The following is a 72,089-nucleotide window of genomic DNA, read 5'->3' on the forward strand; positions in this document are numbered from 1 at the left end:
TGAGAAAGTGGAATTTTCCTAAGCAGGGGCTGTTTGGGTGCCCCAGGGGGCAGAGACTACAGTAATGGCGGCAGGCAGGTAGAACTAAAGTAACTTTCAAACCTGCTTCTGTGAGTTGAAGGCCAGTCTGGTCTATGTAGTAAATCTCAGGCCAGCCAGGGCTACGCTGTAAGAGACCCTGCCTCAAAAAACAAACAAACAAACAAACAAACAAACCCTTATTCATATAAAATTTTAGTCTAGACTCTGATTTGTCTGAAGGAAAGTGTCTAATCATTAACTTTTATTGTAGCCATATCAGGTTTTATTACTAAATCATGTAATAATTTGCTGACTCCCCATCAGCTCTTAGCCATTGACAGGATGGAAGTGCTGGTCTCTAGATTGCCACAGAGCCTTTCCCTCTATTATTTTCCTGTTGTGACGCCCAGGGAAAGGCCATAAAATTGATATCCAGTCCCAAATGACTCTCCTAGTTGGAAACAAGCTTGTTAGCTTGCCAGGTTATCAGAGCTACTGTTGTAACGTTTGGTAGAAGGAAGATATTCCAAAGAAACGTTTGCTTTACCCTTTAGCTACCAACTATCAAAACAAGAACCTCAAGAAGCTGGAATTTCCCCAGGCATGCTGGGAGAAGGAAATGCTGGTACCAGCCAGGAAAGGGGCCTGGGATCTGGAAAGAGATTTACCTGAACACTTCACAGGAGATACTGGCCACAAGTCAGATGGACAGGACCCCACAGTGACCACGTAGTTATGCACATCTCTTGCCCTTGTTTAAACCTAAACCTCACGTTAGGACCCATCCCATCAAAGATGGACTTGGTGGGGGGTGATCACCAGACCTCTTTGTTCCTCTGTCTACTAGGTGAAAACAATAAAAATAAAAGAAATAAAAAGTAAAAGAACATGACCGTTTCTGGGTATGGTGGAAGAGAAAGTTTATTATAGATATGTTGGAGAGCATAGCCAGAGGCAGGCACATCTGGGAGAGTCCAGAGTGGACATGACCCTGAGCCACAGGAGGAGATTGGGGGGTGGGGAAGGGAGAGAGAGGCCAGGTGCAGCAACCAGGAAGCCCAAACAAGAGTACACCAGGGCCTGGAGGCAGTGGCGCATGCCTTTAATCCCAGCACTCAGGAGGAAGAGGCAGGTGGATCTCTGTGAGTTCAAGGCCAGCCTGGGCTACAAAGTGAGTTCCAGGAAAGGTGCAAAACTACACAGAGAAACTCTGCCTTGAAAAACCAAAAAAAAAAAAAAAGGGACCAGGAAACCAAAATGGTTGGATTGTACAGGGAAGGGCTCTGGGCTGGAGAATTAAGGATATGGGGCAGGGTATGCCAGCCAGGAGTGTCCTGTACAGGTATGGACTGAAGGATGCAGGGGGTGCCCAGGTCTGCTTTCATATGTCACATAGGCACCTCAACTGTTGGTCTTGGGTTTGAAACATAACACGGGCTATGGTCACATCGAAAGAATCTCCTTTTGGTTTTCACTACTGGTGTTTAATTGGCTAGTGAAGATGGGTGGTTAGGTCTATGTAGCTTTGGGGGCTGCCAGCACCCAGGCTCTGGCCCTTATGATGCTAGAAACTCTGTGTCCGTCTGTGGAGGCTCAGCTGGCATCCCCACAGAACATGCCACCCCAGTGGCTCCTGTGTTCACGTTGTATATGAGGTTTTGGTGGCAATGACAGCCAGCAGGGTCAGTGTCCTGTTTTCTCACCATTAGTTATAGAGGGTCAACTTCTGCTCTTATGGGCAGAGCTTCTTACCCCCACAATATTGCCCCAGGGCGCTGGGGTCGCCTTCTTTATATCTGCCTTGTGCAGTGAGAGGGTTTGGGTGTTGGAGTTCACTGCTAGGGTCCTCCTTGGCTGACGGGCAGTCCTCAACTTTCCTATGGTCAGAGACTGACCATTCAGCTCCTTCTGACTTTGCTGTGGCTGATGGCTGATAGTTTCACACAGCGACCAGGACAGTATGGGGCTGCCGAAAATGCTTTTATTTTTAGTTCTTTATTGAAATATAATTCATATTCCATGTTTGTTCACTTATGGTGCAGAATTGTTTTTAGTTTTATTAATTTTATTTTATGTGTGTGAGTGCTTTGCCACATGTGTGTATGTATGTGCATGTCTGGTGCCTGTGCAGGTCAGAGAGCATGTCAGACCCCCTAGAACTGGAGTAAGAGATGGTTGTGAACCACCATGTGGGTGCTGGGAACTGAACCCAGTCCTCTACCAGAGCAGTCAGTGCCCCTGACTACTGAGCCATCCCTCCAGCCCCACCATTCTTTTTCTTTATTTTAAAATTACATTATGTGTGTGTGCGCGTGTGTGTTATGTGTTGTGCCCATGTGCATGTATGCATGTATGTGTGTGTGTGTGTTGTGTAGGTCAGAAGACAGCTTGAAGGAGCCAATTCTCTTCTTTTACCATATGTGTGGTCCTGGGGATCGAACTCGGGTCATCAGGTTTGGCAGCAAGAACCTTTACTTGGAGCTACCTTGTAGCTACAAATCACAGTTCCATGGTTCTCGTGTGACACTGAGCAGCCATTACTATATCATTTATTTTATTTTTCATCCTTGAAAGAGAAGCACCTGTCCTTTGGCTGTTACCCTGCATACCACCTGTCCTCCCTAGCCCCAGGAACCTGCACATGCCTGGCCTGTGCTCTAGTACTCAGCCACACCCTCTGCCTGTATTATTGATAAAGCAGTTTAAAATACACACGTTGAGTGGGGCAGTGGTGGTGCACACCTTTAATCCTAGCACTTGGAAAGCAGAGGCAAGCAGATCTCTGAGTTCCAGGCCAGGTCTACAGAGTGAGTTCTAGAACAGCCAGGGCTACAACAGAGAAACCCTGTCTTAAAAAACCAACCAACCAACAAACAAAAATTACACGTATTGAATGTGGGCACAGGATCATCTACCTATAATCTTAAACACTTGGGATCAGGTTCAAGGCCATTCTGGGTTACATGGCAAGACTCTGTCTCTAAGAGAATAGGAAAAGTATGTGCTGGAGAACTGAAGGGGGCTGCTTACCATCTTCATGGATAGGTGCTGAGGGGTGTCTTTCTGTATACTGTGAATATGTGTTGCTCCCATTGGTTGATAAATAACGCTGTTTGGCCAATGGTGAGGCAGAATAAGGTTAGGCAGGACATTCGAACAGAAGAGCTTGGAGAAGAAAGGAGAGTGAGGGAGAGACCCAACTGCCATCCAGGGAGCAGCATGTAATGGGAGGTAAAGCCACGAAACACGCGGTGACACATAGATTAATAGTTATGGGTTGAGTTAAGTTGTAAGAGCTAGCTAGCAAGAAGCCCAAGCCAACAGGCCATATAATTTGCAATTAATATTAAGTCTCTGAATGATTATTTTATAAGTGGCTGTGGGACTGCAGGCCTGGGTGGGACCGGAAAAAATTACACTACAGATAGGAGTGTTCAATATCTCATAAAGAGATCAGCACCTCCCATATTGACAGGTGAAGTCAGTGCAATACCAGTCAAAAGCATTAAAGGATTCTTGAAACATTGATAGGTTTATCCTGAAGCTCGGAAGGAAGAGAAAACAGCCCAAATTCTTAGGACCATTCTGAAGACAAGACAGGAGGTGGAGGAACTTGTCTTTCTGGATGCCAGGGCTTGAACATTTATCAGAAACGAAGACGTGGTGTTCTCTGGGCCCGTTGTAGCCTCTGCAGACTTTGAACCTCACTGTTTATCTAGAGCACACTGTCTCCTGTCCCTGTCTGTTTCCCCTGGTGCCTGGTACCTTGGGCTCCTCCCAGCTTCAAGGATGCCTTGGCTTTTGGACTTGGTTCCCTGTACCTTGTTCTTCCTTCCTCTGAGAGATTTCCTCAGATACTTACCCTGTGGGTCTGGAACACACCAGCCTTTTCCTTCCTAAAATAGTCCACTGGCTCTCAGCCTCCCCAGCCTTGACCTAGACCTTCTAGGCTACACTCTCAGCCACATACAGATCTCCCCTTCCATGTACATCATCTACTCTGCTTCCAAACAGTCCCCCCCTCTGTGTGTGTGTGTGTGTGTGTATGTGTGTGTGTATGTGTGTGTGTGTGTATGTACATGTGGAGGCCTCTGTGTGTGTGTGTGTGTGTGTGTGTGTATGTACATGTGGAGGCCTCTGTGTGTGTGTGTGTGTATGTACATGTGGAGGCCTTGTGTGTGTGTGTGTGTGTGTGTATGTGTGTGTGTATGTGTGTGTGTGTATGTGTGTATGTATGTGTGTGTGTGTGTATGTACATGTGGAGGCCTCTGTGTGTGTGTGTGTGTGTGTGTGTGTGTGTATGTACATGTGGAGGCCTTGTGTGTGTGTGTGTGTGTGTGTGTGTATGTACATGTGGAGGCCTTGTGTGTGTGTGTGTGTGTGTATGTACATGTGGAGGCCTGTGTGTGTGTGTGTGTGTGTGTGTGTGTGTGTGTGTATGTACATGTGGAGGCCTCTGTGTGTGTGTGTGTGTGTGTGTGTGTGTGTGTATGTACATGTGGAGGCCTTGTGTGTGTGTGTGTGTGTATGTACATGTGGAGGCCTCTGTGTGTGTGTGTGTGTGTGTGTATGTACATGTGGAGGCCTTGTGTGTGTGTGTGTGTGTGTGTATGTACATATGGAGGCCTTGTGTGTGTGTGTGTGTATGTACATGTGGAGGCCTTGTGTGTGTGTGTGTGTATGTACATGTGGAGGCCTCTGTGTGTGTGTGTGTGTGTATGTACATGTGGAGGCCTCTGTGTGTGTGTGTGTGTGTGTGTGTGTATGTACATGTGGAGGCCTTGTGTGTGTGTGTATGTGTGTGTATGTACATGTGGAGGCCTTGTGTGTGTGTGTGTGTGTGTGTATGTACATGTGGAGGCCTTGTGTGTGTGTGTGTGTGTGTATGTACATGTGGAGGCCTTGTGTGTGTGTGTGTGTGTGTGTATGTACATGTGGAGGCCTTGTGTGTGTGTGTGTGTGTGTGTGTGTATGTACATGTGGAGGCCTTGTGTGTGTGTGTGTGTGTATGTACATGTGGAGGCCTTGTGTGTGTGTGTGTGTGTGTATGTACATGTGGAGGCCTTGTGTGTGTGTGTGTATGTACATGTGGAGGCCTTGTGTGTGTGTGTATGTGTGTGTATGTACATGTGGAGGCCTTGTGTGTGTGTGTGTGTGTGTGTGTGTGTATGTACATGTGGAGGCCTTGTGTGTGTGTGTGTGTGTGTGTGTGTGTGTATGTACATGTGGAGGCCTTGTGTGTGTGTGTGTGTGTGTGTATGTACATGTGGAGGCCTTGTGTGTGTGTGTGTGTGTATGTACATGTGGAGGCCTTGTGTGTGTGTGTGTGTGTGTGTATGTACATGTGGAGGCCTCTGTGTGTGTGTGTGTATGTACATGTGGAGGCCTTGTGTGTGTGTGTGTGTGTGTATGTGTGTATGTGTATGTGTGTGTGTATGTGTGTGTGTGTGTATGTACATGTGGAGGCCTCTGTGTGTGTGTGTGTGTGTGTGTGTGTGTGTGTGTGTATGTATGTACATGTGGAGGCCTTGTGTGTGTGTGTGTGTGTGTGTGTGTGTGTATGTACATGTGGAGGCCTTGTGTGTGTGTATGTGTGTGTATGTACATGTGGAGGCCTCTGTGTGTGTGTGTGTGTGTGTGTGTGTGTGTGTATGTACATGTGGAGGCCTCTGTGTGTGTGTGTGTGTGTGTGTGTGTGTGTGTATGTACATGTGGAGGCCTTGTGTGTGTGTGTGTGTGTATGTACATGTGGAGGCCTCTGTGTGTGTGTGTGTGTGTGTGTGTGTGTGTGTGTATGTACATGTGGAGGCCTTGTGTGTGTGTGTGTGTGTGTGTGTGTGTGTGTGTATGTACATGTGGAGGCCTTGTGTGTGTGTGTGTGTGTGTGTGTGTGTGTGTGTATGTACATGTGGAGGCCTTGTGTGTGTGTGTGTGTGTGTGTGTGTGTATGTACATGTGGAGGCCTCTGTGTGTGTGTGTGTGTGTGTGTGTATGTACATGTGGAGGCCTCTGTGTGTGTGTGTGTGTGTGTATGTACATGTGGAGGCCTTGTGTGTGTGTGTGTGTGTGTATGTACATATGGAGGCCTTGTGTGTGTGTGTGTGTGTATGTACATGTGGAGGCCTTGTGTGTGTGTGTGTGTGTGTATGTACATGTGGAGGCCTCTGTGTGTGTGTGTGTGTGTGTGTGTATGTACATGTGGAGGCCTCTGTGTGTGTGTGTGTGTGTGTGTGTGTATGTACATGTGGAGGCCTTGTGTGTGTGTGTGTGTGTGTGTGTGTGTGTGTGTGTGTGTGTGTATGTACATGTGGAGGCCTTGTGTGTGTGTGTGTGTGTATGTACATGTGGAGGCCTCTGTGTGTGTGTGTGTGTGTGTGTGTGTGTGTGTGTGTGTGTGTGTATGTACATGTGGAGGCCTTGTGTGTGTGTGTGTGTGTGTGTGTGTGTGTGTGTGTGTGTATGTACATGTGGAGGCCTCTGTGTGTGTGTGTGTGTGTGTGTGTGTGTGTGTGTGTGTACATGTGGAGGCCTGAGATCAACATGAGTATCATCTCTCAGAAGCTGTCAGGCTGTGTTTTGAGAAAGTACTGTACTGGGACCCAGGCTTATTAACCAGGCTGGGCTGGTTAGCTAGAGACCCTCAGGGTCTGCTTGTTTGTACCTCCCCAATGCTGCCATGCCTGGCTTTCGTGTGGGTGCCGGAGTCTGGTCTTTGTGCTTACCATCAAGACTTTACCCACTGTGCTCTCCTTCCAGCCCCTCAGCCCATGCTTTCTCCTTAAAGCTCTCTGGATGGTGCACAGTATAAATGTGTTCACACAAAGGTCGCGTGTTAGAGATGTGCTCCCAGGACAATCCTGCAGAGAAGCGAGACCTAGAACAGAGGACCGGTGCCAGGCCTCTGCCCTCCTGAGCAGACCAACCCTGTCATGGAGGGATCCTATGGTGGTTTGAAAAAAAATGGCCCCCAAAGGGAGTGGCACTATTAGGAGGTGTGGTCTTGTTGGAGGAAGTGTGTCACCATGGAGGCAGGATTTGAGGTCTCCAATGCTCAAGATACTGCCCAGTGTGTGAGTCTACTTCCTGTTGCCTGCATATCAACATGTAACAGCTCCTTCTCCAGCACCAGGTCTGCCTGCATGCTCCCCTCCATGATGATAATGAACTAAACCTGTAAAATTATAAGCTACCACCTCAATGAAATGTTTTCCTTTGTAAGAGTTGCTGTGGTCATGGTGTCTCTTCACAGCCATAGAAACCCTGACTAAGACAGATGGGTCCTTGCCTCTGGTGGCTTCCAGAGAAGAGGGCGCCTCTGAGTGTTTTCCTCTCTCAATCTTGAGCTCTCTTGCTCTTCTGAATTTCACTATGGGAGGAAACAACAGAACGGCCCTCAGGAGACGCTGGCTCCTTGGCCACGGCCTTCCCAGCCTCCAGAATGGCAGAAGAGAAGCCTCTCCTGCACACCTGCTCTTGGATGTGCCATTTGAACCACACAAAAATGCACAGGGACCTGACTTCCCAAATGACCAGGTGAAGGTCCTGTAGCCCACGGTGGCTCCCTCCCCACCCTCTCCCAGCATCTTCAACCTTGGGCCCTCAGGCTGCTCCCAGATGGACTCCCCTCCTCGCTCGGCACTCTGAGTGTGCCATGCTCTCTGGTTGGTTCTGTTTCCCACTCTTCTCCCATCCTGCAGGAGGGGATGCCCTCCATCTCTCCTCCACAGCTGTTACCATGGCTCCCTCCAGAAAGGAATGAGCTGTTCCTGGGGGTGTGACTCATCCCCAAATATATGATGTCCACCATGATGGCCTACCTTCCCAGAGGGTGTGGTGCCAACTCAGCCTACCAGACCCTGCTCCTCCTTGGAATCTGACCCTTGGGTGCTGTGGCAATAGTTTACGATGGCACAAATGTCAGGGCAGATTTATTTCAAAGGTGGTGCCCAGAAGAGGCAACCCTTGAGTTGTTCACCAGCATGCCCTGCCCCCACCCTCTCCCCCGCTGCTCTCCACTGGGCTCTGCCTTCCATTCTGGAAGCTCCCACTGCCTTCCCTAGTCACCTGCTAATTCACTCAGCTGTCTTGCTTCCTGGACCTCACACTCAAAGATTCCTGATCAACTCTACCCACTAGACAGATGGGTGGGGGTGCATCTATCTAGTGCCCCACATAGCTAGTGCCCAGCTCAGGTTTGCACACAGAAGTCCTCTGTGAGCCCCTGAAGAATCCACAAAGGTTAACAAGGGACCCTGTGGCATCCTCTGAAGAGAGGGGCAGCATGGGCAGAGACAGGATCAAGAGCAGGTAAGCAGCAGGTGATATTCATCACACATGCATTCGCTTTGTTTTGCCTCTTGGCACAGATGGGGGCTTTTCAGAAGGACAGAAAAGCTGTGTGTCTGTCAGTTACTCAGTTCTCAGGCTTGTCACCTTCCTTATGGAAGGTTCTGCTGCCGTGAGTACCAAGAAGTTCTTTAGGGTAAAACAGATGTCTTTCCTCTGGGAAGAGGATCAGGAAACGTCTATTCACTTTCAAGTAATCTTCAAAGCCTGGAGACCCTGTGCTCTGTTGATGACAGATGCCCCATGAGTGAACCCGTTCCTCTCCCTCAACACTGGTCCCTTGACGCTCCAGTGGCCCATCGGAGGGTCTAGAAGTGACTCCTTACCTGCACACAGCAGGGGCTGCAGCTTGGATCTTAAATGTCCTAAAGCTCTATGTGGAGCTGAGGTGGGGTGGTGGTGGTGGGGTGCAAGTCTTTAATTCCAGTACTTGGGAGATGGAGGCAGGCAGATCTCTGAGTTCAAGGCCAGCCTGGTCTACAGAGCAAGTTTCAGGACAGCCAGAGCAGGTACACAGAGAAACCCTGTCTTTGTGGCAAAGGCTTGGACCCCACAGTGTGATGCTATTGACAGCTGAAGCTTTTAGGTCATTGGAGCAGGTCCCTGAAGAGGAGAGTGGAACCTGGATCTTTCTTCCTCTCTTTGAAAAAAAAAAAAAAAGTTTTTTAAAAAGTTATTTTATGTGAGTGTTTTGTCCACATGTATGCCTGTGTATCACATGTATGTATGCCTGGTGTCCTTGGAGGTCCAAAGAGGGCATCTGATCCCCTGAAACTAGAGTTATCAATGTCTGTGAGCCACCATGTAGGTGCTAGGAACCGAACTCAGATCCTTTACAAGAACAATGATTGTTCTTAACTGGCCCACCTCCCCAGCTCCCTTCTCCTTTGGGCAACTCTTCCACATGCTCCCACCATGATGCGCGGCCTCGCCACAGGTCCACTGACCATGACTGAAACTTCCAGAATCATGAGCCAGAGTAATCCCTTTCCTTTAGAAGGTGGCTCTCTGGGCCAGTGAGATGTCTCAGCAGGTCCAGGTGTCTGCTGCCAAGCCTGTCAGCTGGAGTTCAAACCCCAGAACACAGGATGGAAGGGAAGCGCCGGTGGCAATTTTCTCTCACCTCCGCACAATGAATAAATAAATGGGGGGAAAACGGTTATCTAAGATCTGTGTCACAGTGACAAAAGATGATACCACACAAGGGACTAAGGTTTCCATCCCCAACTCAACCGGACCTGGCAGTTTTATCCATGGCCGTCCCCTGTGGCTGCTGTTTGGGGACATTGATTACACTCTCAGTCCCCACCCTAAGGACCGCCCACTCCTGCCCGCTTGTTTCTCTCTCCAACCCACATAATACTTTCAGGTGACTTCCCTAAGAATGACACCAGACCTGATATACACGGCCCAGCTTCCAGCTTCTCCCAGGGTCTCCCCAGCAGCCCTGGCTGTCTGCACTTTGGGCCTTTCTCTGCTTCAGAATCTTTGCTCACACTTCTTCTGTAAGTGCTGTAAGAGGGTCTTCCCTGAGCCCCCAGGCAACCCGGGTCACATGTGCATTTACATTTTATTGTTCCTTCACTGGGGTCTTCTTCCTTCCTTCCTTCCTTCCTTCCTTCCTTCCTTCCTTCCTTCCTTCCTTCCTTCCTTCCTTCCCTCCTCTCCTCCTCCTCCTCCTCCTCCTCCTTCTCCTCTTCTCCTCCTCCTCATCCTTCTCTCTCTCCTTTGTCTTCTTCTTTGAGACAGGGTTTCTCTGTGTAGCTTTGGTGCCTGTCCCGGAACTCATTTTGTAGACCAGACTGGCCTTGAACTCACAGAGATCTGCCACCTCCTCCTGAGTGCTGGGATCAAAGGCATATGCCACCACATCCAGCTCACACTAGTCTTTTTAAATTTATTTACTACATGATTTTGTGTGTGTGTGTGTGTGTGTGTGTGTGTGTGTGTACATGCCGTGGTGGTGCATGTGTACCTCCTCCTCCTCCTCTCCACTCCTCCCTGCTCCTCCTCCGATCCCTAACCAGTTCCAGCCCAGCTGGTTCTGTCTCCACACTCTAACTAGGGTCACCTCCTCCGCCCATCACTCCTGCCTGGCCACCCCATCCTTTCACATTTCCAGACAACTCATCATCAACTCCCAACTTCACAGCTTCTAGCATGACCCTGGATCCGCAACCATAGGCCTCCATGACCTTGGGGTCATGCTGACCACGTGAAGTCCAGCCTCTCCTTTTTGATTTCTCTACCCATGGTCCCAACTCTCCCAAGCCCCCCAATCTGGCTACAGGCTTTGGTGCCCTAACAGCCACAATGGTCAAACCTCAAGGTCATTGGCCGGAAGACATGCTCTAGAAGGACACTGAGTGAGGCTGTGTCCAGGCTGATGCTTTAGGAAGGTGGCTGGGTCTGAAGCGAGCCTTAAGCACAGCTAGAGCTCTGCACAGTGCATCGAGACCACACTGGGTCCTGGTCCTGCACTGGGGTTAGAGAACTTGGGGAAGGGGTGTCACACTGGACTCCCTGGGGATCTATAAGTAGTTTAAAATACAAGGTGTTTGGTTTGTTTTGGAACAGAGTCTCACATAGCCAGGCCAGCTCCAGACTCACTGCTTAGCTGGGGATGACCTTGAACTCCCGAGTGCAGGGATTACAGGTGAGAGCCACCATGCATGCTTTATGTGGTGCTGGGGACTGAACCCCGAGCTTCATGTATGCTAGACAAACACTCTATCCGCTGAGCTATGGTACTAGTTCTCAAACTCAGGGGTTTACAGAGAGGAAGAAAAACCAGGCCTGCTCTGGGGATCCTGGTTCCAGGGACAGGTCAAGGCCACCAGGGCCACCAGCACCTCACAGTACAGTGCCCAGGCAGCTGCCTGTAGTCTTCACTGTCCCTGCCAGATATGTGCCCAGCATGTGCCTGTCCTGAGCATCTCACTAGCCAGGCTTGGTGTTGGCCACTCCTTTGAGGCCTACAGGCATACCAGGACATCCTCAAGAGGGGCAGAGTCCTCTCTGAGGCCTGAACCCCTGGCCCTGGCATTTTGCATTTGTCGTAACAGCAGTTAATGATGCTGTTACCTCAGGTCAGGTGTGTGGGGTGCAGGAGACTGAGCAGGAAGAATTCTGTGCCCTCAGAGTCTCGCCCTGTCCTTCACTCATCAGGCCTCTGTCTCACTCACCTGGGAACATCCTAGGCTACAAGACTACCTGTGGATAGCCCCAGGGAAAAGAGCCCAGCCAGAGAGGACAGGGATTCCCCTTGCTTTGACTTTGAACTTTGTATCTAAGCCTCCTCACAGTATTTCTCTGAAGGACCGCCCTGATCCACTGAGCTTTTCTGGCATTTGTCCCACATTTATCCACAATCAGGAAGGGTCTTTCCTTTTTTGGTTTTTCGAGACAGGGTTTCTCTGTAGCTTTGGCGCCTGTCCTGGATCTCACTCTGTAGCCCAGGCTGGCCTTGAACTCACAGAGATCCACCTGCCTCTGCCTCCTGAGTGCTGGGATTAGAGGTGAGTGCCACTGCCCGGCAGGGTCTTTCCTTTTGAGGAAGCTGTCCTTTAAAATTTCAGTTCTTGTGCTGGCGTGGTGGGCCATACTGACATCCTAGCATGTTGGAGACTGAGGCAGGAGGATTGTCACAAGTTTGAGGCTGTAAAAATAGACCAAAAGCAACTGAAGACTCTGGCCTGCCTGTGTCATGTTCACATAAAACTAGTCAACATGGAAACTGTCTCAAACCAAACCAATTCCTATGAGCCAGAGATGGTGGCACACATCTGTCATTCCAACTCTTGGGAGACTGAGGCAGGGGATAGTGAGTTCAAGGCTAGTCTGGGTTACATAATGAGATCCTGACTGAGCAGGTGGGGAGGACTCTTGACTTCCTAAGCAACAGTCGGAGTCACTGCCCACTTTCTGCTCCTTGGAGAATTCTGTTTGTGGATCAGAATGCTGGCTTCTCTGATTGGTTCCTGTGAAACCAGATGCCTTGACACCATGGACTGTTGCCCCTTTTGAAATCTCTTATGCTAGAGATCCCGGCCTGGCCATGCTGTCCTCAGACACCAGGAGCCCTGAGCCTAAAGCCATCATTTGCTACTTCCAGGTTGCTGTCCTTCCTGCTTGGCTGGTGGCCCCTCTGCATGGTGCCCCTCTGCATGGTGACCCCTCTGCATGGTGGCCCTTTCTGGGAAGTCTGGGAAGGACTGGAGCTCTTGAGACAGGACATGGTTGAAACACAAGGTTTTGCCGGGAGGCCCCTAACCCCAAAATCTAATTTCTACACATTGGCAAAAAAAGGAAAAGAAAAGGAAAGAAAGAAAAGAAAAACCCTCCTAAAAATGACAAGCCCTTGTTCTCCTCAGGCATCTCCTCCCGCATGCCTTTCCCACCTGGGTTCTTTGGTTCTCTACCTCGGAGCCGGCTGGCTGTCTCCTCTGTGTCGATGTCTTCTCCCAGCAGCTCCTCTGGCTTGCTTTGTCTTCTGTCCCCTGCCCTCCCCAGTCTCAGCCTGTTCTTCTTCCTGGGGTCAAAGGCATCTTTGAGTTGCACCAGCCACTTGTTTAGCTGGGGTTTTGCTTGCTTCCTGTTACTTCGGCTCTAGGGCCTCAGGCCTAGATCTGTTCCCCACCACATCCATGTGGCTCTCACAGACCGCCCTGTGCTCCAGAAGCACACTGGATGGCAGGAGGGCCCATTCTGGTGGGAGAGTGCTGTGTGGATGCCTCCTGCAGGCTCTGTCCTCTTCCATCTGGCACTTTTGTGTGCGTGGGACAGAGCTTCTCCGGAGCCCAGCTTCCTGCAGACACCCTGACAGCAGCACGGTCCTGTCCTCAGTCCTGCTCTCAGTGTCTCTGTGTCCCTCAGCCACACTGTGGTGACACCTTCATTATCAGACTCACTCCACAGCTTCCCGGAATCCAACTTCTGGACCACAACATTAATCCTGTTCTCCGTGCCAACTGTCCCCTTGTAATGCTAAGCCCTTCCAGTCTTCACTCCACCTCCTCAGCCTGGGTCACTCAGAGGGTTCCTCTCTCCTGTGAAGCATCAGCTTAAAGCTCCTGTGTTCAAGCTAATCCTTGGCAAGAGACTTCTTGCCCGAAGCCTGTGTGCTCCACTCCCAGTGAATAGCTCCTTTTTTCTGGGTCTTAAGACATGCTGAATCCAAGAGTCAATGTCCAGATACCCAACCCCTCATCAACCTGGAAATTCATCGTGTTATAGTGCCAAGGGGAGAGTCGAGGAGAAGCCACGTGCCAGCTTCCTCCAGTGTTGGGTCCCAGCCACCATGTTTCATGATGCCACGAGGATTGGTGGTCGGGGAACAGCACCTCAGGCCGCTGGGGGAACATAGCACATCTCCAAGTTGTTAGAGTTGACTTCTACAAGCGCCTAACTACCATCAGCCTCTCCTTTGCCCAAACGGTTCTCCCTCACCTCCCTGTCTCCCGTGGCATGTCATTTCCTGTCTGCCTTCCTTTCTGTGAATCTGCCCTCCCTCAGCATGAGAGTTTTGCTTTTTTCATCCTTAATCCTTTGCTTCTCTTTTAACCTTCTTTTAAAATTATCCTTTGTGTCTTTCACATCACGCATCTTATCCCACCTCTCCTATCCACTTGCATCAGACAGACAGCAGACAGGCAGCAGTATAACAGAGCCTCTGACAGGAGTTCAAGCCCTTTAGGCAGAGTATGGTCCCTTCTTATACGAGAAAGGAAGGGATTTCACATCATGTGCTGGTGAGCAGTCCACAGCACTGGCCTGTAGCCAGGTAGTCCTGATTCCTGGTGGGGGAGGGGAGGGTTCCCCTCCAGGGAAGAAGTGTTCCACCAGAGGATGTGGAAGAGAAGGAACATGGTTAGCTAACTATGTTATGTATAACATGGTTAGTTATATGGATGGGGAATGTGTCACCACTGGAAATCCTCTAATGTTCTGGAGTCTGGCAACCTGGCCTGAAAGCTTCCTTGTTGGAAGTCAATGCTGACTGCCATTTTCCTGGAACATGGGCCCTGGGGAGCCTGTTACAGTTAGAGATTTAGACTCCCAATAAGGGGCTTGTGGCTTTACATTGGCTGTAAGACAGGCCATTGCAGGGGGGTGTGGGCCATGCCACAGTCCAGTCTGGTTCTAAGAAGGTCTCACGCCTGTATCAGCCCTGCTCTCTCTCCTGCTTCCACACCTCCATCCTCTGCTCGTGTGGATCTCATCTAGGCTTAAAATTATGAGGACTTGGGGGTACTGGTCTCCCCGACATGGACTAGTGTCTAGCAAGCTGCATTGCTGGGCTGGTTCCACCTTCATGGAGGGCAAGGCCACTTGCTCCTCCTTATCACCGACGCCCCAGCCTCTTGCAGTAGCACAGGCACTGTCCAGACGCTCCCCAAAGAAATAAACATGGATTTCTGGACTGCTTCACGTCCTCTGTGAGGGTGAGCTTCAGTTGTCAACTCAACACAGTCTAGAATCTCCTAGAAAGAGACTCTCAGTGAGGGATGGTCTAGATCAGGTCGGCCTGTGGGCATTTTGGGGGGGATCCTCTTGATTATGTTCTGAGGAACCACTGTGAGTGGCACCATTCCCTGAGTTGGGTCCTGGATTGTATAAGAGTGGAAAAAGCAAGCTGAGTACTAAGTACACCTGTGTGAACTTCTCTTTGATTTAAAAAAAAAATTTTTTTAGATTTTTTTTTTTCTTTCCTTTTCTTTTGTTTTTTCTTTTGAGACAGGGTTTTTGTGTAGCCCTGGCTGTCCTGGGGCTAGCTCTGTAGACCAGGCTGACCTCAAACTCATGAAGAGCTATCTGCCTCTGCCTCCCAAGTACTGGGACTATAGACACGTGCCACCACTGCCCAACTTATTTTATTTTCTATATATGAGTATTTTGCCTGCATGTGCATGTACATACCACATGGGTGGGTGCCTGGTACCCTCAGCCGTCAGAAGAAGGCACCAGGCACCATGGAAATGGCGTTTTATGAATGGTTGTAAGACACCATGTGGGTGGGTAGTCATCTACAAGAGCTGCAGATGCTCTTCACTTCTGAGCCATGGCTCCAGCCCCTCTATGCTCTTGACTGTGGGCGTGGCTACTGCTGCAGTGGCTTCCCTGCCAAGATGGCCTGTGACCTAAGACTGTGACCTAAGACTGTGACCTAACTTCTCTAAGTTGCTATTGTCACAGTGTTTTATCTTAGCAACAGAAATGAAACCAAGACGCCCTTGAAGAGGCTCAAGCTGGTCTTGAACTGGGTCATCTTCTCTTAGGACCTGGACACCAGCTGGGACTTGCTGTACCCTCCATCCAGGAAGATATAGGCTAGAATGCTGGCTAATGCTCCTCCCCCAACATCCTCATCTTGGTCCCTTGGTCTGATTCTTGACTGCTGAGATGGTTCCGGGAAGTGTCCACAGTGCTCAGCCAGCATGTCCAAGCAGACGTGCAGATGATGGGGAAGCCAAGGGAGAGGATGTCCATGGGCTGCTGTGATGATGGGGCTCACACTGTGCCCATCCCCACAGAGCTGCTTCTTTTTCTCCCTTTCACATGTCTCCACTCAGGACTCGGAAAGGCTGTGATCAGCAAAGGCGACTGGAACCACAGCCTAGGACAGCAGCCAGAAGAGAGCCCTCCAGGAAAGAAACCGACTACACTTGTTTTTGTCAGCCGACAGATAATGAGGTTGGGAAATCAATCTTATCTATTTGCCTCTAGACTCAGGAAGTCGACGTTGCTGGGGGTGCTGAAGAGAATACAAGTCTAGAAAGACATAAATAGATCCTCCGTGTGGCAATCCCCTCCCCCACCACAACACAAACTTATCATTGATGAGATTAAGGAGTGTGAGTGCTTAATTCTAACTGGAGAATGCTATGGGGGCAGAAACATCTGTCCTCTCTCCCTCCCTCCCTCTCCCTCCTTCTCTCCCTCTCTCTCTCCCTCCCTCTCTCCCTCCCTCCCTCTCCCTCTCTCTCTCTCTTGTTTTTCTTTTCTTTCTTTTTTTCTTTTTTTTTTTTTTTCGAGACAGGGTTTTGCTGTGTAGTTTTGGAGCCTGTCCTGGCTCCCAGGCTGGCCTCAAACTCACAGAGATCCACCAGGCTCTGCCTCCTGAGTGCTGAGATTAAAGGCGTGCGCCACTGCCACCCTGCAACATCTATTCTTTTACAGGCTATAGCTGGGGTATGCGAGTGTCTCAGTTTGGTAGGACATGACCATAATAAGCATTGTGGACAGTAAAGGGTTTATTTGGCTTACATATCCTGTGCACAGTCCACTGAAGCAGGTCAAGGCAGGAACCTGAAGACAGGAGCTGATGCAGAGGCCATAGAGGAACACTGCTCACTGGCTTGTTTCTCGTGGCTTACTCAGCCTGTTTTTACTGTTTTCTTTTCACAGAGCTTGAGAGGGATTAAAGGCATGTGCCACCACTGCCCCGCTCAGCCTACTTTCTTCCCAACTTAAAAAATAATGTATTTTTATTTTATGTTCATTAGTGTTTTGCCTGCATGTATGTCTGTGTGAGGGTGTCAGACCCCCCCAGAACTGGAGTTACAGACAGGTGTGAGCTGCCATGTGGGTGCTGGGAATTGAACCTGTGTTCACTGGAAGAGCAGTCAGTGCTGAGCCATCTCTCCAGCCCCTCAGTTTACTGTCTTACCCAACCCAGGCCCACTTGCCCAGAGGTGGCACCACCCACAGCAGGCTGGGTCCTCCCACATCATCAACCAAGAAAACGTCCCACAGACTTGACTGCGGGTCCATCTGATGCGGTTCTTCTCAGCTGAGGTTCCTCCACCCAGGTGACCCCAGCTGTGCCAGGCTGACAAAAAGCTAACCAGCACATCAAGGTGAAATGGCAAAAGACAGATTAATAAGAGAAAAACCATATGAATTTCATTTGACATCACCCCTTTCATTTGTATGTGCCCCAAGGACCTCTGTTAAAAAGTAAAGACTCGCCGGGCGGTGGCAGTGGCGCACGCCTTTAATCCCAGCACTCGGGAGGCAGAGCCAGGCAGATCTCTGTGAGTTTGAGGCCAGCCTGGGCTACCAAGTGAGTTCCAGGAAAGGCACAAAAGCTACACAGAGAAACCCTGTCTCGAAAAAAAAAAAAAAAAAAAAAAAGGAAAGACTCAACAATGCAGCTGGCCTGGTGTGGGTAGGAGGTCTGTGTGTCACTTTAACAAAGGGTAGAAATTACAGGGAAGAGGCGGGACTAGGAGAGATGAGGTTGGGAAGGGATTGGGGCTTGTTGGTGCAGCCCCAGCTCAGGTGCAGGGAAAGCTGGTCCCCCTCAGCTGGCAGGGAGAGGGAAGATTTCACTCAGGCAGTGGCAGGAGGTGTGGAGGCTTTTCCTATGCTTTTTTCTCCGTATCTCAAAATAGTCCTGCTCAGGTGGCATATTTTAGGGGGCTCTGCTTCCTGTCAATATTTCAAAAAGGAATTTTTGCTGTATCACCTTCCAAACTGTATGGAGACCCATAGCAGAGACTGATTAGCTGGGGAAGCACACCAGTGTAACCCTCCAGGCAGGAACAAAGATACCCTAAAGCTAGATGCTCTCTCTCATTGACTATCAGACTTCTGAGATAATGGTCCCTAAGCAACTCCCCAGGAATCTCACACTGAGAGAAGGAAAAGGCTGGAGCCTGGTGCCAGCCGATGAGGAACTTTAAAATGTTCCATTTCAAAATTAAATATGTGAGCACTGTATTTAGGTTTCCCTCCAACTCTACCCATGTGTACCCCTTTCCCTTTCAAATTCATGGTCTCTTTTGTTTTAGAATTTTCTTTCATTATATATCTGCATAAGTAATATAAACACAATCCGCTCACTCCATTTACTGTTTCCGGCTGCCCACTTGGGATTAGGTTAACAGCTGGGGGCTCAGCACTGGGGAAGACATTTATCTTCTTTTTCTCAGCAGTCATTAATTGCCTGTGTATTTTCACTGAGGGGTGAGGCATTGTGGAGATTCCCCCATCCATGCTGGCCTGTCAACTGGTTTTTATTGCTTTTACATTTATAAATACATTAGGTAACTGTCATTTGGAGGCCAGTAACTCATTTAAGAAGAAGGATGTCTTGCTTCAGCCAAATGTGGCAGCACACACCTTAAATCCTAGCACTTGGGAGGTTGAGGCAGGTGAATCCCTCTGAGTTTGAGGCCATTCTAATCTATGCAGGCAAGACCCAGGGCTACACAATGAGACCCTATCTAAAAAAAAATATAAAAATGAAAAAAATAAATAAAATCTTTGTTCAGCTGGAATCTCTAGCTCACTCTTGCTTGATCCAGAAAGCCCCATTTCTTTCTCCAAACCCCACCCTCTCAGAAAATCTCCAACAAAGAAAAGGCACCAAAAGCCCAGTTTTGAATTCTTGGCAGCTGAGGAGGCTCCTCCTCTGAAGTTGCCAGTAGCCCAAGCCCCCACCTAAAAGTGTACCATACCTGGGCACAAATCCAGCTTATGGAGGGCACGTCATCACTACTCACCTACAGAGTATTTAAGCTCCCTGCTTTATAGTTCAGGTCTACGACTTCTCCTGCCTCTTATCCTACCTTGATCTCTAAGGGGCTGAAGAACTCATCTGGGAGTGCTTTGCTCAAAATAAACCTGGTCTTTTACTTTTTCAGTTTGGCTTGATCTGGCTTACTGTGTCAGTGGAGAAACCTACTGTTGAGGTAGAGAAAACCTATTAATCTTGTCCCTTAAAAAGCTCTGTCCTGCATTGCTGCTGCCGTTGTTGCTGTTATAACAGTGATGACCACCACTACTACTGTTTCTGGGATTGCCATTTCATAACTGGTTACTACAGCTAGCACAGTGGAGACCCTGGCAGCAAAAGTAGCTACCACAGTTAATTAATCTTTCATTCTATTGGGCATGTCAAATTTAAATCAATAGTTATATACATTTCAATTGGCTTTGAAAGTTATAAATTTACAAACTCAAGTTGCATTTGCTCTCGGGATACCATCTTACAAGGACTCCAATTTGCAGTAAGGCTCGTTAAGGAAGGGAATGGCTCAACTGCCCTTAGCCTACTGGTATGGGTGGATTATTACTTCTATTGGTCTTTTCTGTTCACTGGAAGCCCAGTGCCACTTAGAGATTTTTGGCAACAGTTAACTCTGAAGTTCTCACATGATCGAGCCTGTAGGATAATGAAAATTTAGAGATGGGTAATTCCTGTGGGGTGCTTACCAACCTAAGATAGAGCTCCTGTGTAGCCTGGACAGGTGTCTCCATTATGTAAGGTAACCTGCTGACATCCCACGCAACCTAAGTCAGAAGCTCATTTTTTTAGTAAAAGGCGGCGGGGGGGGGGGGGGGGGGACACCTGTAGGGCCCTGACCCCCATTTTGGGTAACTGTTGCCTTACTTGCTGACCTTGACCTTGATATCCTCCCTATGCTAATTCCTTGAGAGATTCCACCCTCCTGAATTTGTAAAGGAAGTTCCTTGTCTGTGTATCTTGCATATTGGGTGCTAACAGCTTAGATGCAAGCTTGTAGAACATTGGAAGCAAACTTCTGCCCTCTGGGGTTCTCCCATTGTGCTGTAAGCCTGTATTTAAGACCTCCTTCCTCCTTCAATAAATGGCATTTGGCATTCAAAAAAAAAAAGAGAAAGAAAAAAGAAAGAAATTGAAGACAGCAATGTTCTAAAACAGGAAGTGGTGATGGTGTCATGGGCCTATGAAGATGCTGGACTAAAGTCTATCAAATTATGCAAACAGGAAAATTGTATACTATGTGAATTATCTGTCAATAAGGATCTTATAAAAAAGAAGAAGAAAATGAATTATTTAATTGCTCTAAAATAGTTGAAATAAAATAGTTCAAATAAAAAATTTGAAGAAATTGAATTCTTAAAAAAAAAAAAAAAAAAAAAGCTCTGTCCTGGAATTCTTATGACTGCAGAGCGCACCTGTCCTTGACACTTCTGGCCTAGCACTTTCCTTACTCAACACACATCATTCTAGGTGAAGGGTGGAGCTTTGGGCAGTCAGCATGCACCCACTCTGGTTACCTTGGACTTCTGAAGAGTCTCATGGCTCATCAATTTTGGTGTGGGCTGTGGCAGACATTCCCCTGGGGCTTGGAACACCATGGCTCAGTGGGTAAAGGTGCTTGCCACCAAGCCTGATGACTCGAGTTTGATCCCTGGGACCCACATGGTGGAAAGACAGACCGACTCCTGAAGCATTGAATGAAGAAAATTGAGTTTTCTCATTTCATAATGTTAATCCCACTGATCAAGAATAAGACCACTACCACAGTTTAAAACCAAATTTGAAGCAAGCTTTAATTAAATACTAGTAAGGTGGGTAGGCTCTGGCCAGGTCCATCTCTAGGTTTCCAGAAAATGGCCCCAAATCAGAGTTTACAATGGCTTAACCATCAGGTCCAATCAGGGGCAAGCACACATCCTGAGTTATTTCCTGCCTGTGAACCTCCCACCCACATGTGATCAAGCACATCAGTGTAGATGGGTCAAACAAACTTGTTTAGGGAGTGAAAACATGGGGCTTGTTGTCTCCCATAAACAATAGCTCCAGCATTTCAGGAACTGTATGTCCTTGGGCAAGGGGCTTGCAGATCAGACATTTTTGTTTCATGGATCTCTAAGGCATGGTCATTAAAACTTGAAGTGTGAATTTTAGACAAAAAAGGGGAAATGTGATATTTTGTTTGTGCTCTAACAAATAAAGCTTTCTGGGAGATCAGAGTGTGGAGATAGTCACTAGTTAACCATAGAGGCCAGGCAGTGGGGTACACACCTTTAATTCTAGCACTCGGGAGGTAGAGACAGGAAGTGATATGGCTGGGCAGAGAGAGGAATATAAGGCCAGAGGAGACAGGAGCTCAGCCCTGGAGAGGTAAGAGGTGGCTGTGGCTTGCTCCTTTGTCTCTCTGATCTTTCAGCATTTACCCCAATATCTGGCTCTGGGTTTTAATTATTAAGACCAATTAGAATTCATGCTACACCTGCCACCCAATGTGGGGCGTGAACCCATGACCCTGAGATTATGAGTCTTACCAGCTGAACTAGCCAGTATTTATTCTGGATTTCTCCATCACCAAAACCACACTTTTCTCCTTGACAGCAACACAGAGTATACTCACTCCTCTCCTCAAATCTCTGTGGCCCTCCCAGGTCTCTTTCAGGCACTTGGCACTCAGCAATAGACAGTGGAAGCCACGCTCTCAGGAACAGTATCAGGGTATATTAGAGAAAATAACTCAGAAAGACACCAAGAGGAAGGAAACAAAATGGGAACATGAGTGCTGTGTGCTTGGTGGCACTTGTCCACAATCCCTGGGACTCAGATGGCTCAGGGGCCAGGGCCACAAGTTCAAGGCTAAGTTAGGTAAGGCCTCTTTTCAAAGTGGGAGTGAAATGGAGAAAGAAGGGACATTCATGGCAGGATCTTGGGGATCATGGCAGGATCAGTGGGAACCGGTCCTGGGACAAGCTTGGAGCACCTGAGGATCCTAACAGCAGCCAGTATGGCCAGGTCAAGAGTGTGAGAAGCAGGTAAGGACCAGGTAGCTGAGGACCACCAGAGCATGGGTGGGCTCTGTTCTAGTGATGACGGTGCATATGTTTTGAGCAGAGCTCCTGAGCTATGAACTGGGCCTTGATGCAAGTGTATTTATATTGTTCAGATACTTTCCTACCTGTTATGTGGAAGGTAGGTCTTGTACAGTTGCAAAAGAAGTTCTGGGAAAATGATTAGAGGGTGTGTGGGTGGTCTCCAGAGCTGCTAGAAGCTTTGGTTAGGAGAAAGTGTCAGAAGGAGAGATGGAGACACCAGACCTGACCAAACATGTTTCTATTTAGCTGCCATCTCCTGTGTACTCATAATTACTCATCACTACATCCTTTGAAGTAAAGAACTGGAGCCCATGACATCTTCCCAGAGTGCACTACTCTTCAATATGGTCTTCTCGCCCCTCCAATGTGAAGCTTATCTCAGCTTTGTAGATTATATCAATGGTTGGTGGGCTCTTATCACCATTGAGGTGGTAATCTCCACAGAGTCATGGACACCGACCCACATCCATGGATCTCTGTAGCTGGAAGTTTTTCTGTGTCCTGCCTGGTCCCACAGCTGCTCAGACCCAAATAAACATACAGAGGCTTATATTAATTACAAACTGTATGGCCATGGCCTATGGCTCAAGCTTTTTGCTAGCTAGCTCTTATAACTAAACTCAGCCCATTTCTAAATCTATATGTTGCCATGTATTCCGAGGCTTTACCTGTGTGCCATTACATGCTGCTCCCTGGACAGTGGGATGGTGTCCATCTGCCTCTGCTTTCCTCTTCCTGACTATCTGCTTGTATTTCCTGCCTGCCTCTAAGCTGCCTTGCCTTAGGCCAAACAGCTTGCTTTATCAACCAATCAGAGCAACACATATTCACAGCATACAGAAAGACATCCCACAGCAGATCTCAGTCTCTTTGGAGGGATAGGCAGAAAACAAAACCACAAATTAATCTAAAGGACCCCTGTAGAGGAGAGGTGCCAAGCTCCCAGAGGACACACAAAAGAGGCTGTGGTCCAGGAGCAGTCAAGGAACACTTGGATGCAAAATTGGAGAAAATGAATGAACAGTGAGGGGTCGAGAGCCTTATGGGGCCAGTGGAGACATGAATGGAGGCTCTAGGACATAAGGGTCAGAAGGAACCTTTGCTAAGCAGAGGCCAAAAGCAGGACGTGTGTGTGTGTGTGTGTGTGTGTGTGTGTGTGTGTGTGTGTGTGTGTGTTTGCTTGTAGTAAAGATGGAACAAGAAGACAGAACCTTGAAGAGGGAAAGGCACTAAAGAGCACTTCCAAGCCAAGCAGTGGTGGCACACTCATTTAATCCCAGCACTTGGGAGACAGAGGCAGGCTTCAAGGCCAGCCTGGTCTACATAGAGAGTTCCAAGATAGCCATGGTAAAAGAGAAAGAGAGAGAGAGAGAGAGAGAGAGAGAGAGAGAGAGAGAGAGAGAGAGAGAGCTGTCTCAAAAAAAAAAAAAAAAAAACAAAAACAAAAACCATCGTCCAGACTTCTCCAGGTTTGGTTTGGGAGAGGTGCTGCAGCTTAAAACACATATCTGTCTTGAGATGGTCAGTTTTACTTAAAATAATGGTTTATATTGAGGAGCCAAGACCCAAGCTCCAAAATCTCTCAGAGGGGCTCACAGGAAATCAGATGAATCTTTCATACAAGTCACTATGGCCTTGACACCCTTTCAGGGTTGGGAGTAGGAAAGAGAGGGGAGAGGAGGAGAGGGAGGGGGTCAAGACTCATGAGGTAGATTATGCCAATCACTTCATTTTTCCATAAGTGAAAATTTCAGGAAAATGCAAAGTTTGCCAAAACCTGCTGAAATTCAATATATTAGTTACTTGTCTCCTTGTTGTAACTAGACCTAACTGAGGCAGGCTTGATCAGCTCACAGCTTGAGGGATGGTGGTGGGATGCTCATGGATGCAGGGGTGAGGTGTGGTAGTGGGATGCTCATGAATACAGGGGTGAAGTGTGGTGATGGAATGCTCATGGATGCAGGGGTGAGATGTAGTGGTATGCTCATGAATGCAGGGGTGAGGTGTAGTGGTGGTGTGCTCATGGATGCAGGGTTGAGGTGTGGTAGTGGGATGCTCATGAATGCAGGGGTGAGGTGTGGTGGTGGTGGTATGCTCATGGATGCAGGGGTGAGGTGTGGTGGTGGAATGCTCATGGATGCAGGGGTGAGGTGTGGTAGTGGGATGCTCATGAATGCAGGGGTGAGGTGTAGTGGTGGTGTGCTCATGGATGCAGGATTGAGGTGTTGTGGTGGTATGCTCATGGAAGCAAAGGGTGAGGTGTGGTGGTGGGAAGCTCATGGAAGCAGGAATGTGCAGCTGGGACTTCCTACCTCCCATCTTGGAGGAAGCAGAGAGAGGATAAGGAATGGAACCAGACTCAGAACACTCAAGGACCCGCCCCCAGTGACTCAGAACACTCAAGGACCCGCCCCCAGTGACTCACTTCTGCCAGGAGCCTCTGGAGGATACTTCACTTAAAAACACAATATTCAATAAGAAGGGCTTTTTTCTGTCTCTTCATACCCAGAAGCTCTTCTGTACCAAATATTTGTCTTTATTAAACAGAGAAAGTGGCTTATTATTTTAACAAAGATGAACACAGATGATGATCCCTTCCCAAGTCACTTGTTTTATCTGAGGCTCATTTGGAGCGTGAGGAGGACATAAGCTGAGTCTCCACCTGACCCTGTTTCTTAGAGTCTTTTGGGGAAAATTTCCACACTATAAAATTGGTGAAATGCCTGCCAATCAGTAAAACAGTATCTGTAACCTGGGACAACACACATGCAAAATGGAAACAAAACAAAACAAAACAAAAAGACAAGAACAAACCTATGGAAATAGGGACTTTGATCAATGATGTTTTAATTATTTCCTTAATGAAAAGAGAAATAAAACCATAGAGGCAAAGCACACATTGAAACTCTTCCGGTAAACCCTTAGAAATCTTTATGTTGGAGCAGAGTGGGGAGCAAGTGGGTATAAGTGCTCATCTTCAAATGTGTGGGAGCAGTAAGTCAATGAGATATGCCACCTCCTTTACCCCCGAATTCCAGTCTTGGCAATTTCTCCCAAGGAAATAATTTGAATGATAATTGGAGAATAATTTGAAGATAAAAAGGCCTTCCTGGGTCTTTCCTGCGTCGCCGCCACTGGTGGCATTTGAGAGAAGCTAGACGATTTAGTAGGGGTGGTGTGGATGAGATGTCCTGGTGCAGTGAAGACGTGGAGAAACTCAGGGAGGGAGGCGGGGTGTCGGTCATGATGAGACCTGAGAGAGACGTGAGGAACTCTGAGTAAGACTGTAGCTGGAGGTTAGAGAGGAAGGCTGAGTCAGCGGGTATTTAAAGGAACATTTACGTGTGTGCTGCGTTGGAGAGGGGCAGAGGAATACAGGACATGGGTTTGGGTGGGTAGAGTTGCAACAAAGTAATACGGAGAGCAAGGTGAGTGAGCTAGGGTCTGCCTGTCTGCAGAGGGGGCAGGTGGGAAAGGGTGGGCGCAGGGGTCAGCTTTGCTTGGTGTAAATATCCAGGTGATGGTGACCTAATAATTCCCTAAAGACCCCATCTCTTGATACTGTTACATGTCAAGTACATGTCAAAGTGCATTTGGGGAACTCTCACACCGCACCACAGTCGGCTCCGCTGTGGATTGTGTCACTGCAGGGCTGAGTCAAATGAATTCTTTACTGTGGGATGTGCTTTTATTCTCCTGGTAGACTTCTTCTGTGTTTGTCTACCTAGATACACTTGTGGGTGACGCTCTGGCCTGAGTCCCAGAGTCCCTTCTTCCTTGGGCTGTAACTTTAGAAAAAAGCTTAACACTTCTTTGTTTAAAAATGTTTTAAATTGCATTTGTTTGGAGGGGAGGTGCACACGTGTCATGATGCATGTGTGGAGGTCAGGAGACAGCTTGTGGGAGTCGATTCCTTCTACCCTAAGAGTACCAGTGATGGAACTGAGGCCATCAGGCTTGGTGGCAAATATTTTTACCCGCTGACCCATGTCACTAGTTCAAGAGGGAATTTGTGACCTTCAGGTGTCCTCTCACCTATACACTGAAGATGAAGGAAGGGCATGTCACAGGTCATCACAAGGATGTCTGAGGCGTCACAAATTTGCTTGATCTCTATCAACCTCTTCACCTTCTACCCAGACAAAACTCTTAATCGGTCTTTCACATGAACCTTGGGCTGGTCACTCTGGTCATACATTGTCACCATCTGTGGTAGTGTTAAAATTTCATCTGGTCCACCCAACCCAGTTACACCGCCTCCTCCCTCACCTGCCAGCCCCTTGTCAGTCATCTGGGGCTCTAGATAGGAATGACCAGAGCACCGCTCTCCTCCTGAGTTAACCAACCCCACTTGAGTGAGTGTGGCTGGGTCAGACAGATCTGTTTACACTCTGACCTGCTGCTTACACGCCTGCATCATTGTGAGTGGTGACTTCTCTCCAAACCTCGGACTCTCCATCCATAGGATGAGACAATAACAGCCTGACATGTAGGGCCGAGGCTCTCAAGGTAAATGAGGTAGCTTGGGTCACAAGGGGCTCTCCAGTGGGGAGCTGGCCAGGGGAGTCCCACGGTCATCACCTTGCCACTCTGGTCTAGCCTGTCTGCAGCAGTGATGGAATCTCCTGATTGCTCCCCGCCATCAGCCCTTTCGAGGCCAAAGTTCAAAGTGCCATCAAGATGACCCCGCGTGGCACTTTGGTAATGTCACACTCTCTGTGCAGAACTCTAACTCCTGGAATTGTTCTTCCACAGCTCCAGGAGCCTCTGTGACTCTAGTCATAGGCCATGACTTGTATGCCTGAATCTCCATCCCACATGCCCTGCTGCCCCCAAGCTCTGCTTCAACCTAGGTCTCACTGTGCTTTGAAAGATGGTCATCTGAGCAGACTGGGTCCCACCTGACCCAGACATCTCTCCTGGGTCTTGTCCTCCCTCGTCCCTAGCCTTCAGCAACCTGAGCACAATTCTTCCCTCCATAGTCTAGCACACCACACTCTGTGAGTTCTAATCTCCACCATGATGGCATTGCCTGGTAAGGTCAATGCCCTTCACACTGTCCTCTGCATTGTCCAATGCCCCTGGCTGCCCCCCACAAGTCTGACATGTGTGTCTATTCAGTGTTCTGTTAATAAATGATGTTTTTCTGGGATTCAGATGCACAAATGTTTACCCACAGGCCAAAGGTCAATGGAGTCATTTGTATGTGACTTCAAATGTCCAAAACCAACAATGTCTACTCCCAGAAGAGATGCATTCCTAGATACCTTGTCCATGTGTTATGAAACAGGCATACCTTGAACATCACGTGCCTGAGCTGAGAGACATTTTCCTGCTCGTGGAAAGTGGAGGGACACCTACTATACCTGTCCACTGCCCGCTCTGTGGTGGGACAATGCACCCTGCTAGGTGTCCCATGGCACTCACCTTCCTTCCCTAAGGTGTGTGAGGTTCAAGTGCTTTTGTTTAGTTCTGCTCCTAAGATGAGGCAGGATGACTGGAGAGGAAGTGGGTGGTTGACTTATTACAGCTACTAACCCCAGCTCAGGAATGTCCTGTCACTCAAAATGTGCCTCACATTCCCAGAACTGTGCTGTGGCTGGAGAGGAGGCAAGTGAGTCAGAGTTCCCCTGGCTTTCCCCAGATCAAACCTAAAGCCTGGCTGCCCTACTGACGAGGGTGGGCAGATGGAAAGTCCTGTGAATACTAGTAGCTAAAGCCTCGTTCCTCACCTGGGGTGGCTGTAGCTTTTGGGGTGTGGAACCACACCTGGTCATCCTGGTGTGGTTGTCTCCAAGCTGGGTAAGGTCCTCTGTCATGTTTGTGCATCCCAGCTGTCCAGATGTCTGCAGAGGATGCTGTGGGGAGGAAGTGAGAGTGTTGTTGGCTAGACTCTATAACCTTGGCCATGGTTTTGATTATTTGCTTCACACAAATATGATGCCTCTGTCTTTACATGTGGCATTCCTACAATCAACTCTCTCGGGGCCTCTGGGTTTTGTTTTTACTTGCCATTCCTTTTAGGCCTGCACATTGCTTCAGTCATCCTCTAAACCGGAAGACCTGGAAACATTATTTCAAGGGCAAGAATTTGGCAATGGTCCCTGAAAGCCGAGCACAAACTGCAGGGTTTTAATGATGCTCCTGAGAAGAGACACCTGTTCTTTTCCGCCAACCTCTGGGCACCTGTCCACTGGGCTAATGAGCCGTGAGCAGGCCCAGTCTCCAACCCATACTATAGAGGCCAGCTATTTCAGAAGGCACCCATGCAGAGGGTCCCTCCTGCTGGCTGTAAGCAATGCTTATTCTGTAGCCCAAAGTCCTGCTGGGCTGTGGGCACTCCCATGCACTTCCCACACTCTTATTTCCACATACACATTAACCTACCTGGAAGGAAAACCCCGACTTCCCAGGTGCTAATAAGAGCCTTCCATCCATAAAAGGCCAGGGAGTGTCAACCGGAGCCCTGGAGAATCTGGCACGCGCCAAGCACAAATTAACCAGTGCCAAGCAGCCCGGAAGGAGGCAGGCGGGCGCCATAGCGCCAAGTCCTGAGACTGTGTCTCCTCATCCACCAACGTGCTATCATAGAAAGCCATCTTTGTGTGACTCAGTGCTGTGTTGGTGTGGCAGGCGCCCAGGAGAGTGCTCCCCATACCACAGGCCTGGAGGTGAGGGTGCAGAGCTCCTGTGTGTAGAGTGTCTGGGGTGCAGGGCTGCAGTTAACCAGGCCTGTGACACTGTCTCTGGCTTCAGTGTTTGCATTTGAAGACAGGGCAAAGTGACAGCATCTGTCTACAGAGCTGTGACCAGGTCAAAAGTGCTTCCACACCAAGACACTCAAATGTCAAGGCCCTTCCATGGATGACAGCTGCTACCACATGGCACCTCCACAGGTGGGCTCCACCTGCTCACAGCTTTAAGTCCTGCTGTATGGTATCTCTAAGGACTAAACCTATCAGCAGCATCAAAACTAAGCAAAGAGCAGGGGTCAGAGCCACAGTGAGGGGCCACAGGCCCAGGGAGAGTGTCTATGTCGCTGTCATAGCAAAACTCATATCAACTGCACAAAAGCTGCAGGGGACAGACAAGGAAGGTCTTGTGCCCACCCTTTGCCTGTGCTGAGGATGAGGTCTCTTCAGGAAACTGAGTCAGGGCCAAGGAGAGGACTCAGTCAGTAAAATGCTTGCCACGCAAGTGTGAGGAACCCAATTTTATCCTTAGAACACTTGTAGAGAAACCAGTATGGTGGTACATGCTTGTAATCCCGGGATTGAGGAGGCAGAGACAGGAGGATCCCAAACTGGCTTCATCCATGGGTCCCAGACCCCCATTGAAGGACTCTTGATTCAAAATCCAAGGTGGATGGCTCCTGAAGAATGATGTTCCAGGTTTTCTCTGCCTCCACACCCATGCACGAGTATGCATACACATGCACAAATACACACACACACACACACACACACACACACACACACACACACAGGGGTGGGATGGAGAAACTGAATCAAGGTTTAATGGTAGAATTCTAGCCTACTATGCGCAAAGTCAGGGGTTCAATCCCTAGAATGGGGGGGGAAGGGGGGGAGGGAGGGGAGGGAGGAGAGGGGAAGCAGAGAGAGGAGCCATGAGGGAGTACATCTCAAATTCTTCCCCCACTCAGGGCCCATGATAGATGACTAGGTCATCCCCAATCCCACCTCAGAGAAGGCTGCAGCCAAAGGCAAGAGGAGGCTGGGCTGACGCTGCCTACCCTGAAGTTGTATCTCTGTCACTTCTGAAACACTGCAGAGGCCCAAGCTGCTGCTCATCTCTGGCCTGGCTTCCTGCCTGCAGCCAGAGCACACAGAGCGCCTGGCCCTCAGGAGGGACCCACTACAGAAGGTTAACACTCTGCTATTATTTTAGACTTTGACCTCTTAACGATATCCCCTCTGATTCTGGTTTGTAAGTCAAGTCTCTGGGACAGACTTATCCCCAACTGGTGCTGGGTTGGGAGGTGGGGCTAGAAGTGTCAGGGTTGGGTTGCACCCTCAAGCAGAGTCACAGGACAGAGCTCTGGGGCACTCCTGGGAAGGCATGCTTAGTCTCCCGTGTTCCCGGAGCACACCCCATTAAATAGCACATAGGGAAGATTGAGATAGCTCCACAGAGACCCTGGAGGAAGGAAGACGGGCCTTTGTCCTGCTTTGGGACAGGCATCTGGCCTTTCATGAGGCACTGGGGTCAGGAGCAATAGAGCTGGCTCAGCTGCTCCCTCCCTCCCTCTCCTATTGACCTCTCAAGGTGGCTGGAGAAGCTGACTGACAGCAGAGGAAATATCCCATGCCCTCCAGGGCCATGTGGGGCGTGCCGGTGAATCCTGTGACTTGGTCACTAGACTGAGGCCAGCTGTCACCTGCTCAGCTTAACTTCTTTCTTCACAAAAGAGATGGGACGTTAGGATTTTCAAAACTTTTCAAGTTCTGAAAATATGGTTCCTGGCACACCACGAGGCTCATCTTACACTTGCACAGCCTGGCCTGTAGACAGCACAGCACTCTCCAGTTTACCAGGCTTCCAAGATTGGCCTGGGGTAGTTTGTTCATGTGGCAATAAATGTTTTGTTGGAAATCATGGAAAGGAACCTCTGCACCCCCACCCAGTGCTGGAATGGGCCTCAGGACCTCACATGATTTCGGCAATCTCTCCCTAGTGAACTACATCTGTGTGTGTGTGTGTGTGTGTGTGTGTGTGTGTGTGTGTGTGTGCACACGCATATGTATATAAACAATATATATATATTAGTGTGTGTGTGTGTGTGTGTGTGTGTGTGTGTGTGTGTGTACATGCAATATTAGGGATTAAACCTAGGAAATTCACAGAATTTCAGATCCTGGGCTCAGAGGAGAGAGAAATGTAGCCAGAAGTTTTCCTGTGTCCCACAGCCGCTCGGTCCTAAGTAAACACACAGAGGCTTATATTAATTATAAATTGTTTGGCCTATGGCTCGGTCTTATCATTAACTAGCTCTTAAAACTGAATTCAACCCATTTCTATTAATCTATGTTTTGCCGTGTGACTTCATGGCGTCCCTGTGCTCCATTACATCTTGCTTCCCTGGCAGGCTCAGCATCTCCTCACTCTGCTTTCTTCTCTCTGTATTTGGATTTCCTTCCTGGCTGTATTCTGACTTGCCATAGGCCACAGCAGCTTATTTATTAACCAATGAGAGCAACACATATTCACAGTGTACAGAAAGACCATCCACAGCAGAGTAAAGGCTAGTGACTGTTCTTCCTGCCCCAGGTCAGGGACAAATAAGGAAGACTACTCCTAAGCCAGTAATACAGGAAATTCTGAGCCTGCTCTTCTGAGCAGACCACAGTTTTGTTATGGAAGTGCGGAGGGGCTGGAGAGTTGCCTCAGCGTTAAGAGCTCCTGTTCTCAAACCTGAGGACTCACTACCATCCACACTTCCTCAGGCACTGCATGCATGTATTGCACATACGAACATTCTGGCAAAACACTCATACGTGTAAAATAAACCTTAAAAGAAATGTAAAAAATCTGTTATTAAGGAATGAATTGAAAACATTAGACTTAGAAAATTCTTCTTTAAGCAGAAAATAAGTTCCTTGGCTCTTCCAAGCTCCACAGAATCTGGAGAATATGGCCCATATATATCGTCACAAGACCTCACTCCAAATGGTGACAACTTTTCATGAATATGAAAGAGACCTGTATTCAAAAGTACATTTATCTTTAATTTTCCCAAAAATTGGTCCTAAAGCCTAATAAACTGTATTATTGCCTTAGTAACTGAATCAATATATTTTAGTTTGTATGTGTCTGCGTGTCTGGTACATGTGTATATGTGTGTGTGGTGGTTTGAATGTAATTGGCCCCCATAATGTGTCACTGTGGGGGTGGGCTTTGAGGTCTCCTATGCTCAAGCAACACCCAGTGACAGCTCACTGCCCATTGCCCTGCAGATCAAGATGTAGAACTCTTAGCTCCTTCTCCAGCACCATGTCTGTCTGCATGCTACCATGTCCAAACCATGATGATAATGGTCTAAATGTCTGAAACTATAGCCCCAACTCAATGTTTTCCTTTATAAGAGTTGCTGTGGCCATGGTGTCTCTTTACAGCAATAGAAACCTGAAGACAGTGCATGTGTGTGCATTGTGTGTGTGTGTGTGTGTGTGTGTGTGTGTGTGCACTAACATTTATCTACCCATGAGCATGATGAGACCTGAAGTGTATGTGTGGTCATATTTTGTTTGTGCTTTAACAAATAAAGCATGCCTGGAGATCAGAGTGTGGAGCTAGCCACTAGAGGCGAGACAGTGGTGACACACACACACCTTTAATCCCAACACTAGGGATGAGGAAACAGGAAGTGAAATGGCTAGACAGAAAGTGATAAGACAGAGTAGAGACAGGAGCTTAGCCCTTTTAGGCTGAAGATTCAGTAGAGGTAAGAAGTCTCTGTAATGGCAGGCTTCTTTGCTGATCTTTCAGCATTTATCCCGATATCTGGCTCTGGGTTTTTATTACTAAGACCAATTAGGATTCCTGCTGCATGTATGCTGTGCTGCGATTCCTCTGTCTCTGTACCACACAGTGATGGGATTACTGTGTGCAACTATGCAGGTGTTTTATGTTCTGGGGTTCTGGGGATTTGAACTCTGCCTCATAATGACAAAGCAGGCATTCTTACCCAGTGACATGTCTTCCCAGCTTCAAGTCCACAGTTTCCATCTGGAGGCACCCGGAAGCTACAGTGCGCACTGTTAGGGTCCGTGTCTTGACATCTATCTCCTTTGTGTGACACTGGTTTCATGTCTTTGGCAAAGCAATTTGATGAAGTTGAAATTGTTAGCATTTCTCCTGGTCTCCTTCAACTTGGAAAGGGACCTTTGTTCAGACCAGTTTTTCACTGTTTTGTGGGAGTGTGATCTTCAGCCACATGGAACAAACCCATCTCTGCAGGAGTGCTGGAAGCTAAGATTTCAAGGTGTTTCAGATTCCTGGGCAGGCCAGGAGAAGGATGCCAGGACACTGTGAGGAAATAACAAGAGAGACTAGACTCAAGAAAAATTAGCAAAGGCTTTAAAGAACATGTCGCCACTACAAGGCTTATGACAGTTAACACTGGGCTGGGCATGTGGCTTATCAGGCAGAGTGTTTGCCTAGCATGCAGGAGGCCATGGGTTCTACCCCCAGCACCACATGATCTAGGTGTGATGGCACATACCCATAATCCTGGCACTCAGTTGGTGGAGGCAGGAGGATCACAAGTTCAAGTCATCCTCAGTGGCTTCTGGTCCTCACTATTTCCAAGACAGTGAAGTATAAATATCTTTTTGTTTGTTTGTTTGTTTTCGAGACAGGGTATCTCTGTGTAGCTTTGCGCCTTTCCTGGAACTCACTTGGTAGTCCAGGCTGGCCTCGAATTCAGAGATCCGCCTGTCTCTGCCTCCCGAGTGCTGGGATTAAAGGCAAGCGCCACCACCGCCCGGCTGAATATCTTATAAAGGGTCAAATGGCTCACAGCCCATGGCTTTTAGAATAAGTACATACTGTTCCTCTAGTTCACTAGCCCACTCTTATTCTCTGGAGTGTTATCCTTTATTTACTTATTTTTGTCTTTCTTCATAAGCAGTCCCTGTTTATAGTTCAAATCGTGTGTCCCTGGTCCCATCACTTCCCATGGACAGAAGAACCTGGATTTTCAACAGATGCCTCTGGACTGTTCCAGCAGGTACCTCATGACTCAAATCTTTGTTCCTTATATTTTTGGTTGTGAGCCTAGCCTTTAACAGCTGAGCTATCCCTCCAGCCCAAATCTTTGTTCCTAACAATTGGATCCAGGACCCACACAGACACCTAATTCTGGTGCCCAAATCCTTTATGTTAAAGGTAATATTTGTACAAACCCTTCCTGGCCCCCATGGGCCATCAGTCATCCCTGGGTACTTACAATGACGATGACAGTATAATCCTGGGCAATTAGCTGGTACACTGCTTCTTAGGGAATAAGGACGAGGAAGCGGTCAAGTGTTCCCTACACACACTTTTTTTCTCCTCTAAATATTTTTCTTTTCTTTTTGTGATTATAATAAAATTACATCATTTCTCCCTTCCCTTTCCTCCTTCCAAACCTTTCCATATACCCCTTATTCGCTTTCAAATCAGTCCTCTCTTTTCCCATTCATTGTGGTTGCACGACCAGTCGGTGTGCTCGTCCCTGGGGAAGACTTACCCTCAGCACTCCCTGGTTGCCGGCAGTTCTTTGTGGGCTTGAGGCCTCCTGGGTTCCCATCCACTTTGGCGTGTCCACTGCTGTTGTCCTTGTTCAGCTCACGCTTGGCAGTTGTGTTGGTGAGACTTTGTGTGTGTAGCTTCTGACATTACCAGGTCACTTGGTCTCACAGCAAACTCCTTTATCCTCTGGCAATTACAATCTTTCTGCCTCCTCTCACAAAAGCTTCCCTGAGCCTTAGCTGTGGGAGCTGTTTTGTAGACGTTTTCCAATATTTTTGACCTGTGGTTGAATCTGCAAATGGGGACCCTTCAGATACAGAAGGCCAGCTGTGTTCCCGCCTTTACTCTGAAGGTTGGAGGCAATCCAGCTATCTTGGAAGGAAGAGGGAAGAAAGACAACTGTCCTCTCGGGCCTCAGGAGTCTTTTGTAGTTTACAGCAAGAGTGGAACCTCACAGGCAGACATCTGCTGCTGACCAAGAAGGATCTGTTTAAAGCTGTGGCTGGCAAAGACCTCCGAGCACGTTGAGAGGGACATAACCAAAGCCAGTTTCTCCTATCTTTTCCTATATTGACACAGTTCCAAAAGGAGCAGAGACTCTCTGTTCATCAGTTTTCCCAAGTGCAGAATCATAACAATATTTGAACCTATTTTATAGAACGATTGCCATAAAAACAGAGCCCAGACAGGTTTAAGAAATACTCTATTCTAGCTAATGGTTCTGTTATCGGTTAAAATTGCTGGCCCTGGGGAAGCCTGTACTGAGGAAAGCTCCAGCCTCCAGGTCATTGCCTGATTAAAATCTACTCTCAGGGCCTTAGAAACTCGCGTCTGGGCCTTCAGTGGGTTGAAGCCCCAGGAAATGGGCCAGACAGGAACTTCCTGGGCAGGACTGACCCGGGAGCCAGCTGCTCTGTTCCTCCTAGCCCACCACAGAAAGTATTTTAATTTTATTACATACACATTTTCTTTCTTCCCTTGGTAATTAATCAAAACACTTTATAGCTACTCAAGGCTCATGGGGAATGTTCTAGAAGTTTCTCATTTTATAGCCATTCCAGGGATGAGTGGTACTCAGTTTTCTGACTCAGACCCTGGTCTGAAGACTCAGATAGATTATCCCAGCTGAAGCCACATCCTTTATCCACATGGCGCTCCTGTGGGAACCTCCTGGGTACACTTACCTGAACCTAGATATAGAATACACTTAGCTATATGATGGTGTCTGTTCTCACATTTTCTCCTTTTTTAAAATAGACTTTTTAGGCTGGATCGGTGGCACATGCCTTTATCCCAGCACTCTGGGAGGCAGGACAGGTGGATCTCTGCAAGTTCAAGGGCAGCCTGGTCTATATAGTGAGTTCCAGGACAATTGAAGCTATGTAGAGAGACCCAACCAACCAAAAAACCTCTTTAGTAAAACTAAGATACAGGTCTGGGGTGGGGGGTGGGTGTTGGGGGACAGCACAGTTGGTAGAGGACTTGCCTAGTATGCACAACATCTGTGCTCCCTCCCCAGCAATGCAAAAACAATACAAGGTGGCACAATTGGGACGTAGAGGCAGGAAGATTAGATGTTCTTGGTCACCATAGCAAGTTTGAGACCTTCCTGAGCAACACAGGACCCTGTCTCAAAAAGTCATACAAACAAAAAACAAAAAAAAACCCTACCCAAACTAAAACACAAACACAGACATGCATGAACACACACACACACACACACACACACACACACACACACACACACACACACACACGAGTCCAGGCCTACATGGGGTCATGAGCCTCAGATTTTCAGTGTATCATTGGAAGGGGGGGTAATGAAACATCACGAGCTGCCTGAAGGACCTGCACTTTTCTATACAGCCCTGCAGCATCTTGGGTAATCCCTGCTGCCCATTCTTTCTTTGACATGGTCAACCAGTGCCTCAGAGCATTCTTCCCTGGCTGCTCTGGAGTGGCGCCCTTCTGTAGGAGTCCCAGGGTCACTGTTGGGGTGGAATGCCAGAGGACTGAGATCAAGTCCCTTGGTGTCAGGATAAGGGTGAGCATTGTTGGGAAAGCAGCCCTCATCCGTACAGTCCCCAGACTTGTGACCAGCACCTGTGACAGTATGTTGCAGCTTTCATTACTGTCTCAAGGTGGAAGTACAATCAGGAAAAGTGCCATTAGGGGGCTGGAGAGATGGCTCAGTGGTCAGAGTAATGGCTGCTTTTGCAGAGGATCCGGGTTTGGTTCCTAGCACTAGCACCCACAAGGTAACTCTACTGTCTGTAACTCAAGTTTGAGGAGCTCATTGCCTCTTTTTTTTTTTTTTTTTTTTTTTTAGCTGAGGATTGAACCCAGGGCCTTGCACTTGCTAGGCAAGCGCTCTACCACTGAACTAAATCCCCAGCCCCTCATTGCCTCTTTTAACCTCCATGGGCACCGGGCACACGTATACATGCAGACAAAACACCTATACAGATAAAATAAAATTCACAAATCTTAAGCTGGCTGATGGTGGCACACACCTTTAGTCCCAGCATTCAGGAGGCAGAAGTGGGTGGATCTCTGAGTTCAAGGCCAGCCTGGTCTACAAAGCGAGTTCCAGGACAGCCAGGGCTACACAGAGAAAGCCTGTCTCAAAAAAACCCAAACAAAACAAACAAACAAACAAACAAACAAAGAAAACACCCCCACCCACCACAAAAACAAAAGCAAAACTGAACAAGAGAACAACAGCGTGATTGGAAATGTTAGTGCAGTAGGGAGGGAGGTGGCAGGTCCAGGCTCCTGAACTTGCCTTCTTATCTCGGTAGGCAACATCCCCAGAGGGAACAATCACTGTCCTGCACAGATGACCAGGGCAGAGGCTTCACCACAGGGACAAGTCTTAAGAGTTCTCAAAACAGCAGAAGTCCAACTTGTCTCCTGGAAGACACAAGGCCAAAAGCCAGTTCCCAGATCAGGGGCACCTGTGGGGAACAGGTCTCAGACCAGCGCATGGGGTGGGGGGCAGGTACCAGACCAGCAGCCCCTTGGGGCATAGGTGACTGGATCGAGAGAGCCTGGAAGATGCAGGCTTTCAGGTTTCTTGGTCACTTCCCCCATCCAGCACCGGAAGTAGAGGGACTAGGAGGCATCATGCCTTGTGCTGTCTTGACGCTGGGGCTAGTCCCTGCCTACCTCCAACAGAGCGGAGTCACAGCCTTTCAAGCCTGTGTTAGTGCAGGACAGATGGTCACCTGTGACCTTCCTTCCTGTGATCTAGGATGTGTAATAAGTAGATGTCAACCACACCGCAGGCGGAGGATCCTTTAGCCAAAAGCTTGTAACCAGAGGGTTTTGGAGTTCAGCTGGTTTTTTGAGACAGGGTTTCTCTGTGTAGCCCTGGCTGTCCTGGAACTCGCTCTGTAGACCAGGCTGACCTCAAACTCAGAGATCAGCCTACCTCTGCTTCCTCAGTACTGGGATTTAAAGGCGCGTGCTACCACGCCCAGCTGGCTTTTCTGACTTTGAAATATTTGCATATTTTAAATGATATCCAAGTCTAAATATTGATCTGATTTCTGTTTCCTACATATCTTACATATATACACATCTTGAAAAAAATTTTTTTTAAAGTATTACATTTAAATATGTGTGTGTGCTCGTGTGCACGTGTGGAGGTCAGAGGACATCCTACAGGAGGTTGATTCTCTCCCTCCAGGATGGAACTCAGGTCATCAAGCTTGGTAGCAAGTGCATTATTGCTGCTGGCCCTGAAGTAATTTTACACATTTAAAATACTTTTGTCCACTGGACTGTGTCCCTTGTGTAAGGACAGGTGTGGAATTTTCCACCCGCGGTATTTTCCGAGCAGTTTACACTTCACGTTTCCATGGGAACAAGCTGAGCAGTCAGTCAGGCTGCGGGGATCGACCCTCCTGTGCCAATTCAGCCAGATTAATAAACCATGTTTGTGTCTCAGTTTCCTCGCCTGTAAGAGGAGGCAACGGTCACAGTGCTGGCTAAAGCAGAGGTTCTCAACCTGTGGGTCGAGGCCCCTTTGGGGGCTGGATGACCTTTTCACAGGGGTTGCATATCAGATGCCCTGCAGATCAGACACCGACATTACAATTCATAAAAGTAGAAAATTACAGTTATGAAGTGACGAAAATACTTTTATGGTTTGTGCTCACCACAGCATGAGGAACTGTTGAAAGGGTCACAGCATTAGGAAGGTTGAGAACCCCTGGTTTAAAGGGTCAATAGAGAAGCCAGGCATGGCGGCTCATGCCTTCAATCCAGCACATAGGAGGCAGATGCAGGTGGAGCAGGGTTATACAGTAAGACCCTGGGCAATAAACAAACAAACAAATAAATAAATAAGGGCCAGAGAAATGACTCAGTGCATAACAGCACCTGCTGCCCAAACATAAGAACTTACGCTCAAATCCCGTCACCCAGGTGTAGCTAGCTGTGCATGTGTCTGTACCTGGCACTGTGGGGTCTGGAGACTGGAGGATTGCTGGGGCTTGTGGGCCCTGTCTCTAGGTATAAGGTACAAAGTGACAAAGCAGGACACTTGACATCCAGCAGTCCCCATAGGTAGGGGACACACACACACACACACACACACACACACACACACACACACGAGTCAGGGGCCGTGATGGGCACATGTAATCAGCACTGAGGAAATGGAAACTGACAGCTAGGTCCCTGACCAGGTAGCCTAGTGTAATTGATTGGCAGCAACACTCAGTGAGAGGGCGCTAGCCTAGTGTAATTGATTGACACCAACACTCAGCGAGAGACTGTCTTTAAAAACAAGATGGGGACTTTCTGAGGAACAACACTCAAGCTTGGCCTCCACATGCACGCAGGCGCGCGCGCACACACACACACACACACCCCAATAAAACAAATAGTAAACATGCACACATGAAAATGCTTGAACAGGGGCTAGCACCTAGTAGGTATCAAGGACAGAGTCATCTTTGGTCTGTGCATGTCTATCCTAGCACTGAGCAGAGAGCTGTCCTGAAGAGGCACTGGTGAGGGTTGGGAGGACCTCATGAGGGTTAGGACATGCTGGCTTTTGAGTCAGGCCGTTCCATTTTTAGAAGGAAGAAAAATCTTCCTGTGTTCTGCCAAAATCCACCTACACGCAACTCCCCCAGATAGGTCCTGACTGTGCCAGGAGCCAAATGTCAAAAAAAAAAAAAAAGTCTTATGAGAGATGGAGAATGTAAATAATCAGGACAGAATTGGGTTGAAGAATGGCAGTCTCCTGCAGCAGCCATTCAGCAGGGGTTCCCACAGCACTCAGTCCAGACCTAAGTGCAGATGGAAGCCAGAGACCTCTCAGGAAAGGCAGCAGTCCATCTCATTAGCGACGTGACTGCTTCCTTCTGTCTAGCACATTGTTTCCCTCTTAAGACCCAGGGACAGTCATTCCACTTGTACAAAGGTGACAGTCACAAGGGCCATGCGGCCATGACCTCATCACCCTTAATACGTGCCTGTAATCACCATGCATCCAGGGAGTGGGCCAGCCGGGCAGCCACATGCGTCAGGCTCGGTGTTTACAGAGCCTTCCAGGCGTCAGGTGGCCCTTTCCTGCCTTTCCTGGCATCTTTCTTTGCAGCTGGCGCGTGCATTGTGATGGGAGGAATGCGGGTGTCTCCGTAAAGATAGAGTCGATAGCTTCCCTGTCGTGAGTCTTGCTTAAAACAACTCAAATATAAAAGTGTGAGTCAATTAAAAGCCGGGCTATCATGTCAGCTGCTTCAGGGCTGGGCCACAGTGCATCTCTTGGGGCAGGTGCTAGAACTGTCAGGTTTACAAACTGATCATGAATGGGCTTTGGTTTCCTCAGAGTGAGGTGGGCAGCAGTATTTCTCCAGCTGTCAGTCAAGCGTAGAACAGAGGAAGCTGGCAGTGTGCCGCTGCGTCATTGGTTTGTGGTACTGTCACCGCTGTGGCTGTGGGTTCTGTGGGTCTGGAGGACTAGGCTGGGAGAACCCTTACCAGTAGTCAAGAACTTACAGGTGTTTGCAGCCCCTGATCTTCCGGTCTTGAGTCCCTACAAGTGTGCTGTGTGCAACAAGGCTCCCTCTCCACCTCTAGAGTGTCTTCCCCTGCTGGGGACACAGCAGTTTGCTAAGCTGTCCTCTGTCACCTTGGATGAGACACTATTTCCATACCCAGGAGCAATCCAATTACAGCCAACCCTCTTTACTGGGGGAGGGAGGTGAATTCCAAGACACTAACAGGATGCCTCAACTGTAGATGATGCCACCAAATCCTGCTTACCTAGTGTATGTGTGCACGTATGTGCACGTGTGTGCACGTATGCAGCATTCAGAGGCTTTGGTATCTAGGGTCTGTCATCAGAAGCTTACCATCTCAGCAAAGCCAGCAAAGTCCTACAATCTGCTTTTCACCATCTCCCACTGCTGGAGTTCTAGGCACAAGTAGCCACGGGGTGGGGGGTGGGCTGGGGTGGGGGGTGGATTTTTTTTAACTTGGGTGCAAACGCTCTCACCTACTGAACCATCTCCCCAGCCCTATATGCGCCCCCCCATATGTCTTCTTGCTTTTACTGTCTTTTTTTTTTTTTTTTTTTAAGGAGCTCTGGTAAAGTTTTATTAAAGAAAAACTTCTCTGGTTTACTTTTCACCAGTCTGTTCTGGCATGCTTCTAATAATATCAGAATCACCTGGGTCAATGATAGCCAGTGTGCATACTCTGTAGTATTTTCCACGTGCTGTGCCCAATTCAATGTTATTGCCACTGTAGTGATGAACACCAGTTTTAGCCAACATGGCATAGTATTCTATTTCAGATTTCCTCAAAGCTGGGCAGTTGTTGGTGAGGATAACCAGTTTTGCTCTGCCCTGATAGCCAGGATGGCTGCCCAGTGACTGAGGTGGGTGGGTCAGACAGGGGACAGAAGGTGCAGGCAGACTCTAGTGGAATTAACACAGGAGTTTCTGGCTTTGGAAGTTCCCATTTACTGTTTCCAAACCAAAGTTGACCACAGGTAACTGAAACTCTAGAAAAAGGAAGGTGGTCTTGGAGGTTGCGGGGCCAACAATGTGGTCTCCCTCCAGGGCGGGGCTTCTGGTCTTCTGGAGCCCAGAACTTCCAAAATCCTCCCTGGGGGAGGAAGACTGCATGGGGATAGGGCCAGGGTACTTCAGATACCTCCCAGAACAGGACCACAGTGGACACACACTCCAGCCAAGGGCCTGGGCCGCTCCTGCATCCCTGCATCCCTGCATCCCTGCATCCCTGCATCCTTCTCTGGACCCTGTTCTGCTCAAGTCAGTGATGCTTGTCAGTGTTTGGAAGTCCACATTAGCTTCTTGTCTCTGGATCAAAGCGATAACAGAAACCCAGAGGGAAGCTTCTAGGCATCATGAGTCCTCTAGAGCCAGCCAGGCTGCCCAGAGCCAGGGTTGGGGTGCTTTACCCCAACTCCTGTTCCTCTAATAACACAGGTAAGATCTAGTCTGGTGATGGATGGGAACAGACAGACACCCTTTGTATTGTTCCCTATGTGTTAAATGTTAGTAAGGCTCCTGCCGTGACCTCACTTCTCATAATTCCTTCAGTTCTGGAATTAGGCACCAGGGCAGTTATGTTCCCTAAGGCTCCCTGGGCTGACCTCCCTGGCCTCTAGTCAAAGGGGGGGGGGGTGCTGTTTCCCTGGCATGTTCTCCTGGACTATCCCAGGCCACCTCTTTCCTCCCTCCTCCCACAGGCAAACTGTCCAAAGGTTCTGTGCCCAGGCATCCCTGCCTGGATCCCAACTGCTCCTAGTTGACTGAGGGCATGGACTCAAGCAGAGGGAGGTCTTCTAGGCAGCCAGACCCACTTTATATTCAAGCATGGCTAGCCTTTGCTACCTGGCCTCTTCAGCCCAGAACCCCAGGAAGCCCCTCCCTGAAGTTACTCACCAGCACCCTTCTATTTCCCTTCATGTCACAGGAGTCACCAGAGCTAAGATGCCACTCTTCTAGCTGTAACCACTCATGCTGGTCCATCACCTGCCATTTTTGGCCTAGAAATCTCCCTAGGCTCCTCTGATAAGAGGTCTTTTAACATCCTCCAGTGGCTCTGTCCATTCTTGCCAAGGAAACCATGTGGAGGCCAGAAAAACTGACCTCTGGCCTAGCCCAGATTCTAATCTACTCCTGTGAAGGGATTGCTGTTTCCCTGTCCTCTGGGCTACCAGTTCTGGGACTAGAGACTTTTGTTTACTGTCCCACTGGTTCTGCAAACCTTCCCAGATGCTCTGTGCAACCTGTAGCATGAATCCTAATTGGTCTTAATAAAAACTCAGAGCTAGATACTGGGTAAATGCTGGAAGATCAGCGACAAAGGAACAAGCCACAGCCACCTCTCACCTCACCAACTCCTCAGCCAAAAGGGACAAGCTCCTGTCTCCTCCTGCCTTATATTCTTTTCTTCCACCCAACCATATCACTTCCTGTCTCAGCCTCCCTAGTGCTGGGATCAAAGGTATGTGCCACCACCACCTGGCTCTGTTTCTCATTTATTTATTTGTTTGTTTGTTTGTTTGTTTATTCATTCATTCATTCATTCATCCATCCATCCATCCATTTATTTATTTATCTATTTATTTATCTATCTATTTATTTATTTATTTATTTATTTAGTCATTTATTCATTTATTTATTTTTATTTTCAAGACAGGGTTTTTCTATGTAGTTTTGGTGCCTGTCCTGGATCTTGCTCTGTAGATCAGGCTGGCCTCGAACTCACAGAGATCCACCTGGCTCTGCCTCCTGAGTGCTGGGATTAAAGGCGTACTCCACTGCCACCCGGCCCTTTTTCCCTTTTAGACTGAATCAATCTTGTGTAGTCCAGAGTGGCCTTGAACTCACAGAGATGTCTGTCTCTGCCTCTCAAGTGCTAGGATTAAAGGTCTGTGCCACCACTGCCTGGCCTCTATTGCTAACTAGTAGCTTAGCGCCGTACTCTGATCATCAGGCAAGCTTTGGGTTAGATCGCAAACAAAATATCCTCACATTTCCCATTTTGTTTAAAATAAAAAAAGGTTATAACTAATATAAGAAAAACTAACCAGGCAGTGGTGGTGCACACTTGTAATCCCAGCACTTGGAAGGCAGAGGCAGGTAGATCTCTGTGAATTCGAGGCTAGCCTGGTCTACAGAGCTAGTCTAGGACAGGCTCCAAAGCTACAGAAAAACCCTGTCTCAAAAACCAAAATATATATATATATATATATATATATATATATATATATATATGAAAATCTATATACAGTAAGTACAATAACTATATACAATATATACAGGCAATAGCTACATCAACAACATCTAGTCCATTTGCATTTGATAAATTCAGAGAAAATACTCCATTATCTATCATATCTTGGTGAGTCCAAAGTCTTATACCTAATTCACTTTTTGTTTTGTTTTTTGTTTTTTTGGTCTTTGGGGTTTTGTTTGTTTGTTTGTTTGTTTTGTTTTGCTTTTTGTTTTTTCGAGACAGGGTTTCTCTGTGTAGCTTTGCACCTTTCCTGAATCTCGCTCTGTAGACTAGGCTGGCCTCAAACTCATAGAGATCTGCCTGCCTCTGCCTCGCGAGTGCTGGGATTAAAGGTGTGCGCCGCTGCCGCCGCCATCACCACCCGGCATCCTAATTCACTTTTTATCCTAATTTGTATTACCATCTAAAACTATCTTGTGGTGTCTCTCAACCTTATACACTTTACACCTCTTTAATGAGTTTCTTCTCTGAATCTGGACAAGAAAAGCTATAACTGTAGCTATCAAGTCTTCAACTCCCTCAGAGACCCGAGAAGGAAATAATATCACCTGAGTAAACAGGAAATGCAAGCAAGCAACTTCCAAACAATGTGAGAAATGACAGAAACAGCTGGCTGCCTGGACAGTCACCCAAAGTTCCTTTGAAACATTGGGGCATCCATCTTCAGCCTACAGATCTAGAATATCTGACAGACTTTTGTGAAGCAAGATATTTGAAGGACTGTCCCTCCTTGTCTTGGCAAAGTTCAGCAGTCACTTTCTTTTGTGTCCTGCTTGTCCATTTGGACAGCATGCTGTCAGCAGTCGAGGCAAGAGCACTTTCTTGCCCAGTGGATAACTTTTGCCACAAAGAAAGTAAACTCCTTGTATAGTTTCCTCAATGCCCATCACCTTCTCTGAAGTAGATTGGTGCTACCAGGAGCAGATATGTCTCATTGTCATTAAAAAAAAAGAAGAACCTATGTTATTAAAATGTCATATTCTGTAGATCTCTGAAGTGTTTGAAGACAACCTGTTTATCTAAAATATATCTGTTTGACCTTGAAAACAACCTAATATGACTACAAGTTTGATTGTAATAGGTGACTAATTCCTAGCCTGCATTTCTTTATTATCCTAAATAGTTTGTAATAACTTTCAAGGACTAGCAATTTGTATTACAACACCTGAACAAGATTAGAAATGTATGTACAGTATATTCTAGCCAAAATAATCTCAACTTTGTATCAATATACAATATACAAGGATCTATATCAATGTAAAATATTTAAAGCAAGTAGTTGCTTTTTAAAAGTAGACATTCAATAATCTACTCTTTTATCCTATCTCATCTATAGCCCCCTTTTTTCTTTTCAGAGTAGATTCAATAATCTATCATTTATCCTATCATATCTAGATCTTCTTTTTTTTTTCAAAACAAGAACCCTAAATCTAACCTCCTATGTTCAGCTTTTTTTCCTGACCATTACCAATACAACTTGTAACCAACCCCCCTAAACAATGACAAATATCCATAACCCATTGAACAACCAAAAAAGCCAGTGATTCAATTATTATTTGTCTAGCTTCTGAATTTGGTATCATTCTATTTACTGATGAAGTCAGTCTTTGTAAGAAATCAGTGAAGGTTTTTTTGGAGCACTGTATGATTTTAGTAAATGATTCAATTTTCTTTCTTATTTCTTCAATTCTGTCCCAAGCATTCAAGACTGTTGTGCAGCATAAAGTCAGGGTGTGGTCATCAAATAGAGATTGCCTTTCTACATTAGCATAATATCTCTCTCCAGGAAGGTGGTCTTGGGAGATTTCAATACCTCTAGCCCTACTTTGTTGTTCAATGGTCTTAGCCTCATCCTTCCACCAGGTCCTCCATTGTAATTGGGGACCAGCCTCCAAAACTGCTGTAACTAAATCTCTCCAGTCTTGAGGTATAATTCTATTACAAGTTGACCAGAGTTTAACATTTGCTTTATAAAAGGTTAATGCATGCCATATGAGACTATTGCTTCCTTGAATCTCCCCAAATCTCACATTTGCACAGGAGTCCATTCAGCTCTTACACAGTCTGGGGATGTGTATCATTTGACAGTTCTTGTAACATTACTGAATAAATTAAGGTTAGTTGTTTGAAGCCTTAGGCTGTTTCTCTGTAACCTTATAATGCAATGCTGAGATTGGTTCTCCTTTAAATCTCTTTGTCTGAATATCTCTATGATCTGTTTTAACAAGTTTTTCTAGAACTTTTATCTTGGCACTCATATTGACCAACTTTTTTAATGATAAAACAAAAAAAATCAAATAAATAATATTTATAATTGACATTATGTAAATCACATCTACATAATTATCCTCTAATTTAATTGCTCCATTTTCAAACCATCTAGCATATTATCAACCAGAGATCTAACTCCCTCCATTGTAAAAATGTTTTCCTTTTTTTTTATTTCTAGACAGGGTTTCTCTGTGTAGCTTTGTGTCTGTCCTGGAACTCGCTTTGGAGACCAGGCTGGCCTCAAACTCAGAGATCCACCTGCCTCTGCCTTCCGAGTGCTGGGATTGAAGGTGTGTGCCACCACTGCCTGGCTTCCATTTTTTAATGTGGGAAAAAACTCTTTTTTTTTTTTTAAACTAATTCCCCCCTTTAAGAAATCTCAATTGAGTCACCAAATCTGCTGACAATGATGATTCAGATGATGGTGAAGTGAGGCAGCTACCTAGTGTGACACAGCCTGAGGAGGGGGTTCAGGGAAAGCCACTGGGAGAGGGAAGAAGCCAAAGAGCCAGCTGTCTGCAAAGCCACAGGCAAGCGGCTTTTCTGTGAATTAGTGCCCACAGAAATTAGTGGATACCAGATGTAGCATGAATCCTAAATGGCCTTAATAAAAATCTGGAGCCAGATATTGGGGTAAATACTGAAAGATCGGAGAGACAAAGGAACACCCCACAGCCACCTCTCACCTCACCAACTCCTCAGCCAAAAGAGACAAGCTCTTGTTTCCTCCTGCCTTATATTCCTTTTCTCTGCCCAGCCATATCACTTCCTGTCTCAGCCTCCCTAGTGCTGGGATTAAAGACAAGAGATCCCAAGTGCTGGGATTAAAAGTGTGCGCCACCACTGCCTGGCCTCTATGGCTAACTAGTGGCTAGCTCCACACTCTGATTATCAGGCAAACTTTATTTGTTAAATCATCAACAAAATACCAGCACAGCAACCTAATTCCTACTCCTCACTACCTGTGAGCTCGTCCTCAGGCCTCAGGGTTTCCTCTGCAAATCAGCCTTGCACACCTGGAGTAAACAAGAAGTGGCAATGTAAGTGTGTCACAGAGGACCTTGTGCAGAGCAAGTGTGGATGCTGGGGTTGTCGATGATGGTAAGGATGGTGATGATGGTGGTTATGAGATAGCAATAGTGATATTGGTGGTGATAATGGATAATGATGGATTAGAATGGTGATGAGAATATTGGTGATGATTATAGTGATATTTTATTTGTATTGAAATGTGATTTTATTTGTATGTCAATAAAGTTGCCTTGAGGTCAGAACAAGCCAGAGCAGAAGCTGAGCAGTAGTGGGGCACGCCTTTAATCCCAGCACTTGGGAGGCAGAGCTAGGTGGATCTCTGTGTGTTCAAGGACACAGCCAGCATGGCAGACACACGCCTTTAATCTCAATACCAACCATAGACGACCTGGAGGTCTGTACAAACAGGCAGTGACGAGGAGGTCATGTGGCTGGGTTTACAACCAATGAGAAAACAGAACAGAAAGTCTTTAAATAGACAGGCCGCACAGAAGTAGGTCTCTTTCGGAGAGGAAGAGCCGCAGAAGCAGTGAAGGGTAAGGTTTTCCGCTCTTGCTCTGACCTCGTGGTTTTTAACTCTGCAATCGGTTCTGTGTTTCTTATTTAACAAGCCGGTTACATCTACAGATGATGATAAAGATATGATGGTGATGATGGTGATGATAATGAGGGTGATGGTAGTGGCAATGATGGCAATGGTGATGATGGTCAACCTGTACCTAATAACTGTTGATCAATCTGGAAGGTCTTCCCTTTCCCCCAGTGTCATGGACACACACACAGAGTACTTCTATTAACTAAGTTACATGTGGAATCAGCATAGGAGCTTTCACTTACTCATGTTTAAAGCTCATTCTTCTGGGTCACACACCTGTTTCTTGGCTGTCCTGGGTTTTTCTATCACATGAAGAATGGAAAGGTTCATGTTAGGTTTCACTGTTGGCATTCATCACCCTTTTCCTGTGCTCGCCCACAACCAGAGAACTACCCAGTCCATCCCACCGAGGTCTAATGAGTTTGTGCCAGGCACAGACTCGATGACATTGACAAAGTTGATGTTGAAAAGAAAGTGAGGAGGAGAGAAAAAGCAAGTAGAAGGGAAGAAAAGAGAATAAGAATCTAAGAAGGGCTGGGCAGAGGTGGCACGCCTTTAATCCCAGCACTCGGGAGGCAGAGGCGGGCAGATCTCTGTGAGTTCAAGGCCACCGTGAACTACAGAGTGAATTCCAGGACAGCCACAGTTACACAGAGAAACTTGTCTCAAAGTGTCAAAAGAAAAGAAAGTGTAAGAGGAAAGAGAAAGGACAGGGGAGGCACCCTCATTTACTGTTCACTTACAACGTGCCAAGTGCGGTCTCAATGCTTCTTATATATTGATGCATTTACACATGTGGACTCTTTTACATACATATGCATACACACACACATATATTCATTTAATTCTTGTAACAGGTCTGTTTATGGGGCTGGAGAGATGGCTCAGTGGTTAAGAGCACTTGACCTCTCTTCCTGAGGTCCTGAGTTCAATTCCCAGCACCCACATGGTGGCTGACAACCCTCTGTAATGGGATCAGATTCCTCCTGGGGTGCATGAAGATAAGCACTCTATACATGAATAAACAAATGAAAAAAAAGCCAGGTCTGTTTATGCCTCAGAAGACTCTAATGAGTGGGCAATCACCAAAATTGAACTAACTGGGCAAAGCTGCCTAAGATAACACAGCTGAGTGGAAACCAGCCAAGGCCAGCAGAGCCCAGACTGTCAGCTACAGGATGACACCCTGTGTCCCTGGAGGTCCCTCTCATATTCAGCCCCCGGGAGTGATGATAACAAGGAGCTGAAGAAGATGCAGGCTTACCAGAGGAAGAGCCTTCCCTGTGACAGGCAGGAAGTGAGCTGATAAACCAGACCTGAGAGAGAAGAGTTACTCAGAGGCCAGGTGGAGGAGCAACTAATGAGAGAAGAGTGTGGCTCACACTTCCTGCGCTCCTGGGCTGGGGCTGGCCCCAGGGGAATCCTTAGGGGACAGTGTTGGGAAGGCTGATGAAATTCAGTACTGACCTTGCATGAGACTGTGGCCCCAAAGCTCAGCAAATTCTTACTGAAGTTCACAGGACTGTGAGGCCTCAACCAACTCTGAAACACTCAGACAAACACGCACAGTGTGTGTGTGTCTGGGTGAGCATGTGTGTCCAAGTGGGTAAGAATGAGACATATTCAGGAAAGTGCAAACAATGAGTGTACCCGTCAGAATTCGCTGCTGTGGCAATGAAGCGAGATCCACATTGGTTCATAGTTTGAGTTTTCAGTCCCAGGGCGGAGCAAAGCAGCTCACTCTGAAGTGGCCAGCAAGAGGGGTGTGTGTGTGTGTGTGTGTGTGTGTGTAGATGTATCCTGCTTGTTAAATAAGAAACACAGAGCCAGTTGAAGAGTTAAAAACCACGAGGTCAGAGCCAAAGCAGAAAACCTTACCCTTCACTGCTTCTGCGGTTCCTCCTCTCTGCAAGAGACCTACTTCTATGCGTCCTGTCTATTTAAAGACTTTCTGTTCTCCTCCCTCATTGGTTGTAACCCAGCCACATGACCTCCTCGTCACTGCCTGTTTGTACAGACCTCCAGGTCTTCTATGGTTGGTATTGAAATTAAAGGCGTGTGTCTGCTATGCTGGCTGTGTCCTTGAACACACAGAGATCCGCCTAGCTCTGCCTCCCAAGTGCTGGGATTAAGGGCGTGCCCCACTACTGCTCGGCTTCTGCTCTGGCTTGCTCTGACCTCAAGGCAACTTTATTGACATACAAATAAAATCACATTTCAATACAAATAAAATATCACTATATGTGTGTGTGTGTGTTTGTATGTGTGTGTGTCTGTGTCTGTGTTCCCGACACATCCTTTCCACCATCTGGCCCTGACCTGCAGGACAGTGCTCAAGGTCATCTTTCCTCTTGGTTAGCCATCTCCAGAGCCCTCACAGGCACACCCAGGATGTACTTCCCTCCTAGGCACTTCCCCGTCCATAGTGCTGACAGTGGAGACTTAACCATCACAAGGTGTGAATCCCGATGGCAGATATGTGGAGCGCGGCATGCTGCTCTTGCAACCTTCCCATAAACTTGCGACTGTAGCCCAGGCTGGCCTCAAACTCAGAGATCTGCGTGCGCCACCATCCCTGTTTTTTCTGTGTGTTTGTTTTTTAATCCCAGCACTGAGAGGCAGAGGGAGGATGGTGACCACACGTTTGAGGTCAGGGAGTCTACATAGTATGTTCCAGGCCAGCTGGGCAACCCTGTCTTAAAACAAAACAAAAATTAAATAATGGTAATAGGGTTGGGGATTTAGCTCAGTGGTAGAGCGCTTGCCTAGCAAGCAAAAGGCCCTGGGTTTGGTCCTCAGCTCCAAAAAAAAAGGTAATAATAATAATAATAATAATAATAATAATAATAATAATAATAACGGGGACATGCTAATAGAAATACAGAGGATGAGAGACTGAAAGGGGAGAGAGGAAAGGGTAAGGAAGGGGAGAGGAGGGAGGGAGGGAAGGGCAGAGCATGAGGGAGGGGCTGCAGGCTCCCCTCTCCTTTGGATCACTCACTATTCTCCTGATTGAAGGTTTTTCTTCCACAATGGGAGCTGTCACCTGGCAGACCTAACCTGCAGGGGGATTTGCTTGGCCCTCTTCTTTCCCAGGTAGTCCCGTTTGCCAGGGCCTCCCCACTTTTCCTCTGTAGAGAGGGTGTTCTCACTGGTCCTTCCCCTCAAGTGTCTGCTTTGTCATGGTGTCTGGTCCTTTCTCCTTTTGACCCACTCATACGATCTTTCTTTTCTACTACAGGCTTTCCTAAGTTCATCCAGGGGTTTTCACAGTGGCATCCTGCCTGGCCACATATCACTCAGTTTGCTGAAGCTCATTTACGATGTTGGTAGCTGGCCTGATTTTTCTGTGGTATGTTGCTATCCTATTACTTAAGGATGTATCTGTGGGGGGTTGGCGAGATGACTCAGAGGTTAAGAGCATTGGCTGTTCTTTCAGAGGTCCTGAGTTCAGTTCCCAGGAGCCACATGGTGGCTCACGATCATCCATAGTGAGATCTGGTGCCCTCTTCTAGCCTGCAGGCATATATGCAGGCAAAACACTGTACACATAATAAATAAATAAATCTTTAAAAAAAAAAAAAAAGAATGTGTCTGTGTTGGCTAGTTTTATGTCAGCTTGACACAGGCTAGAGTCATTTGAAAAGTGGGAACTTCAGTTGAGCAAAACCTCCATAACATGGGTCTACAGGCAGGCCTGTAGAGCATTTTCTTAATTAGTGATTTATGTGGGAGGACCTAGCCCATGGTGGGTGGTGCCATCCTTGGGCTGGTGGTCCTGGGTTCTATAAGGAAGCAGGCTGAGCAAGCCATGAGGAGCAAGCCAGTAAGCAGCACTGCTCTATGGCCTCTGCATCAGCTCCTGCCTCCAGGTTCCTGCCCTGTTTGAGATCCTGTTCTGACTTCCTTTGATGATAAACAGTGATGTGGAAGTGTAGGCTGCTGTGGGATGTTCTGTATGTTAAATGTGTTGCTCTGGTTGGTTAATAAATAAAACACTGATTGGCCAGTAGCCAGGCAGGAAGTATAGGCAGGACAAGGAGAGAGGAGAATGCTGGGAAGTGGAAGGCTGAGGAGAGAGATGCTGCCAGCCACCGCCATGGAAAGTGAGATGTAAGGTACTGGTAAGCCACTAGCCACGTGGCAACTTATAGACTAATAGATATGGGTTAATTGTGTGTGTGTGTGTGTGTGTGTGTGTAGCTGAGGATCAAACCCAGGGCCTTGTGCTTGCTAGGCAAGCACTCTACCACTGAGCTAAATCCCCAACCCCGATATGAGTTAATTTAAGATATAAGAACTAGATAACAAGAAGCCTGCTGTGGCCATACAGTTTGTAAGCAATATAAGTCTCTGTGTATTTAGTCGGTTGGGTCTGAGCAGCTGCGGGACTGGCGGGTGAGAGAGATTTGTCCTGACCAAGGGCCAGGCAGGACCAGGAAACTCTAGTTAGAGTAGTCCTGACAAACCCTTTCCTCCCCAACTTGTTTTCAGTCATGGTGTTCCACCACAGCCGTAGAAACACTAAGACAGTATCCCAATGTACTCTCTGTCTCTGTGTGTGTGTATGTGTGTGTGAGAGAGAGTGTGTGTGTCCTGCTATGTTGTTCAGGCTGGCCCCTGAAATTTTGTGCTCAGGGGTCCTCCTGTCTCCACCTCTGGAGTAGCTGGGACTCTCGATGTATACAGTTGCGCCAGGCCTCCTGAGTTTTTCACAGTGCCTCTCTTTTCTTCCAGCCTCATCAGGAGTTTCTGGAAGGAAGTGGTGATCCTGCGTCAGGTTTCCGTTCTTCCCTCTTTGGTTGGATCACAGAGTTTAATAGATACCTACTTAATTCAATATTTTTTCCTTATTTTTGACTATTGAGTTACATCCAAAGAAATTCTTGAGTTCACCTTACATTGGCAGTAGACAAGGATACAAGGCTATGAAGTGGACCTTTTGAGGCCTCCTTGGGTGGCCTATGGTCAGTGACCATGGCCATTGTGATGGCTCACAGGCAGCAGGTGGGCTCTGGATGCTCACTTGTCTCATAGAAAGACATTGGTTTTTCAACCACATGTATTTCCATAAATACAGAGCTCAGCTGGGTTTCAAATACACCACTGGTCATTTGGGTATCATTCTCCTTGCTCTGCCCAAGACACACCGTTTTGACACCACAGCAGACAGTACTGGGGTCAAATTTTAGTCACTTCAAGACAAGTCTTGTGGCAGAGGCACTGTCCCAACCAAGCAGAGCTGGGTGAACAAGCCTCCTGAGGTCATCTCGGGAGGAAGGTCATTGCAGTTAACTGACTACCAGCCCCAGTCTTTGGTCTTGAATCCCCTGTCTTCATATTTCATCATTTCATCACATATGGGAGAGAATGATGTCATGCCACACAAATGCCAAAGTCGCCTTTTGGAGAGGCGACACCAAACACAGGCAGCGTGCCTAAGCCAAGTTTGCTTGGGCAAACACTCAGCCCTGTGGCTGAGCCTGTCTTCTGAGTCCACGCTTCCTGTGCAGGTTCTGTGGAGGTTCCGACCTGGACATTCTATTTCTTTGAAGTTTTGAACTTCAAAGCTTTGTCAGAGGCCACACAGGATGCCCATGCCAGAGTACCTCTATCATGGGGACAGGGACCCAAACACTCACCTCCTTAGGAGGTAACAATGTGAGCCTAGATTTTTATTATTATTATTATTGGCTCTAATAAACACTTCCTGGTGGGATTTTAGCCAATTTCCTCTTGTCTGTTTCTCAGGTGAGGTGGTAAACAGTGAGTCTCGGTTCTCTGTGTGGAGTGCTAGCCCTCCCATCTGCCCATGGCATGACTGACCCCTCTGCTACAGGACCCCTGCTCTGAGCTGCTTGTCTTGGTGGATTCTATTTTTCCTGTTAATTCACAAATTCAGTTCTATTTGGCATTGGGACAGTGATGTGCTGTCCATAGACATGGAGGTGGGCAGGTGCCGTAGGAGCCATTTAAATTGTGATCCGACGGCTCAGAGGCCAAGTGCTAGAGAACTCATTCAGCCAGCCCTGTGTCATCACATTCACAGAGTCCACAACCACATGTGAGGAAAACTCAACAATTCTTGGGTCTATACTCCTCTCACATGAACATCTATGGAAGCCCAGTCACCTATGGGTGGTCTCTGAGGACATGGTGGGGGGGGGGGCGGCAGGGATTAAATGCACTATGCAGACTCTTTTTGCTAAACAACAACAACAAAAACCCAAACATCACTGGGACAATTCTAGGCCACTTGGAATCCCCACCAAGCCCCAGAGACCCTGGGAATTGGAGCTACGCAAAATACCAGTCTCAGAGGAGGCAAGCCTGGCCACAGATGGGGACAGGCTATCAGCTGTGGCCCAGGCATTGTGGCTACTTAGAAACAGATTGTCCCCCCCCCCCCCCCAGCGCTCCATGGTATCTATGGCCTGCCAAAAAATAGTAAGACACTATATGAGGGTTCTGGGAAGCTGGCTTAGTGGTTAAGAGTGTTTGCTGATCATTCAAAGGACCAGAATTCAGTTCCCAGAACTGATACTGGGTAACTCACAACCATGTGTAACTCCAGGTCTAGGGGATCAGGTCCCCTCTTATGGCCTCCATGGAGGCACATGTAGACATGTAAATAAAAATCAAAATAAATAAAAAGGAAAGGATGCAACATGAGGAGAAACAGGAAATGCTTTCCCAATCCTGGTTTTGATGTGTTCTAAACCAATGGTCAGACCCACACAAAAGGTTTCCACACTCTGAGCGATTCTGCTCAACTGGAGGACTCAAGTGTACCATACCTCACCCTAAGACTAGGACACGGCATTTGTTTCCCTGAGCCAGGAGTGCGAGGGTGGCCAGGTGCTACAGTGCCAGAGAGGAGAGGAGGACCCACAAAAACCTCGGGACTGAAAACCAAACAATCACATCAAGGCCAAGGTTCAGCTCTGTGGCGGAGCACAGGCATAGCATTCAAGAGGCCCTGGTCAGGACCTCCAGCACCCCTAAAACAAACAGAATGTTATGCTTTGCTTATCTGAAGTTCACATTTAACTGCGATTTGTTTTTTTTAAGTTAATCTGATAACACTAAGGGAGGCAAGCAGGGTTATAGAGAGAGCTCCCAGAGGCCCAAACCCAAAGCTCCGTGAGAATTTAATAGAATTAAAGAAGGATCCCTGAGAATAGACCCTCCCTTAGACTCAATCTCAATCTCTCAATCTCTCTCTCTCTCTCATTCAGAAGACCCTAACAACACAGAACTTTTGGAAGGGATGCATAAAAAATAACCAGAATATTTTGGTGGAGGGATGGGAGGGAAGGAAATGTTTTTCTGAAAGTTGTTGATCTTTATTAACTAATTAAAAATAAATAAAGTTTTATATGTATGGGTGTTTTGTCTGCATGTACATGTACCATGTGCATGTGCTTCCCACAGAGGTCAGAAGAGGGCATCAGACCCCCTGGTTATTGGAGTTACAGATGGTTGTGAGCTGCCATGTGGGTGCCGGGAATTGAACCTGGGTCCTGTGCTAGAGCAGCCAGTGTTTGGAACAGCTGAGCCATTTCTCCAGCTCTGAAAACTGATTTGTAAACAATGCAAACTCAAGTAACAGAGAAGAGTGGGTTCTCAGACTCAGGGGACAGAGTGTGTGGCAAAAAGAGGCACACACTGTCAGCCCCAGAATACCAGCAGATGGGTTTTGAATGGAAAACACCAAAACAAAACCAGAAATAAACAGGAGGACATGACTGCTCCTAGGTATGGTAGAGGGAAAGGTTTATTGTAGATACAAGGAGAGCACAGCCAGAGGCACCTGGAAGGGTCCAGAGTGAACATGACCCTGAGCTGGACTGTGTGAAGACAGAGGGGAGGGGAGAGGAAAGAACCAGGAGCCAAGAGGCCAGGAGGATAAAAGGCAAAAGGATTAGTGTAACCAAAATGGCTGATTATATAGGGAAGAGCCACTGGGGGAAGGGTGGCCCAACTTAGTTTAGGATAGAAGTACCTGTTTAGCTAGCCTGGTTAAACAGATCCAGAGGAGAAATATGTTGGGAGAACATTTCTGAGAACACATTTGGGAATATCTACAAAGATCTAGACACACTGAGGAGTTCAAGGCCAGCAGTGCAGTTCCAGCTGAACTGTAAAAGCTGTAAGGAGTGCAGCATCTGACAGAGGCGGAGTGTGTGGATCGCCAGACATCCTTTCAATGGAACGCTTCGTAAACAATTACGATTACAGCTATTATGCATGGTGGTATACACTTTCAATCCAGCACTTGGGAGGCAGAGACAGGCAAATCTAGTTCCAGGTCAGCCTGGGCTACATAGTAAGTTACTATCTTTAAAAAATTATTGTTTCCATTCAAGATTTATTTATATTGATGTGGACTGATATCACAGAACGTTACATCAAAAGTACTACTACATATTAAATAATCTCATCTCTATTTTCCTATTTTCAGAGAGAGAAACCATTGATTATACCTTCATCTCCTCCCTTAAAAACTGTGTATGATTTTGTGCTCTAGGACGGCCAAGATAAAACGTAGTGAATTTGGTGAGGATGTGGGCTCCCTCATGACTTGCTGGTGGGACAGGAGAGTGCTACAGTCACTTGGGAAAGATCCTGGCTGTTCCTCCCAAGTGGGTGAATTATACAGTACTGTAAGGTAGTATATGGCAGTGTGCAGTACCATTCAGTATGCAGTAAAGCTGTTGAATGCCTGTGTGCACTGAGCATAAAGGAACCTTTGAAAACCAGTTTTAGTAAAAATGTTAATAACTGTTGTTTCCAAGTGCTAGATTCTCTAAATTTCGACCTTGTGGGCCTCCTGCTATCTTTTGGAGCAGCAAAGATTATTCATAAATACCTCTATCCCCAAGGAATGTGGAGACATAGGTCCATGTTGTGCCAGACCTTTTCTTTTGGGCCACCAACCAGCTCCCAAATCATGACGGAGATTTATTAGTTATGAATGCTGGGCCTAGCTTAGGCTCGTTTCTTGCTAGCTCTTCAAACTTAACCTGCTTCTCTTTATCTATATTTTACCTTTTGGCTCTTTACCTTTCTTCCTTCTGTATATCTTACTTTCTCTGCTTTTTCGTGGCTGGTGGCTTGCCTGGCTTCTGGCTCTGAATGTGCCCCCATTCTTTCCTCTCTTCTCCTTCTCTTTTCTCTCTATATTTCTCCTTCTACTTATTCTCACTGCACCCCCAGCCCCTCCCTGCCCATCCCTCTCCTGCCCAGCTATTGGCCATGCAGCTCTTTATTAGACCTATCAGGTGCCGTAAGCAGGCTAGGTGAAACAAACACAACACATCTTTACATAGTTAAACAAACGCAGCATAAACAAAGTAACACACCTTCATGTCCTTAACAAAGTCAGCACACACAAAAAAAAGTAGCACACCTTTACAGTTAAAGTAATATTCTGCAGCATAAACAAATGTAACTTATCTTTGCCTAGTTAAAATAATATCCCACAACATCAGGCAATCTTGTTCAAGAATGCCAGAGGCCTTATCAATACAGCAGAAGTTGAAACAACCTTAATGTTCATCAAGTGATAGGTGGTTAAGTAAAACGTATTGGTGCAATGGGTGATTTGAAAAAGAAATGGGCCGGGACAGGCTGCACAGTGCTGTAACCCCAGTGTTCCTGGGCTGAGGCAGAAAATCAGGGAGGTCAGGTATGCCTTAAAATAAGAGGGAAGAAAGAGAAGAAACTAGAAGAGAAAGAAGAGGAAGAGAGGAGGAGGAGGAGGAGGAGGAGGAGGAGGAGGAGGAGGAGGAGGGAAAAACTGATTGCTGCCATGATGTGGGAGGATTATGAAAACAGTGTTTGGTAAAGAAAGCCAGATACAGATGACCATCTATTATCTAGTTCTGTTCACATGAGGGAGAGACAGTATAGATCAGTGGTTGCCTAGGTCCAGGAGGAGGATGGGGGAGGGAGGAACTGCCAATGGGTGCAGTGTTTCTTTTTAGAGAGACAAACATGTTCTCACATTATTTGTGGGACTGCTTGCACAGCCTTATGAATGAATCATTGACTCGTGTGCTTCCAACGGGTGGATTTCATGGCATGACAATAACACTGTTAAAATCTATTTATGTGCACCAAGGCATAGAAAACTCTCTGGGACATGTGTTTTGTCAAAATATTATTATAATAGTTGTCTCAAAGTGCAGGATTCTATGAAATTTCCTTTGGTGGGCTTCCTGCCCTCTTTGCAGAATGCAAAGGTTACACTTGGATATTACAGGGGGATCCTTACTTGCTTGGGGAATGCTTTTAAGATCTTCAAGTCTGAGGACTTTCACAGGATGGCCCCACCCCACACTGCAGCAGACACATTAAAACATACTCAGGCCTCCCAGGCCACTTTCCATGGAATTATTGCAGATAACTCCCTTGTGGTTGGCTAGCTTTTTCTAGACAACTGCCAGGCAACCTTGGAATTAGTGTTGGGGACAGAACAGCTCATCTGTAGACAGTCTTCTGGTGTATGTGCGGAGGTCAGAGGACAACTTTGTGGAGTCCTCCACCCTTGCTTCAGTTCCAGAGAGCAAACTCATTTTTTGCAGAAAGCAACTTAACTCGCCATCATCTTGCTGGCAGCGGAAGAGACTTTTTTAATGGATTATAAATGACAAACTAATGATCTTGTATGTGCTTCACTTTGCAAGTATGTACACTGTTTTTATTTTTAAGGGATTTTGTTTGTGTGTTGTGCTGGAGATGCTATCCCAGCATGTTAGACCAAGGGCTCCGGACTGAGCTTTAGCCCCGGCCCACTGATTGGTTTTGTTTTTTTGTTTTTTGAGCTTCAGGTGGATGCTGGGAACCAAACTCAGGTCCTTTGCAAGAGCAGTGAGTGCTCTTAACTGCAGAACCATCTTTCCACCCATTTCTGTTTTTCAAGAGGCGAGACCTTGCATCAGACACGTTTTGAAGGTGCGTCCATGAGCAAAGCCTGATTGACGCTCTGGGGATGGGTGATCTGAAAGTCATAAATTGAGTAGCAAGGACCCATTTCAGCTAACAATGCAGATCAAACCCACCATCAGGACTCTTAGCATTGTAGCTGAAGAGGATGTTTCCCTGCCTCTCCTTTTCCCCTGGAGTGATCCAGGGCCTTACTCTGAGTCATATCCACCACCTGAGGCTGAAGTTTTTGTCACACACAAAAAACAAAATAACCTGATGGTGTCGCCTGCTAAGAGAATGGATTGTGAAATCTATCCCCCAGCACTGCTTAGAAGCACGTTCATGGGGGTGGAGAGATGGCTCCCAGGTTGAGAATGCTTGCTGCTCTTCCAGAGGACCTGCATTCTGTTCCCTGCCCTCATGTCAGGTGATTCACAGTCACTTGTAACTCTAGCTTTAAGGGATCCAGCGCCTTTACCTGGCCTCCAAGGGCACACCCCAAAAGCCATGTCTATGGATTGCCACGTTAGTCAGCTTTCCATCACCATACTAAATTAATTGGAGTTAATTAATGTACAGGGGACAAGTGTGTCTTGGCTCAGTGTGGGTCAGTCCCCATCAGTTGCCCAGTTGCTCTGTGATCCTTAGTGAGGCAGCCCATCACGGCAGAATGCTTGATGGAACAGAGCTGGTTTCCTGCTTGTGGCCAGAAGTGCAAAAGAGAGGAAGGCCAGGCACATGGCCTCACCGTGGCATTCACAGGCACCCCCCAGTGAGCTAACCTCTCCCACTGAGCCCATCTCCTAAAGGTTCTACCAGTAGCACCATGAGCCAGGAATAAGCCTTCAACACACAGACTTTTGGGGAATGTTCCAGATCCAACAAATATCGGCTCTTAAGACATGGTGGACTTCTTGTATGTGTGGTATTTAGCTGGGGCTCTTCAGAGACCATGTGCTGTTGACTCCATGGCCTTTCCTCTTGTCTCACTCCAGCTAACTGAACACTGGCCTTGATGCTCCAGGTGAGGCCAATGTTTTCTGGCAAGCATTGATGAGAACTTTCCCACATCAGTCTTGACTAACCGTGCTCACATAAACACGCCCCGCCCCCCATGTGCAGAGGCTCTGGGGACCTTCCTTCTCATGCAGACTCTGTTCCTCCTCAAACTTTGGCTTCTTGTTGTTCACATAGGAGATATTAATTATTTTTTAAAACCAACATTCAAAGTAATCAGTTTCCTTAAGACATTTTCACACATGCTTAAAAAATAATGGGGTTGGAGAGATGGCTCAGCAGTTAAGAGCACTTCCTGCTCTTGCAGAGGACCTGGGTTCAGTTCCCAGGCATGGCAGCTTACAATTACCTATAACTCCAGTTCCAGGGGATCTCACAGGCTCTTCTGACCTCTGAGGGTTCTATACCCACATGGTACAAGACATACATGGTACACAGATGCACATTCAGGCAAAATACCCATACACATAAAATAAAAATAAATAAATAAAAATCTCTGCGTGTATATGTTTGTGTATGTGAGTGTGTGACACCACATGAATGCAGAGGTCAGAGGACAACCTTAGGAGTCAGTCCCTCACTTTCCACCTTGTTTGTTCACATCTGCCAGGCTGGCCAGACACACAGACTCCCTTGGATTCTCTTGTCTCTGACCCCCATTTCACAGCAGGAGCACTGACGTTACAGATGCTGCCACATTTGGCTTACATGCATTCTGGGGATCCGAACTCAGGTCCTCACTCTTGCTCAGCATGCATTTTACCCACTGAACATCTCCAGTCCTCTTCCCCAAGTCTTTTCTGCATCTCCCATCCTGCCCTTCTGCTACCCTTCCACTTCCGACATTCCCCTTCCATGTTCACGTCTCTCATGGAGTCTACCTCCTGCCATTCTCCCTGTTCATGGTCCTTTCTTAGATTTCTGACCTGTACCACACTCCCTCCCTCATAAGTAAACATATATAATAATTAGAGACCTCTGAGAGACAGTGTGTGGTGTTTGTTTTTCCCAGCCTGGAATTCCTTGCTGAATATTTTCCAGTCTCATCCATTTTCTTGCAAATTTCATTAATGTTACCAGATGAATAAAATTCCATTGTGTGTATGTACCATATTTTCATTATCCATTGGTCACTTGATGGACATCTAACTGACTCCATTTCCTTGCTATTGTGAATAGAAAACAAATGTGGATGAGCAGGTATCTCTGTGGTAGGATTTGGATGCTTTGAGTGTATACAGGTGTAATGAATCTTTTTCTATCCCACCAGCCAGTTTCCAAATAATGATGAAGAGACTTCTTATTGATTATAAAAGTTTGGCCTATAGCTTAGGCTTGTTCCTAACTAGCTCTTATAACTTAAATTAACCCATTTGTATTAATCTACATTCTATCACATGGCATTACCTCTCTTCCATCTTGCACCTCCTATTTCCTCTTAATGTCTCTGTACTGCACTTAGATTTCATTCTCCTACTTTCTTTCTCTGCCCAGAAGTCCCGCCTATACCTCCTGCCTAGCTATTGGCTCTTCAGCTCTTTATTTTATTTATGTACTTATGTATTTATTTATTTATTTTTGAGACAGGGTTTCTCTGTGCAGCTTTGCGCCTTTCCTGGATCTCACTCCTTGAACTCACAAAGATCTGCCTGCCTCTGCCTCCGAGTGCTGGGATTAAAGGCGTGCAGCACCAGCTTCAGCTCTTTATTAAACCAATCACAGCAATATATCTTCACAGTGTACAGATCTCCCACAACACACAGGAGTGGTAAAGTTAGAAAGTTCTGTGTTTAGTTTTTCAAGAAATTGCCGTACTGGTGATGGCTCCAGTTTACACTCCAAATTCAGCATAAACAGTGTTCCTCTTCCTCCAGGCCCTGGCCAGCATTTGTCCTCACTTGTTTCCTTAATGGCAGCCATTCCAGCTAGGGTGAAATGGAATCTCAACATTGTTTTGATTTGCACATCCCCAAAGGCTCATTTAAAAAGTATTTATTGGCTATTTCTGTTTCTTTATTGGATAACTGTTTGTTCATTTCACTGGCTCATTTATGGACTGACAGTTCTGTTTTCTTAGAGTTTAATTTTGAAATTTTTTATATATTTTAGATAGTAAACCCCTGGCTGAGGTATTTTTTCTTAGTTTTGCTATGTAGCCCAGGCTGGCTTTGAACACATCATCTTCCTGCCTCAGTCTCCTGCGTGATGGGATTACAAGGTGTGCACCACCATGCCCACTGCCATCTAAGTGGGGTAAGAGAATGCTCTGGTTCTGTGCACCTGCCTGCTCATTCTGTCATCAGGTGAGCCCCTGGTGGCACCTCCTGGAGATGGCTGTGTTCTTCAGGAAGTAACAGGACTTTGGGGAAGACCATCTTTCACCCGAGTTCTTCTTTACTAATTTCAGAACTCTACCAGCCTTGAGTGTCATCTCCAAAGCACCCTTACATTCCTTCACAAGACAACCTCTCGGGGAGCCATCCACCTCACAGACAGATGGGTCGCCATCCAAGGACCTAAGAACAAAAAGTTGGGGTCCCAGGTAACAGCTCTTGGAAGAATGGCATTTTTCTTACACAACAGAACCTCCATTGGCTGCTGTGGATCTACTCAGTAGCTCCCCACCCACCAAACTGGGCTTCATGCAGCCCAGGCACTGACAGAACTTGTTGTTTAGCTGGGGATGACCTTGAACTTCTGAGCCTCCTACCTCTATCTACCAACTACTGGGAAAACAGATGTGTGCCACTGTTGTGGAATATTATTTGAAGGTGTGTTGTTTTTGTTTATGGTACATTTGTTTAACTCTGTGAAGCTGTGTTACTGTGCCTGTCTAAAACACCTGATGGTCTAATAAAGAACTGAACGGCCAATAGTGAGGCAGGAGAAAGGATAGATGAGGCTGCCAGGCAGAAAGAATATATTTAAGGAGAAATCTGGGAGAAGGAAGAAAGAAGTAACCAGATAAGGAGGAGGATATCAGGGGCCAGCCACCCAGCTACACAGCCAGACACGGAGTAAGAAGGAAAGAAAAGGTATATAGGAATAGAGGAAGATAAAAGCCCAGAGGCAAAAGATAGATGGGATAAGTTAAGAAAAACTGGCAAGAAACAAGCTAAGGCCAGGTATTTATAAATAATAATAAGCCTCTGTGTGTGATTTATTTGGGAGTTGGGTGACGCCTCTCCCTTCCAAAAGACCGAAGACAAACCAACAACATGCTACCACACCATTTCAGCCTGGCTTTCTCTTCTTACTAGACCAAGTTCATTATACAGACTTATGTTTGGGAGCAGGGGTTACAGTTCAGTAGTAGAATATTTGCCTAATACTCTCAAGGCCCAAGTTCAACCAATCTCCAGCAGCATGAAGGAAGGAAGGGAGGGAGGAAGGGAGAAAGGAAGGAAGGAAGGAAGGAAGGAAGGAAGGAAGGAAGGAAGGGAGGGAGGGAGGAAGGAAGGAGGGAAGGAAGGAAGGGAGGGAGGGAAGAGAGAGAAGCAAGAGACAATGAACAAAGACGGTTCAGCTTTTCATTATCCACGGCAGCCCGGGCTGCCTAGTCTGAGGAACACTAGGTCCTTACCACGCTCATGTGTTTCAATGTCTGGCCTTCAGCTGGGAGTGCTGTTTTGGGAGGTTGTGGAACCTTTGGGACTAGGCTTTGGGTCATCTTTGAAGGTCATTTTTCTTCTGGTTCAGTGCTTTGTATATGCTTGCTGATCTACCATGATGTGACCAGCTGCCACAAACCACTGCTGCCAGGAACTCTGACCCACTCCAGTGGCCATGTCTTCACCACACCATGCCACACTGTCCCTTCTAAACTGTGAGTGCCCTCCTCGACATGCTTCTGTCATGGACTCCATCACAATGATGGAAAAGAGGAACTATGGCAGCCTGTTAGTCACCAGAAGAACGGTTCCCATCAATGTCTTACTGTTTAGTGGAGTCTTTGTTGTGACACGTCTTCATCCCAGAACATCTGCACAACATGCCACAGATTCTGCATCCATAGGATCCACACACTCTGGATGAGGATTCGAGTCACAGGCCACAGCCTCCCCAAGCCCGATTCTAACACTTCTTTCCATATTTTAACCTGATGGTGTGGATACCAGAGCAGATTTTTACAGCTGGCATTTTCCCTGAGCATGACCAACTGACCCTAGTTCTGGCTTGTCTGCTGCTAACACCATGTGACCCAGCATGTGAGGAACATGGTGAGGAAGATGCCTTGGAGTCACCCAACCTTGTCATCCCACTATTCACCCATCACTTTGCTTAGAGCCCAGTTGTTTGATTGGTGTGATGGCTGTTATGCATCTATGTATTTTCAGTTTTGTTTCTCAGGTTGGGGAGGGGGTCTTACATATTGCCCAGGCTGGCCTTGAATTCCTGTCAGGTGATCCTCCTACTTCAACCTCCAAAACATCTGGGACAGCAGGCATTTGCTGTGGCACCCAGACATTTGATATAAAAAAATATGCCTCATGAAATAAACTTCTGGGCTGTAATAAGCCATCTGAAAATTTATCTTAAATATTCAAATCTTAGAACTTTAAAAGTATGGTAGTCACTTCTGTCTCTCCCCTGTGTATGCACATGTGTGCTTTCATGTGTGCGTGTGTGTGTGTGTGTGTGTGTGTGTGTGTGTGTGTGTGTGTGTCTGTGTGTGTGGTTTAGTAGCCAATGCTATTTTTCAAGTCCTCCGTATTTTGTTAACCCAAAACCCAAACTTATGGTGGTCAGTGTCTTGGTCAGAAGTCTCCTCCAGAGGGACAGCAGAGGTAGTGTCCACTTGTGAACAGTCCTTAGTGTCTGATGCGACCCCTGCAGATGATCTGAACCCATGACATATATTTGTTCACATGAGGGTTCAGAGGTCTGAATCTTCTCTAAGAAGCATGGTTTTATTGAAAAGAGACCTCCACAGAGTCCTCTACATCTATTGAAAATGCTTCATAGTCTTGAAAAGGTGACCAAGAGCCTCACAGCCAGCCATGTCATTGTGAGATGATTCTGGCTCATTTAGCTATTCTCTAGGAAAGAAAAACCAAAACATTGTTATGAGTAGCTCTGCTGCATACTCAGCGTCTCTGCCGTCCCCACTGCCTCAACGTGTCCTGGTGCTCACCTGATACAGAACCGCTGAGTCTCCCAAACTGCAATGGTGATGCTTTGCTCATCTGGCTCGGGCTTGGTGTTTGTTTTCATTTTATTTATTTATGAAATGAAATTACACGTGAATGTCAGAGAATATCTTTATGGAGTGGGTTCTCGCCTTGGACCTTCATGCAAGTTCTGGGATGAAATGTGAGCTTTATCCACAGACTCAGAGCTGTCTCACAGGCTGGCCCCTACCCCCCACTCCTTTAATGCCAACTGATTCTCAGGTTGTGGCCATCTCTGACCCCATGTTCTTACCTTGCTAACCATGTGATTTCTAGGTGAGTTCATCCCATTCTTTATTTGAACAATTACTTTTCTTCTGTCTTACACAGTATCATATAGTTTTTAGAGAAATTTAAATTTTATTCATTTTACACCATCAGTGAAGATACATTTTGGCAAACGTTGGATGCCTAATTTTTAAAGCCAATATCAGATTTGATAAATATTTCTCATAAGATAAACTGCTAGCTTTAATATACCACATGAAGATTTATCCTAAATATTCAAGCCTTAGGAATGTTAGAGTATGATAGTCATATTTCTTGTTTGTTTATTTTTGAGAAAAGGTCTCACTGTGTATTCCTGGCTAGTCTAGAACTTGACATATAGTCGAGGCCAGCCTGAAACTCACAGGGATCTGCCTGCCTCTGCTTTCAGAGTGCTGGGATTAAAGTCCTTTGCCGCCACAGCTGACTCTGCCTCTGTGCCTCAAGCTCCCCTTGTGAAATGATGGAGTGATGAGGTACCTACTCCCCAGGAGAGTAAGGGTGCCAGAGGAGAGCTTGCGGGCCTGCCACTCAGTGAGGTGAAGCCTGGTGTCACTGTCACCCTTTCCTCCACGCCTGTTCTCAGGATGACAGAAAGGAAGGGAACCAGAGAGTAAGAGACACACCATCGGACACTGTGGGCCTTGAATTACCTAGGAAATGTCTTAAGGATATAAGTATAGATAATTCTATACCATTATTTTTAATTTAAAAAATATGTGTATGGGTGTTTTGTCTGCATACATGTCTGCAATATGGGTGTGCCTGGTACCCAGTGTCTGCAGAAATCAGAGGAGGGTGTCAGATCTCCCAGAACTGGAGCTATGATTGGTTGGGAGTCACCATGTGGATGCTGGGAATTGAACCTAGGTCCTCTGAAAGAACAGTAAGCACTCCCAACCACTGAGTCATCTCTCCAGTCCCATCTATATCATTCTTTATCCTATAGAAGGTCTTTTAATTATCTGAAGAAATGATTTACAATTTTGTTTTTGTTTTTGTTTTTGTTTTTGTTTTTCCAAGACAGGGTTTCTCTGTGTAGCTTTGCGCCTTTCCTGGAACTCACTCTGTTTCCCAGACTGGCCTCGAACTCACAGAGATCCACCTGGCTCTGCCTCCCAAGTGCTGAGATTAAAGGTGTGCACCACCACCACCCGGCTTTACAATTTTTTTGTAAAAATTAATTTTTATTATGGATTGAACCAAGACCCTCCTACATGCTGGACAAGCCCTGAGCTGCACTCCCAACATACTGTTTTGAGACAGGGTCTCACTAAGCAGCCCAGGCTAGCCTGGAACTAGTAATCCTCCTGCCTAGACTCATGACTATCTGGGATTATAGGATACTTGAGCCTTGCTAAATATTTTAATCATGGAAATTGTCGAATACACACAAGGATGGAGACATGGATATGAAGACCTTCACCCCACACCTTCTACACAGTGATGCTCCCCTTGGCATCTGTGTCTACATCTCTAGTCACTGGTTATTCAGGCAGCATGCAGAGCCAGCTGCTCTGAGAACTCACGTGGCTTTTGATTATCCTTAGGGTGGAGAAAGGGGAAGAAGATTCCAGCCCCTCATACAGAACAAGAGTCATTTTTCACATTTTTACCTCAACTCTTGACCACTGAAGAGACACACGTCACTCCAGCTGCTTTTGATCTTGGCTGTGCTTGTGAATGTCAAATACTTTTCCTGCCAACAGAGCAAACAAAAGCTCAGACACTTTTGGGATCAAGAGATCAGGTCAAACTCCTAATAGTGGCCTTGTTGCTTAGACTAACACAATCTGCTACCAGGACACCACAGCCCAGGCCCTCAGAATCAGGCCTGCAGTCCACTCCAGGCTTGGTCAAATTGTGATTGTGTGCTTTTGTAGAAGATGCAACATTCAGGCCAGGTGTGGTAGCTTTCACCTGTCATCCTAACACTTGGGAGGCTGAGCTAGGAGGATAGCGTGTTTGAGGCTAGCCTGGGCTACCTAGAGTGAATTATCTCAAAAATGAAATAAAGTAAAATGGATTTAAAAAGAAAAAAGATGAAGCAGTGTTTCAGGATAGACATTCTCCTGGGTTGGGGGAGATGGGGCGGCTCAGGGCCAGTGCTACCTTCAGGCTTGCACAGTTTGTAACGTGTCTAGGAAGCCAGCGGTTGCCGTGACTCCTTTATGGAGACTGGTATATTTACTCTGGTGTATCAGTTTCTTTTCTCTGCTGTGATAAAATACTCAAAAGAAGCAACTTCAGGTAGGAAGGATTTGCTGTGGCTCATGGCAGTCAGCCCGGTGTGGTGGAGAAGGTGTGGCAGAGTTCATGGTGATACCAGTTCATGTGGTAGCAGAAATACCAGGCTGCTTGCTCACATTCTGGCAGATCAGGATCACATTCAAACTATAACCTCCACTTACAGTTGAGGAAGCTAAGCCACAGGTGTCACTACAGTAGGGAGCAGCTGTCCTTGGGGGGGGGGGGGGGGGTATGTGGGGGGTGTCTGCACACCTTGCCTCTTTCCTGCCCAGGGCCAGCCTGGTTTTCTGTGTTGTTTGTGTATTTCCCATTTCCTCCAGCTTATCTTTCCTTTGGAAGTTCTGTACACACTCTGGACAGTGCTGCTCAAATGCTTCCAGACAGGTGACCAGAGCCACTGTGCTCTAACATCTGCCACACCCGGGATGGAAATGCCTGGTGGTGATAAAGCCGAGGGACAGTCTGCAGATGAAGCTGATATCGGGGCCGATTACCCATGACACGCTATGTTTCCAGCGTGCAGCTGGGCCAAAGAAGCACAGATGAGAGAGAGCTTCAAGCCCTTGCTGTGCACTGATGCTGACCGGGGAGGTTTTAGCTTTCTTTCCTGTTCGTTCACACTGGGAACTCCTCATTCCTCCTGGCACACTTTCAGATCTCTGTTCTAATCTCTGTGAATTCCCGAGGTGGTAGTCACATGACCTAAGTCACACTCTGAGTGCCCTCAAACAAATGTGTAAACAGAAGGCACCAGAAAGCTCAGGCCCTGCCTCTTGCAGGAACCCCATGCTGGGGCTGAGGAGGAGCTCACATTGTATGTAATGCTTTTTTGTCAGCACAACACAACACAATCTTTCTTTTGGTTGCAATGAATCCTGGAAACACAATGTGATTCCACTAACAATGGCCTCAGCACTGTCTTTTTTTTTTTTTGAGCTGAGGATTGAACCCAGGGCCTTGCGGTTGCTGGGCAAGCGCTCTACCACTGAGCTAAATCCCTAACCCTGGCACTGTCTTATTTACAATATTTACAAAACTATTCTTGACATTGTCAGGCCACAGCTATGGAACAGATGTGGACGTTTATTAAGCCCCTGCTGTGTGCCAGTTACTCCTGCTTATCTGGTAGAAACTTCAGGTGTGATCACACCCAGTTTGCAAATGTGGAAAGGGAGTTTAGGAGATTAAAGATGTGACCCCCCAAGTCACATAGCTAGAAGAGTGGCCACCCAAAGCTGAACACAGCGCCCTTGCTTTCTCTCCAACACCACAAAGCCTGGCAGAGTTTTCCAGTAAAGCTTTATGGATTATGTGACTTCATTAATTTCCCAAAGATATGACTTCCTCCCTATATACCTAACCAGAAAAATAACATTTTCTCAAGATGCGAAACAGCTCACAGAAGCACATTTGAGGAAGAGTCAGACATCTGGCTTCCTAAGAACCGGAGATGGGTGGATGACCTTGGCATCCACACTGTGATGCTTCCTCGTTAGAAGGGTGGAATATTATACGCCACAGTATTTATTTATTTGTTTGTTTGTTTGGTTTGGTTTTTCTCTGTGCAGCTTTGCGCCTTTCCTGGAACTCACTCTGTAGCCCACGCTGGCCTCAAACTCACAGAGTGTAAACACTCAGTGGGCAGAAGAGGGAGTACACGGGCAGTCTGGAACTGGGAGGGTTCCAAGCCTAAGCGTCCATGCCCTTGGAGGCTTTACTCTCCTGGCACCTGTGTACAGCAGTATCATGGTACTGCCAGCCCAGCAAGGTTGCGGCCCAGAACTTTAACTGAACCTTCATCATATCAGCAAGATTGGTTGATTGAGCTCACACAAGGCTCTCAACTTCTCTAATACATGCACTTCCTCTCTTGGCCAAGGTCTAGCCGATCTTAAATAGCCCGAAGCCTTGGCCTTCCCATCAACAGCTGGCCTTTCCAGCATAGCTAACTCCTGTCCCCAATCATCCCTTTAGCATTAACTCAGATGTGGTGCAAAGGGCCACCATGAGTCACTCCACTAACCCAATCAACCATCGAGTGTGGCCAAAAAACATCCATGAAATAACAAAGATGCTTCTATTTCTTGGGAAATGTCAGAGTTTAGAGGAATGGAGACAAGAGCCGGGGTACTATGAGTAAACTGATTCCTTGCAGCACAATAACACAGCCAGGTTGGGTTTCTTTGTTGTTGTTGTTTTGTTTTGTTTTGTTTTTTTCTGCTGTTGATCCACCCATGCATTCCAGGAATAGCACCGCTGTTTCTCAGAGATACCATTGAGTCTGCATTGGTGTCTGAAGGGATTTTATATCTATGCTCATGAATGAAGCTGGGTTTTGATTTTTCTTTCTCTAACTGACCTTGTTTAACTTTCTGGATGGGTACCGCTCACCTATAGATCTCAGCACACGCCTTTAATCCCAGCATTCGGGAGGCAGAGGCAGGCGGATCTCTGTGAGTTCGAGGTCAGCCTGGTCTACAGAATGAGTTCCACAACAGCTGGGGCTACACAGAGAAACCCTGTCTTGAAAAACCAGAGAGAGAGAAAGAGAGAGAGAGAGAGAGAGAAGAGAAGAGAAGAGGAGAGGAGAGGAGAGGAGAGGAGAGGAGAGGAGAGGAGAGGAGAGGAGAGAGACAGAGAAGAAATAAGGAAGAAATGATGTCCACAAAAGAATACTCAGCACCATGTACTCTAAACATCTTCAAGAAATCCACATGCCCAGGAGCAAGTAAAGAGTAACATAGTCTGTTCACAAATACTTCTCCAGACTCAGAGACCACCACACATCTCAGCAGCTAAGAAGACTCTCAGAAACATGAACACAAAAAAATAGAGAGGGAGTGCTCTGTGTGTGTGTGTGTGTGTGTGTGTGTGTGTGTGAGAGAGAGAGAGAGAGAGAGAGAGAGAGAGAGAGAGAGAGAGAGAGAGAGAGAGATTGTGATAGTGGATGTAGCTCCGTGGCAGAGGGTGTCCTGACATGTATTACATACATAGTGGGTTCAATCCTCAGCACCAAAGGAAAAAAGGGGGGCAGTGCCGAGGGAGAGGAGGAGTAAAGTAGGGAAGATTGTGTAACTTCATTTATATGGAATTCTAAAACAAAGAAAACAGGTCACAGTTGCCTAAGGAATCCTTGGAGGGGTTTGAGGGACTTTCTGGATGATGCAGGCAGATTTCCTGGACTGGGGAGTGGTTCCTTGGATGCCAGCATTTCAAAACACACCAGGCTATGTGCTTGAAAATCTGTGCATTTCTTTGTGTGTAACTTACACAGTTAAAGGGGACGATTGGAGGACTGGGGGACGCTCAGAGTAGAGCATTTGTTGTGCCACTGTGTGGATCTAAGTTCCCATTTCCTGAATCCATGGACAAGCTGGACAAGGTGGTGGCTGTTTGTTACCATGGTGATGGGAAGGCAGAGACAGGTAGATCCTGGAGGCTTGAGGGCCATTCAATGTAGACAAAGTTGTGTGCTCTAGGTTCACAGAGAGATCCTATCTCAAAGAACCAGGTAAGTGACCAAAGAAAACACCAAAATGAACTGCTGGCCTCTATATGCACAGGTGAGTACACACACACACACACACACACACACACACACACACACACACACAAGCATTTGGGGAGAAAATTACAAAATTACCTTTTAAAAAACTGACATGATAAACACAAAATTTAATTGAGATTATAGTTGCCTCAAGCTAGGGAGATGGTAGCATTGGGAGGAGCCTGTACTTAAGGGAAGTCATAAATGACACCAACTCTTGGTTTGAAGACTAGCTCCAATGACTCCTAATATATTCTCATTATATGAATACACACATATATATCTTATTATATTCATTATGCTGTAGGTACCAGATAATGTATTCTTTCTACTTTTTAAAACAAAAATATTATTTAGGGCTGGAAAGATTGCCCAGCAGTTAAGAGCACTGGCTGCTCTTCCGTAAAACCAGGGTTCGATTCCCAGCACCCACAAGACAGCTCACAACCATCTTTAACTCCATCCAGTTCCAGGGAATCCATCTGGCCCCTCCTGTCTTCTGGCATCCACAGGTACCAGGCACCCACATGATGCAGACATACATGCAGGCAAAACACCCATACATACCAAATAAAAATAAATCTCAAAAAATTGTGTCTGTGTGTCTGTATGTATGCACACATGCATGGGGTTTCAGATTCCCTCGTGCTGGAGTTTCAGGTGGTTGTAAGTGGTAGGAACCAAATCCTGGCCCTCTGCAAGAGCAGCAAATGCTCTTAACTGCTAAGCCATCTCTCCAGCTCCAGTCAAATAAATATTCTTAAAAGTTTTGGTCGGGTGGTGGTGGCGGCGGTGGCAGCGGCGGCGGTGGCAGTGGTGGCGCACGCCGTTAATCCCAGCACTCAGGAGGCAGAGCCAGGAAGATCTCTGTGAGTTCAAGGTCAGCCTGGTCTACAGAACGAGATCCAGGACAGGCATAAAAACTACACAGAGAAACCCTGTCTTGAAAAGCCAAAAACCAAACAAACAAACAAAAAGTTTTGAAAGAAGGGGCTAGAGAAAGATGGCTCAGCAGTTAAAAATACTTAGGACTCTTCCAGAGGACCTGAGTTCAGTTCCCAGGGCTACATGCTAGCTCACGACCCTCTGTAACTCAGGTCCTCTTCAGGGCTACAAAGACACTACATACATATGGTGCACTTACATGCAGGCGAACTATTTATACATATAAACTTAAAATAAATCAATATTTAAGATAATATTGATCACTTTGTGATGGGAAACTCTTTAAGGAATTCCTGAAAGTCTGTGAAAAGGGAATAAGCTGCTTATGGACAAGTGGTCAGCAATATGAAATTCTAGACAGAATACCAGGTCTACCATTGGACTCGCCCACAGATGTGAGACAGAGCAAGGCATCTTGTGTAGCCGAAGCCTATGGCTCCAGTCTGTCTCACACTGCCCTTTTCTTCCTGGAGGTCTCTTCTCACTAGCTTCCCTGGACATGTAGGACCAGGAAAATACTAGATTTTTGGTATCT

At 47.0% G+C, this 72,089-nt stretch overlaps 1 long non-coding RNA gene across 1 annotated transcript; it reads right to left on the reverse strand.

The window, feature by feature from the left end:
* Positions 1–24,883: 24,883 nt before the first annotated feature.
* LOC118577225 lies at positions 24,884–32,855 on the reverse strand. Its single transcript, XR_004944182.1, has 3 exons — positions 32,690–32,855; positions 27,717–27,842; positions 24,884–25,237 (listed from the first exon to the last, which is right to left on the reverse strand). It is a non-coding gene; the product is annotated as an uncharacterized LOC118577225 (long non-coding RNA).
* Positions 32,856–72,089: the final 39,234 nt, after the last annotated feature.

This window comes from Onychomys torridus, chromosome 2 (assembly GCF_903995425.1).
Source record: "Onychomys torridus chromosome 2, mOncTor1.1, whole genome shotgun sequence".
NCBI lineage: Eukaryota > Metazoa > Chordata > Mammalia > Rodentia > Cricetidae > Onychomys > Onychomys torridus.